The following is a 61,800-nucleotide window of genomic DNA, read 5'->3' as shown; positions in this document are numbered from 1 at the left end:
TGTATGTTTTTTTATTTATTCTTTGCTCTGTTAACTGTTAACTTTTTCCTTCTTTGATTCTTTCTTTTTTCTTTCTTTCTGTTTTGTTCTTTCTTTCTTTTGTTCTTATTATCTTTATATCTGTCTTTGTTAGTTTGTTTTCCTATTTATTTCAGTTTTTTTGTTTTTCTTTGATTGTTTCTTTCTTTTTTCTTTCTCTTTGTTTCTTCCCTTTTTTTCTTTTATTGATTCTTTTTTCTTTCTCTTTGTTTCTTCCCTTTTTTTCTTTTATTGATTCTTTTTTTCTTTCTCTTTGTTTCTTTCCTTTTTTCTTTTATCGATTCTTTTTTCTTTCTGTTTGTCTTACTTTCAGTTATCTTTCTTTCTTTCCTTCCTGACTCCTTACCTACCTCTGTAATTAAGATAAGATTAGATCTGTATTAATCCTAAAGGACATCGCAGATCTGCAGCAGCAGTAACAGACATTAGACAGTAAACAGTACTAAAGCTAAAACAGACATAAGTACTTTAAAACAAAAGTGCAAAGGAAGACAAGAAATTAACCAGATATATGGAAAAACTATAGTATATGTTTACTATACACATGTAAGAAAATGAACCATTGTGTAAGGAGGTAGTGTATCTTGAGAAGCGTGAAAAGGTGGACAATACTTTATTAAAGAAGTATAAACGTCTTCCATAACTCTCCTTAGAGGAATAAAGCTGTCTCAGTCTATTACTGACTGTATGTTATTACCATCCAACCTCACTTACATCTGTTCTTCCTCACCTACGTCCTCCCTATGTCCTCCACCTGCCTACCTATTTACTAAATTTGTTAATTTATTTGATAATCAGACTTTTAGGTATTTTTGAATTTCTTGTAATTAGACATCTCTGGAAATAAGTATTCAGACATATTTTTGGTGTTATTTGTTATATAAGTAGAGCCTTTTTAGATTTGCAGACATGGTGATGTTTAAGATCGTACAGAAGAGGATTAGGGCCACCATAAAAAATTTAGACTTTTTTCCTGAGAATTATGACTTTAATCTCAGTTTAGTTTAAGCTTTCTGCAGCATTGTAGTTCAGCCTGGCACTGTGATGTAATGGTTAGCGCTGTGGGCTCACACCTCCGAGGTTGAGGGTTCATATCTTGCCACTAGTCTGGTGGGTTTTCTCAGGGTAGATCATATTATGATATATATGTCTTTTGACTCATATATATGAGTCAAAAGACACCATAGAGAAATGCATGTGTCTGAATACAAATTTCCCCTCACTGTACTGTATATGGGAAATCTGTGCATTTATTTTTTAGGCAGTTAGTTTTACTATATTACCGTAGATCTAGATACTCATACTAGCTCCCTTTATTGCAGTCTGGTTAGCAGTCTCTCCGTTGTGCTTGTTTCATTTACTCTTACAGAAATTTTCTGGGTGTTCCCGTGCCTGTGTGTGTGTGTTTGTTTGTATTGAGGAACCTGTAGACCACACCCTGGGTATTTACCTAGATGACTTTCTATGGCAAATATAAATGTCAGAAGTAAAATATGATAATATTTTTGCATGTCACTGTCTCCACAAGTGTGTGTGTGAGAGAGAGAGAGGGTTTACAGTCTAGTTTAATGAAACACTCACCTACAGAGATGAATGTGTGATTTTTAACTTGTAACGTTATATTTTTATCCTCTAGCTAAATGAAACACAGCCTGTGTACAGCAGCGCACTGCAGATTGATTTGGATAAGAAACAAAGCGCCTGTCAGAGCGGCTTCCTCCTGTCCGGCAGGTGGCGGTAATGAGTGAGTGATGTGTGTGTGTCTGTGTGTGTTTTGGTTTAGAAGCGGTGCTTTAACACAGTCAGTAAACAGAGGCGGTGTACAGAGGGTAACCCTGTGTAACCCTGCAGCCGTACACGCACCACTATATGTTTATCTTGTTTATTATTTTTATTTATTCGAGGATATTCCGGTCCTGTCCGTGTTTACCGGGACGTTTAGTGAGTGTTAGTTTGCGGTTTCCGTGTGTCTGATGAGGAGGACGGAGGTCATGATCTGAGGATCAGAAGCGGAAAGAGAGGAGAAACACCGGGGATGCGAACATGGCATCGGTGCGCGTGGCGGTGCGCGTGCGGCCCATGAACCAACGGTGAGAGCGCGCGACACACACGCAGACCCTTTCATTTCAAATGTGTAGTGCCCCGTGTACCCCCCCGCCCCCCCCCCGTGTTATACCCGTTTTCTCTTCTGTAGCCTCGCCTGCTGTACCCGTTCTACCCCGTGGTGCCCCCTGTGCTGTACCCTTTTACCTCATGTGCCCCCTGTGCTGTACCCGTTATACTCCCTGTAGCCCCCTGTGCTGTACCCATTCTCCCCCGTGTTTCCCCCTGTGCTGTACCCATTCTCCCCCGTGTTTCCCCCTGTGCTGTACCCATTCTCCCCCGTGTTTCCCCCTGTGCTGTACCCATTCTCCCCCGTGTTGCCCCCTCTGCTGTACCCATTCTCCCCCGTGTTGCCCCCTCTGCTGTCCCCATTCTCCCCCGTGTTTCCCCCTGTGCTGTACCCATTCTCCCCCGTGTTTCCCCCTGTGCTGTACCCATTCTCCCCCGTGTTGCCCCCTCTGCTGTACCCATTCTCCCCCGTGTTGCCCCCTCTGCTGTACCCATTCTACCCCGTGTTTCCCCCTGTGCTGTACCCATTCTCCCCCGTGTTGCCCCCTCTGCTGTACCCATTCTCCCCCGTGTTGCCCCCTCTGCTGTACCCATTCTCCCCCTTCTGCTGTACCCATTCTCCCCCGCGTTGCCCCCTGTGCTGTACCCATTCTCCCCCGTGTAGCCGCGTGTGCTGTACCCGTTTTACCTCCTGTAGCTCCCTGTGCTGTACTCGTATTGCCTTGTATAGTCCTCTGTGCCCCACATACCCCCCTGTGCTGTACTCGTAGTGTCCTGCATAGTGCCCTGTCCCCCACGTACGCCCCTGTACTGTACCCTCAGTGCCCTGTGTACCCCCCAGTGCTGTACCCATAGACCCCTGTTCTATACATTTGGATAAATTGATTTCTTTAAAACTATGAGCCAGAGATTTTGCTCAGACACACCGGTTCCTGTAAAGTGCTGTGTTGTGTTCGTGAAGCCGCAGCAGTGAGAAACGCGGTTGTGTGATGAGCTCCTTATGACTCATCTGATCGAAATCTCCTGTTTGTTCTCCTCCACAGGGAGAAGGAGCTCTCTGCTCAGTCCATCATCCAGATGGAAGGAAACAAGACGACCATCACCAACTTAAAAGTAAGAAGGACAGACACGAAGACAAAGATTAAATGATAAAAGAGATAAAATAGAACATCGCCAGCACCTTCATCATGTTCATGAGTCATTGTTGCAATAAACAAAGCACGACGTTGTCCTAAAAGTTGTCTTTGTCATGCACTTTAGATCCCTGATGGCGTGACGGGCGATTCTGTGAGAGAGAGAACGAAAACGTTTACTTATGACTTCTCTTACGACTCGGGCGACCGCATGAGCACCAGATTCGTCTCACAAGAGAAGGTGATTTTGAAGTATAATCATATTTATAAACTGTTGTGTTTTTAAAGTGAGACACTGATTCTTACTTGTGTTAAATATCATGGTGTTGTGACATTGTCCCATGATTTTTTTTTTTTGGGGGGGGTTAAAAATTGGACATTGGACAAGTCAATGGACTTGAACTTGTGCTGTCCTAGTCATCATGAGGTGTCCCGCGATAGCGTGAGGTTTCATGGTGTGTCCAGAGATAGCATGAGGTGTCCTGGGGTGTCCCGAGATAGCGTGAGGTGTCCTGGGGTGTCCCGAGATAGCGTGAGGTGTCCTGGGGTGTCCCGAGATAGCGTGAGGTGTCCTGGGGTGTCCCGAGATAGCGTGAGGTGTCCTGGGGTGTCCCGAGATAGCGTGAGGTGTCCTGGGGTGTCCCGAGATAGCGTGAGGTGTCCTGGGGTGTCCCGAGATAGCGTGAGGTGTCCTGGGGTGTCCCGAGATAGCGTGAGGTGTCCTGGGGTGTCCCGAGATAGCCTGACGGAGTACTGGGGTGTCCTGAGACAGCGTGAGGGAGTCCTGGGGTGTCCCGAGATAGTGTGAGATAAAGAGAGGCACAGAGATAGCGTAAGATAAAATGAGAGCTCCAAAAACAGCATGAGTATGCATGGGATGACCCAAAATAGCATGAGATAACCCAAGATAGTATGGGGGATATCATTAAGTGTCCTAAGAGGTGTTATGAGCTAACCTGATTACTAGTGATATTTTAAGAGATATTATGAGATACTTTGAGCTATTCTATGATACAATCCCAAGATATCTTGAATATCCTGTGGTATCTCATGTTATCCTGAGTTCTGTCATGAGAGAATTTGGCAGGTAATGATTTTGCGCTTTATAAATGAGAAAGATTAAAATCCTGGCCGTTTTATATTCATGATTGTGTTGTGACCTGTTTAATAAACTGGACATTCCGGTTTTGCAAAGTAACGTGATCTGCAGAGTTATACAGCATAATAAACTCTTGTGATTTTGTGTAGCTCAGCCCACAAGAACTGCTGAGAAGGTTTCAAATGGAACAAGTATCAGTGGTGTGACCGCGGCAAATTCCACACCATCAGAACTATATAAACATAATATTTAAAAAAAGATGAAACCTTTAAAGCTTAAGACTTTAAACCGTAAGCTGAAACTGAGATCAGAGATGGCGTATTTGCTATGGTTTTACAAGATTTATTAGGTCTGTTCTGGGAATGTTCATTCTTAGACTCCTAAATCGGCTTATCGTTTGGTCTCGTAGATTTGGATCGTAACTACGTGCCATTTCAGTACAAATGTAGGTCAGTTGTGGTATCTCCTGTGGGGTTACCAAAATGTGTGTTTTAGGGTTTTCCTGCTTGAACGCGAAGCATAAGCGGTTTATATAGACAAGAATTTGGTGTCTGGGAACTGGGGAAAACCTTGAAGTATGGAAAAACGGTGTACGATCTTAATTCTGTCCCTAATCTTCTACGTGGTCTGGTTAATTCAGGTCTTCAGAAACATAAGAACATGGTATGTGTTAGATTGCTAACCTTTGATAGACTTTATAGACTTTACCTTCAGTCCTACATTCCTGCTAATCACAGAACCTAGCCCTCCTTCCTCTTGACTGAATTTGTGCATGTTTGGATTAACATCTCCCTCCATGTTGGCAGTGTTATTTTCAGATATAGTGAACAAGCAGGCATAGCAGGAGAAACGAAGAGATATGAGGAGTATAAATGTCATGTAACAAATTACATAAAAATAGACATGGCATGAGAAACAGAATCAAAGATGGGTTTATCTCATATTTCTTGAAAAGATCTTTTTTGTCTTGTCGTCGTCGTCTTTTTCTTCCTTCGCCTATTCCCTTTCAGGGGTCGCCTGAGCGAATAATCTGCCTCCATCTAACTCTATCCTCTGCATCATTTTCTCTCAACCCAACTAGCTTCTTTCTCACCGCATCCATAAATCTGCTCTTTGGTCTTCCTTTAGACCTCTTGCCTGACAGTTCCAACCTTAGCAAATTTCTACCAATATGCTCAGAATATCTCTTCCTTTTTTTCCCATAGTAAGTGCCTGTAATCATCTCCTATACTCCAATTTCATCACTTTCTATTTTATTTATAGTCTCCTTCTGTATGTAGATGGTGGTGAGATCTTGAAGTGAACAGATCTTTCTTTGCTAAGTAGGGGTTTGATATTAAGGAAAAAACTATAGTGAGCCATAAACTGAACCTTGCAGAACACCATAATGTGTTTTTGTTTTAAAGTTAAAATTAAATTTTTATTTTTTTAAATTATTTTTATTTAATGTTTAGGTGTTTAAGGACCTGGGTTCAGATGTGCTCAAGGCAGCATTCGAGGGCTATAACGCCTGCATCTTTGCTTATGGACAGACGGGCTCAGGAAAATCCTACACCATGATGGGCAATCAGGTAAGAGAAGTGACCGGTTCCTCTTTTCACAAACTATCATACAGACAATAGCTGTATACATGTCTTGTTTTTGTTTTTACTTCTGTAAAAGTGGCTTACATAGAGAAAAATACAGCAATAGTGGCTTGTCTTTAGTTTTCATTTGCTCAATAAAAGCAATTAGTAGTCAATAGGGTTGGAAATGATCAGGGCCTAAGCGATACGATATTATCATGAAACCTAGGTGTCGATTTGATTTGTATTGCAATTCTGAATTCACGATTTTATAAATATTTTATAAACTAAAGAAATAATTTGCTATCACCACAAAGGATACTGTGCTGCCTCCTGATGTATGAATAGCTTAGAGTGCGCCACCTGTAGGATTACAGAGGAACGGTACGATTTCACCGTCTTAAACGCAAATGTTTATAGAGTAAAAAAAAAAAATATATATATATAAAATTTTGGTGTGGCGATGCATGATTTGCCACACAAAAGAATCACGATATGTAACTAAGTTAAAGTGTTTGGCGTTGATCTTTGTGATTTTCAAGCAGATATCTTTGAGGCGAAGCTGTTCTTTGTTTTTTATTTTTTTGTGGCCAAAAAATTTCCCTAAACATCCGGTCCGTTTTGATTGCGCTGCAGGGAGATGTGGGGCTGATCCCGAGGATCTGCGAGGGCCTGTTCACCCGGATAACTGGCATGACCCGACGCGATGAAGCCTCCTTCCGTACAGAAGTCAGGTGGGTGACGTGATGGTCTGAGGTCAGCGTTAAAAATAAGAAGTCATCCATAGAAGAAAGACGTTTTACATAATGGATGGATTTAGACTTGTATGTTCTCCCCATGCTTGGTGGAATTCCTTAGGTGCTGCGCTCTAATTCTACATCCCAAAGACATGCAGATTAGGTTAATTGGTTCCAAACTGCCTGTCTTGTGTGGATTAGTGTGTATATGCGTATATGCGATTCAGGCTCCAGGTCTCCCACAACCCTATACAAGATAATCTGTATAGTGAATGAGTGAAAATAATCTTAAATAATTCTTAAATTAAAATTTCTTTTTGGTATTATTTAAGCTATCTATCTATCTATCTATCTATCTATCTATCTATATGTTAAGGGAAACTTTTCCTTGGCAGTGGTCCTAACATACACCTTTGTGGAAGCCAAAAATACATTAGTCTGTGTTTTTCCTCTTCCACAAGGGTGTATTTTGGGGCCAATGCCTTTTTTTCCTGATTGCCTTATGTACATCCACTATGCCGATAAGGCTCACGTGAAATCTTGTGATTTTTTGTGTGTTTTTGTGTTAACTAGTTATTTGGAGATCTATAACGAGCGTGTGCGAGACCTGCTAAGGAGAAAGCTGGCTAAGACGTATAACCTGCGAGTAAGAGAGCACCCCAAAGACGGCCCTTATGTTGAAGGTTAGACTGGTTTGCACCCCTTATACCTTAAAAAAAAAATTGCAATTATTGCTATGCTAGGTGGTGTAGAGTAAATGTGGAAGGTTGGATCACTGCTCCGTTGTGTCTCAGATCTGTCGAAGCACCTGGTTCAGAACTACAGCGACGTGGAGGAGCTGATGGAGGCTGGAAACATCAACCGCACGACTGCTAGCACCGGCATGAACGACGCCAGCAGCCGCTCGCATGCCATCTTCACTATCAACTTCACGCAGGTATCCAGTGCGCACCAGACGTTTGAGTCTGTTAGCTAAATGTAAATTGCCATCTAGCTTTTTATAATTACTCAAAAGGTTATGTACAAGCAAACTTACTTACCTTATTATAATTCTTTCCTTAAACTACAGTCAATCTGAAAACTAGTATTTGGAGTTCTAAGCTACATTAGCTTGCTTTATATAACTTATTTAGCGCTAGGATCAGCGTTTGTCTTCAGTGTTTAAGCTAAATATAAATACATGGGTAACAATCCCTAAAAATAAGGCGTTAAAAATGATCATCTGTCTGTCCATAAGACAGGAGCAGCGAGATGACAAAATGTTATATCTGTTATAGGAATACATGTAATCCATTTCAAGCCAAGAAAACTTGTTTATAAGCCACACAAGCTATTGCTAAAGCTAAGGATTGTGAGAGAGAGAGAGTACTGTAGTTAAATATGATTACATATCTGGCTGAAAGCCTCATTATAGAAAGTGTTAACAGGGCTAGCTGAGCGAGGTTGGAGATAAAATAACTAAATGTTACTGCTACTGGCGAGTTTTCTAGGAAGCTACCATCATGCTATGGGAGTGAATAATTTTAATTAGCTTATTTGTAACAGTTGTTAGCTGTAGGAAGTGAATAGCTAACAGTCAGTTATATAAGAAAGATATGGCTTTTGTCAGGTCAGGAAATCTAAAGACAAGGAGTGAAAGTGTTGGACAAAGTCCTATAAACAATATAATAATAAAGCAATAAAAAACATCAAAAGACAAAAAAAATACTCTTCTGTCTGCCTCTCACTTTCCCACTCTCACTCTGACTTTACTCCTTTACTCCGTCTCTTTTTCCCCCTCACTCTCTCCCTCTGTCTGTCCATCTGTATGTCTCCCTGTCTCTTTCTCTGTACCCCTTTTTGTTCCTGTTGTTCTGTCTTTCTGTCTGTCTGTCTTGTTTTCTTTTTGTGTCTCTCCGACTGTCTCTCTGTCTTTGTCTGTCTGTCTCTCTGTCTCTTTGTCTGTCTGTCTATCTCTCTCTCTGTTTCTATTTCTGTCTCTCATTCACTCTCTATCTGTTTTTCTGTCTGTTTTTTTTTGCTCTTTGTGTTTCTTTCGATCTGTCTTTTCTCATTGTCTGTCTCTGGTTCTCTCTCTCTCTCTCTCTCTCTCTCTCTCTCTCTAGGCAAAGTTTGATGCGGAGATGCCGTGTGAAACGGTGAGTAAGATTCACTTGGTGGATCTGGCAGGCAGTGAGAGAGCCGATGCAACAGGAGCCACCGGTGTTCGCCTGAAAGAAGGAGGCAACATCAACAAGAGCCTGGTTACCCTCGGCAACGTCATATCAGCCCTGGGTAAGGGCAGAATTTAAAACGTCACATTTGAGACACTCTTCAGAGTCATCATATGTTATATAAATCTGCAAATGCGACGTTTCATTGTTCACTGTCACTCACTAGCTCGCTGTTGTACAGTGTATTCTCATGTAGCAGCTGTTTATCAACTAACACACGGATTAGCTGTCTCACTCTCTCTCTGTCTCACTGTTTCTTCTGTCTCTGTAGCTGATATGTCTCAGGACGGCGGGAGCGGCCATCTGAAGAAAAAGCAGGTGTTTGTCCCGTACAGAGACTCGGTCCTCACGTGGCTTCTCAAAGACAGTCTGGGAGGAAACTCTAAAACCATCATGATTGCAAGTCAGTAGCTAAAGACACGAGCAGACACGACTCGCGCTCGTACAGTGGAGATATCTGAATATACAGTACACACCATGTTTGTTTAAAATATATTTAAATAATCTTCGTGCTAGCCTTTTAGCAGATGTCTCACGTATAGGTGTCTGGATTCTCTAAATTATACTGTGGCATTATTGTTTTTTATATTTGCTATATGCTAAAAAATTAACATCTTTTTTTATTACGAGTAGTTCGATTCTAGAGATCTTGGGGAAACTATATAAACTATATAAAAAAATTTGCTTCTATGTCTTAACTCTAGAAAATAACTTTTGCCTGTACACAACAGCATTTAATTTTTGAAAAGTTTTATTTTGTTAAATATATATTAATATACTCTAAAAACTCTCTTCTTATGTCCTTCATAGTATGAAGGCAAACATTTTACATTTCTACTGTAGATTTGAACTCTAGAAAAATAACATCCTTGCCTGTATATAGCAGCTAGGTTTAAAACAAAAATACTTTTGCCCCTACACCAGATCTCTAAAATCTAGAAAGGAATTTGGCCTGTACACCCCAGCAAGTAATGGATTTCAACTTTTAAAAAGTTGTATTTTATTGAATATTAAATTAATATATTTTATTTCCTTTATATTCTAAGGGAAAAAACATTTCTCAAACATTCCATTATTTGTAGGTTTGAACTCTAGAAAATAAATTTAGCCTGTACAACCATCTCTAAACTCTAAAATCTAGCAAATAACTTTTGTATGTCACAACTCTAATATCTCAAATCTAGAAAGTGTTGGCATGAAGCAGCTCTAAAATCTAGAAAAATTTTGTACATAACTTTATATTTTAGAGAGAAAATTAGCCTGTCCTTTGTATGCCTAAATTCTAGAAATTAACTTTTGCCTGTATGTCACAGCTCTGTACTTTTAGCAAAGATTTCTTAATTTGATTAATAATAATAATACTAATAATAATAATAAAAATAATAATAATAAAACACTTTATACCTACCCCTTTTAATAAGAGAATCAATTTAGAGTGTAATACAGTGTAGTATAAATGCCTTTCCCCTGCTTTTCCTCTCAGCCATCTCCCCTGCGGACGTGAACTACGGCGAGACCCTGAGCACGCTGCGCTACGCTAATCGCGCCAAAAACATCATCAACAAACCCACCATCAACGAGGACGCCAACGTGCGGCTGATCCGCGAGCTGAGAGCCGAGATCGCTCGCCTCAAAGCCCTGCTCGCACAGGGGAACCAGGTCAGGGATTAGTGCATGAAAAACAACATGAGTTTCATAATAACACACCGTGAGAGCACGAGTGAGGTTATGAGAGTTCACCGTTCAACTCATTAATTTTTTTCCCCCTTTGTTTTTCAGATTGCGCTCCTGGATTCTCCCACAGCTCTGAGTATGGAGCAGAAACTCCACCAGAATGAGGCTCGGGTAGATAACGCCTTTAAACACACACGTACTGTAGAGACACACACGCGCACACACACATGCACACTTCTGTACTATTTCTGTCTTAAGTCAAGTTTTCACTTATGATTTATTTTGTTGCTTATTTTCTGAAAATTTTCTTTTTATTTTTTGCTTTACTTTGCGTTTTCTTCTTTTATATGAATCTATAAATTCTTTTCCCCATGTATTCTTTTTCTTGTTTCCCTTTTCTTCGTCCTGTTTTATTTTCCTCTTCTTGTTCTCCTTTCTTTCTTTTCTCACTTACTTTCCTATTGTTTCTTTTCATAATTGGTTTTGCATTGTCTTTATTCTCTTTAATTTTCCTTGTTTTCTGGCTTTCCTCTTTCTTCCTTTCTCAATTTTTTTCTTTCTTTGTCTTTTTTTCTAATTTTTTATTATTTTTTCTTTTATTCTTTCCTTTCCTCATTCCTTTTTCTTTATTTTTTTCTTCGATTCTTTCTTTCATTCATTCATTAATTAATTATTTGTACCTAGGTCCTGGAGCTGACGAAGGAGTGGGCAAACAAATGGAATGAAACACAGAACATTCTTAAGGTACTTGAACAGGTGATGTTTGTACCCTCATCGTGTTGTGTGATCAGTGTCATGATGAGTAATCGCTGTGTGTGTGTGTGTGTGTGTGTGTGTGTGTGTGTGTGTGTGTGTGTGTGTGTGTGTGTGGTAGGAGGAGACTCTAGCCCTGAGAAAGGAAGGGATCGGTGTGATCCTGGACTCAGAACTTCCTCATCTCATTGGCATTGACGACGACCTGCTCAGCACCGGGATCATCCTCTACCACCTGAAGGTGTGATTTCCACAAGACAAACTACACTGTGAAGTCATTAGCAGCGCATCACAACACATCCCTGACGTCTCATGTTTATGGTCATTGATGCATGTGTCGAGTTCTGAACAATTTAGGATGTGACATTTGTTCAGAAATCCATCCTGATCCCATTTAATCGGCTGATCTGGGAGTTTTGTTTACAGATTGAAGCTGAATATTTCGTTGTTTTAATTTGGGTTTTGGTGTGTTGTCGCAGGAGGGGAGGACATGTGTAGGCCGGGAAGACGCCGCCATCGAACAGGACATCAGTAAGCTTGTCTAGCTTGTCTAAACCCATTTTTATTATATCATAAAATAGAATAAAAATCTTTGTTGGTTGTTGTTTTGCTATAGGATGTTTTTTTGTTTGTATGTTGCATATTTAGCCTCTTTAACCAATCCATCTACTGTATACAAGACCAGACTGGCTGACCAAGACCAGCATAGCAGTGAACCAGTCTTTCCTTCTAAGCAACTGTTTCACTTTTTACCAAACCAACAGACTGACTGCCAAAGAACATTCAGCTATTCCACAAACAAAAAGAGCACTATTATTGTTTTTTTCCCCACCCATTCCCCTCCTCCACCCCCAAAAAAACAACAAACAACATATAAATAAAAGAAAAATCACACATTAAACAAAAGAATATTAAGAAACGTATTGGAAAAAGAAGTCTTCCTTTACAGATCCAACTTATCTGCATCTATGTTTTCAATTCCGAGAGTGGATCTCGTTATGGAATAGCAAACCTTTTCTAGATGAATAAAATTAACTTAAAAAAACCTCTTTAATCTAGTGAGCACCCGCTGGTGGCAAAGGCTCCTTCTCCTTAAACAGGATCATTATCCTAGCAAAAAGGGTGCTTAAGGCAGAAGGGAGCTAAAGGCTATATCATCTTGGCCTGGGCATCATTCAGGCGAGCACCACTTAAGTCAACAACATGAAGTGAAATGAATTGGGACGGTTCTAATAGTATTTGGCAGACATCATCCTTTTAATCAACAAGCCACGCAACCAGACCAATGAATCAATCGCCAAAGCAATTACCCACCCAATTGACACAAGTCAATACCAATCAACCAGTTGGTTATCCGGGTAACTAACCAGTTACCTGAATCAGCCAAACAACTACAAAGCCAGTGATTAAACAACATCTAAATCAACAATAAATTACAAACCAATCAACAAGTCCACACAGAGCCAAACTAACCAACCATGTATGTTTTCTTCTAAAAGCTTAATCACCCACTCAGCAATCTATCCATCTATCCTGTCAACCAATAAACCAACTAACCAGTCTTACACAAGACCAGTAACCATCTACCCAATAAAGCTGGGTAACATCTGTTTTTACCTGAGAGATCTTTTACCTGTCCATCCATGCATCCATCTATCCATCTGTCAAGTCAAACAAACCTGTCCACACATGACCAGCCTAACCAACTACCCAATTAAACATCTGTTTTTCTTCTTAACATTAAACATCCATCTATCCAGTCAATGTAAGACCAATCTGACCAACCACCCAACCTCCAATCAACCCTTTTTATTGACAGCTTAGCAAGAATTACATACATTACAATATATCACATGTAAGCACACACAGCTTTCCATGATGCACATGTCTAGAGAGTTTATTAATGAGTTTGTCAGTCTCTCACTTGCCCCCTGTGGCTTTAACCAGAGCATCCTTTTGCAGAGTGAAAAGAATGTTTGTTTTTTTTCTTCACCACATGCTTCTCAAAAAATGTCAGTCCTCTGATCTCTCCCACCATCTGACTTCTTTTAACAGTATTTCTCTGCACTATAACATGCGAGATCACAGTTTATTAAGATGTCACTATGTCCCTCTGTTCAGTTTTACACGGACTGGGACTGGAGAGCGAACACTGTCTGTTTGAGAGTCAGGATGGCACCGTGACGCTGATCCCTCTGAACGAGTCGCAGTGCTCTGTAAACGGAGTCCACATCACCGAGCCCTGCCAGCTCAACCAAGGTCAGCTCAATGAAGTCTGACTTTTTGAGAGTACAATGATGTGCTGTCATGATTGCAAGGGGCGTTAAAGTCAAAGTGGGACTTTTGATTGTGACCTCAGTGTTAAAGACTGGCTTCCTTGCCCTGACACTGTGGAAATTGGGCTGAAACCTGCCACAAACTTAGGCTGGAAATCTTGCTTGAAATCCCGGAGCATAAGCCAGACTATTCTCTGTACAAGTGACAAAAAAAGTGACATCTTAGCAAGTGGAATGTTTTTGAGTCCAGCCAATCCTTTCTATAGTTCTTAGAATAAGTTTATAAATACACCAAACTAAATATAAGATTATCAAGCTTTTTTCTAGTGAAATGTTACTTAAATTGTAAGCAAAATTGTATTGTTATGTTAGTAAATAATTTTTCTTCTTTCAAGTGATAAATTCACAAAAACTAGCAAAATCTTCCGGCAATAGAACAAGATAGTTTTCGTAACATTTAATAAAAAGCAGTTTTAACTAAATAAAATGTAGTTTTCTTTGTTTTATCGCCACATTGTATAAGGTGTGTGTATGATTTGGAGCATTTAAACAAAACCGTTGTTCTTTAGTAATGTATGGAAAAAAATCCTTAATTTAAATTTTAAAAGATTTTTTAAAAATGATTACTGTTTGAAGCGAGACAGTATAACGCTGAGAGATGGCAACTTTTGGAGCCACATATAAATGTATCTCAGAACTAGCTTAATTGGCACACAAGTTTTTTGTATTTTATATTAAAAAAATTCTGTATAATATAAAAAAAAATATATATATATAAATATATATATATATAATATATATATATCAGAACCAATACCGTGTTTTGGCTGTAAGCTTATTTCGAGTGAAATTTTACTAAAATCTTCTGTTCTATTGGTGGAGAATTTTTGCAATGTTTTAAAAATGTATTTCTTGATAACAACAAAATGATCTTCCCGTAAGAATAAGAACATTTAATTTGCAGTTTTTTGTACCATTTGACTGAAAATAAGCTTTATAATATATTTTATTTGTTGCAATCATTTGCAGAATATTATTGCAAAATGAAAAAAAAATTATAAATAGGTTTGGCTAGGCTTTTTTTTTTTTTTTTTTTTTTTTTACAGTTTTACAAAGTTTGATTCAGGTCTTTCTCATTTCTTTTATGCCTCTATCTGTTCAGTCAGTAGTTGTTCTGCCCTTGTGCTGCTGTTGGTGTGTGTTTGTGTTTATGTGGACTTTGACCATCTCTGTTGTAAGGTGCTGTAATCCTGCTTGGTAGAACCAACATGTTCAGATTTAACCACCCTAAAGAGGCAGCCAAACTACGTGAGAAGAGGAAGGTCAGCCTCTCTCTCTCTCTGTCTCTCTCTCTCTTTCCAATCCTACATTGAGATTTACTTTGTTCTCTTCTTGCTTTAATTGATTTAATTGTTTTTCAGAGCGGTCTGCTCAGCACACTGAGTCTTTCTATGACTGATCTCTCCAAGTCCTGTGAAAACCTCTCCACAGTCATGCTCTACAACCCTGGGTGAGCAGCTCTCTTTGTGTGTGTGCGCGAGAATCTTCACTCTCCTCCTTTTCTTCCTGGTCTGCTTTCCTCCCCCCTCCCCCCTCCCCCCTCCATGCTTCTCTCCCTCCATGCATTCTGATGCTATCCCTTAAAGATGTACTTCACCCAGAGACGCTAATCTGGCAAACAAAGAGAGAAACTAAATCAGAAGGGAGTCACTTATGTCTTACTGTTCTGCAAATGATCTAACATTTATAGCGTTAGCGTTTTGGGTGACGTACTTGATTACCTTTGGGATGCCAGCCTTTGGTCATGGACTTCTGTTTGCCTGAAATTGTGCAGCAGATCTTTCCCTCCAAGGCCATCATGTGTTTAAAACAGATTTATTTTTAAAATTTTAATAAATCTGAAAAGGCTGATTTGTCATTATTCTGTGAGTGTAAGTCTTCAGCCGCAGTGTTTAATGCTGTGTCTCTGAACTTCCCCGATCACAGTCTCTACACAGAGAAGGGACCGGTCTTTCTCAGGTAGACCAACCTGCAAGGAAACAAGCATCTTCTAACATCAGCTGTCTTTTAGTTTCAGTGTCAGGTGTCAGTTGTTTTGGTCTTTAATGCAACCCATTGTCTCCTAACATCCTCATAACTTTATTCACTATTTAAGTTTTTACTGGTTTATACTGTAATCCAGATGTATCTTTTTTCTTCTTCTTCTTCTTCTTCTTCTTTTTTTTCCCATTGACTACAAATTTTACTTAAGGACATTTTAGTTTCTGTCAAAAAATTCCCAACGATTCCCGTTCATTTCAACAAAACAGGCATTAATGTTTGAGAAAACATGAGCGGGCTTTAAACTCAACCTTGTGGAACACCATAGTGTGATTTTGTTTTAAAGTTCTGTTTTTAACTTTTCTGGATGCTCCATTACAGAGAATGTAAGAAAAATCTGGGGAAGAGATCTTTATACAAATATACAAGGTGTATTCTAGTTAAACTGGGACTTTTGATTGCAGAATACTGATTTATATCTCCCTTTATTTTTCTATATAATCCCCTGCTACATGCACTTATGCACTTATATAGCATTTCACTAATGCTTGGACACCATCAAGGTAGAAAGTTTTCTCATTACGCCGGAGCCATGATAGGACTGCCTGTCTGATTAATTTCTGAAATGCTGACGTCCAAAGAACTCTTTTAATGGACCAAACATGTGGAAATGCCTTGGAGCGAGGTCAGACCTGTACAGGGATGTGGTAATAACTCCCAGGATCGAACAAGAAGTGCATAAGTGGCCTATTTACTGTAAATGGCAATGTGGTAAATGTATACGTACAGAAGGTAATAAAAATAGGTTATATATGGTAATAAACAGTATAACTGTGCAAACATGGTGGAGTGGAGAAGTACGAGTATGAAACGAGTTGAGGGCGATGGTGGCAAGAAAAAACTCCCTGAGATGGCAATAGGAAAAATCCTTAAGAGGAACCCATCCTCATCTGGGTGATAACAGATAGCAGGGATTGATCTGCAGTCATACTGTGTTTAGGAGGCTCAGTATAACTGTTGATGTCTTTTGACATGATGATGATGATCCGGGCCGTTATTGGAGCCCCGGATACAAAACTGTAGGAACAATTGGGTATGGTCAGAGTCACATAAGATATAAGGTGAATGTACATTTAGTGCAGAGGCCAAGCAGGGACTCCGGTTAGACTAACTATGACATAAGAACTAAAAGGGAGAGTTAGAAGTCCTGGTTTGACTTGAACACCCCTCATATATCACTGTGTAAATATTACACTCAATGTTTGCTTAATTTTTTTTTTTACATTTTATGGGTTAAACATGTGATGTAAGCATGTTTCGCTAGATTGGGAATTTTTGGACACATGATGTTTTCAACCACCACAAAAACATCTACAACCTGCGTGTTTTTGATGGAAATTAGAACGTCCTTTCGAAGTTGTCGTGTGCATGTCGTGTACAAGTGTGGTAATGCTCATTGCTTTCTAAGCCACAGCTTATTTCCTGCACTCGTGTGTGTACGTGTTTGTTAATATTGTTCAGTCCATTCTGACTGTTTTGTGTGTGTGTTTGCGCACCTGTGTATATCAGGCGACCGTAGTTTTCGATGTTGCTTAGCAGCGTGTCGTGTTTTACAGATTGGAATTTGAGAGGCAGCAGCGAGAAGAGCTGGAGAAGCTCGAACACAAAAGGTCAGTGATGGTAAATGTTAACGCAAAAGGTCTGTAATGTTTATTTTATCTAAGGTAATTATGGAGTATGTGTGTCTTTAGTAGTCCTGTCAGTCGATTAAAACAATTTAATCTAGTTAATTATAGTCAAAGTCAAATTTTGAAAGATTTATTTAGTGTTGGAATGAAAAAAGGAACAACAAACTACAGCCTTAGCCGCATGAGCCACCACTGCCACATCTTACACCTATTGTATTCTTTTAAAAATGGTTCGAGCACACAACTTTGGTTTTATTCAAACTTCCATCTAGAAGCTTCTTATAATAAACTTGCTGTTCAGCACACCTGGTGATGTTTCCTCAGTCATCTTATTATTCTTGTTAAGCCTGCCGGCGAACTGTGTTGAGATTATAGAAAGCCATTAGGGTCAAACTTGATGGTTTGATTCATTTACGTAAAAAAAAGTAACACCATAACATTAGTATTAATCACATGCGTTAACACGTTAATATTAACAGCCTTTAGTTTCTTCACTCAAACAGGCGTCTGATAAAGGAGATGGAGGAGAAGCAGAAGTGTGAGAAGGCAGAGCTGGAGCGCATGCAGCAGGAGGTGGAGTCTCAGAGGAAGGAGTCCGAGCAGGTCCAGCAGCGCATCCGCAGGCAGGAGGAGAGTCTTCACAAACGCAGCCAAGACATCGAGAGCCGTATGAGGGACCTGCTGGCCGAGAAGGAGCGCTTCCAGGTTTGTGTGCGAGTAGTAACTGCTCTTTGATTGATCACACTAACTTTATGGGTGGGACCTGTACTGTAATTGGTTATTGCGGTGTTAAAGGTGGGAAGGATTTAAAGATTTTTTTTTTTTTTTTTGAGTTGTTCACTAAAGTTAGATGTTTCTAGGAGGAGCGTCACAGGGATCAGCAGGAGCAGAAACATAGAAGAAGACAGCAGCAGCTTGAGGAGCGTCTGGAGGAGGAAGAAGAAGTGCAGGAAAAGGAGGAACAAGAGGAGGAGGAGGAAGAAGTAGAGGAGGACGGGGGGGACGAGGAGGACAATTTGCAGTCCAGGAGAGAACACACCGAGCAGACAGAGCTCTTCAGAGAACTGGAGCGTCTGAAACGCGAGCGAGAAGAACAGGCTGTTAAAATCCAGCTGGAAAGAAGGTAAAGCCAGATGATACATGAACATGTTTATAATTTCACTTTCAAAATTTCTAAAATAACTAACTTGTTCCACAGACGTCTGGAGGAGCGTGAGCGGGAGCAGCTGTCCCTCGTGGGTCGTCTGGAGGAGCAACTGCGCGAGCGGAGCGAGGAGGCGGCGGCGCTCCTGAGCCGGGATGAGGCCCGGCGTCTGGAGGAGGAGCAGCGGACCCTGGCCGAGATCCGCGAGGGGCTGCTGCTCGCAAAGGAGGCGCGCGTGGATGGCGAGGACGCCGGTGAGGAGGCGCTTAGGAGTGCCCGGGGGCGGTATGAGTGTTTCAAACTGGGGCAGGTGCAGGAGCTTGGGGTGTTGTTGGAGGGGCTGTCGCAGCAGAAGGAGCGGCTCGAGAAGGAGGTGGCCAACGATCACGCCGCCCTCGGGGTCCTGCAGCACGCCCACCGGGAGAAACAGAGACTGGTAGGAGGACACGCCGCATATTGGGGAACGTTCCGTATCACATAGAGAGCTTTATTTATCCCAGAGAAAAATCGCTTTGGTTACTGTTCGGAAAATAAAGGAAGATCAAAACAGTTACAGGTAGAGAAAAATCCTGTAAAAGTATTGTGTATAAGGGTTGAGTGCGAGAAATAATAGTAAGTAGACTGATAGTAAGTTCACAATGTTTATTCACTGAACAGCTTTCACTATTTAAGTTTTTTAGTGGTTTATACCGTGATCCAAATGTATTTTTTTTTTTTGTTCTTTTTTTTTTCCCATTGTCTATAATTTTTACTTAAGACATTTTAGTTTCTGTCAACAGTTATCCCAACGATTACCGTTAATTTCAACAAAACATCCATTAATGTTTGAGAGAACATGAATGGGCTTTAATCTCAACCTTGTGGAACACCATAGTGTGATTTTGTTCAGTGTCCCAATAGTGATAAAGCGCAGTAATTTGTATTGCACAAGAATATTGGTAATAAATAGTAAGTACTTAAATGTAAGTATTTTTCATGTAGAAGTAACATCAGCAAAAAGACGGTTTTGGACACTTTCAGTTTAAAGTTTTCCCAGAGAGGAGTTGTTTAGTTTAATGTCTGCTGGAAGAAAGGATCTCCTGTGGCTTTTTAAGGTCCCTCTTAGTCACAATCTGCAATTATGAAAACTGAGCAACTGCTAATATTTAAATGTCTATTTAAATTATTTGCGTCCTCTCAAACCCATAAGAGCCCAGACCCATTTCTCCTGTAAGGGACATTTGTGGGACGTAACACAGATAAAACAGACCACATGGAAAACATTTTGAAAGACGATTTTATAGTTAAAAGCACTGTTAGATAAATTTCACAGCGATATGTTCTTCATTTGATTTCAATTTGTTCAAGAATTGCAGTCAGAACAGGTAAATGATAAAATATGAGATGTTATTAACCCACTAGAATTGTTAAATTGGATGTAAACGAGCTAGTTGTGTCACACGTGCTACCCTAGTTGTGTCACACGTGCTACCCCGGCACATCCTAAATGCAAAAATTCATCGTCACATGACTGCACCAGGACGTTCATTAGATGTCACTCAGAGACGGCATGAGTTAAAGTCATGGCTAAAGCTGAATAAGGAACATCCAGAACATTCAAATGTTTTTTCCAGGGACGATCATTTGGTGTAGCTAACCAATCAAAAAGCTGATATTGCTCTTCACATTGATCTAGCTTTCATCAAAGCCTTGAAGTATCAACAACAGTCTATTCAAGTATTAGCAACATGAGTCAGCAAGAGTGATCGAGTGAACGAGTCATCACAGAATAAATCAAAAGCTGCCCAACAAAAAACGAAAGCAAACCTTACAAAGAAAGCTAAACTAGAGCTCGAGAGCTAAACCTGAGAGCGGACCCAGGAGCCTCACAAATACAGCGAACAAGCGCTAAATTGACTAGTGAAAGCTAACCTGGTTAGCTAAAAATCATGATACTTGTGAAATTATTTTTATTGCAAAAGGCTGCAATTTAACACAGCTCGGGAATTCATGTAGTTTGTCAATAATTTAACAATTTTTTTTGCTTTTTAAAAAATATATTTTAAGGTAAATAAATAAATACTGGTAAACATTCTTTTAACGAGATCATTTGTGTAATTATTTTTAAAATATAAGATAAAAAAAAAAATTGGAATACACAACAACACGTTTAGTAGATAAACTTTGCAGTTTAAATCGTGTTGATTTATTATTATTTTTTTGTTTTTTTTTTTACACCAGTGCAGCCTTACTAGTGAGCAAGGGCTGCCAAAACAGAACTAGTGAGCAGGGGCTTAAACAATTCTTAACAGCTCATCTAACCTTGCAAAAGAATGCAAATATATGATTAAAGTAAATATTTTCTCTCTCTGCGTTTGGCGTTGTAGGTGCGTGAGACGGTGACGTGGGGAGCGCAGGACACGGCGTCTCTCCTGCAGGAGGAGGCTCAGCTCTCTCAGGCCGAGCACAGGCTGCAGTGTAAAGAGCGCCAGCTGCTCTCCCTGCGCCAGAGCCATCTGCCCGCCGTGTCGGAGGAGCTGCACCGAGCCCAGGAGGCGCTGGAGAGAGTGCGGGGCAGAGAGACGGGGGGTAGCCCCGAGCAGGTGGAGATGGAACTGGACGAGATGCTGTTTCAGGTACCTGAGGTGCCTCTCATCTAATCAGAATGTGGAAAAGGGTTTTAGTTCTATTGTTTCTTTAGTTGTATCTTTTACTGTAACTTCTACATTATTACAGTAACAGTCTGTTTGCTTCTTTTGCTCGCTCAGAGGACGATTTAAATTGATTGAAAATCATTCAAATGCTTCACTTTAACCACGGTATTAACCATGCTTTTCTTTAGTTTCTTTCTTTAACTGCTTAGATGTATAATAAGATAAATAAGTCGCTCTGGATAAGGATGTTTGTCAAATGCCACAAATGTAAGTTTTGTAAAATTGATTAAAAAAAAAGGAAAGGTGGAATGTTTTAATCTGTATTTGACTTCTAAACATAACAGAAACTTAACTCAGTGTTTACTAAAGTTGGGGTAAAAAAAAATCAACTAGCTTACGTAAATCAGTTCTTTTCTACATGTATCGCCACAATGACTCCAAGTACGTTTAAAAAAAAATATATATATATTGTATATATATTTTGGAAACATTCATCTCACAGTACCGCTAATAAATAAATATATATATATATAATTTGGATATTTATAAAATCATGATATAGTATCGCAATACAAATTAAATCGGCACTGAAGTATCGTGATAACATCGTATCGGGACGTCCCTGGTGATTCCAGTCCACACTGTTTACTCGTATTACCATTTCACGCACCTGTTTTTCCTATAAAGGCTGAAAGTTCTGGAATATCACCTGTTTAACTCTTTATTTGTCCCTTATTGTGTCCTCATTGTCCTGTCCTCCGTCAGATAGAGAAGGAGTTGGAGGAGAAGGAGGAGCGTCTGTCTCAGCACAGCGCCAGTGCCGAACAGCTCCTCCAGCTGCAGCAGACCTACGAGTTCACGGCCAACGTGGCGCGGCAAGAGGAGAAGGTGCGGCGTAAAGAGCAGGAGATCCTGGAGACGAGGGAGAAGCAGCAGAGGGAGGCGCTGGAGCAGGCGGTGGCCCGGCTACAGAGGAGACACTCGGCCCTGCGCCGGAGCCTCAGTCTGGAGCCCGAGGCCGAGGAGGCTCGCAGGAGGAGCGTCGTGGCCTCCCTGGGGCACAACGGCACACGGAGCACTGCAGTGCCCGAGCTCGACCAGGAGAGGTGTGTGTGTGTGTGTGTGTGTGTTTGTGTGTCTGATAGGGGGGGATGGTTTGGGGGAAATTAAATGCTCTGGACTAGCCTGACCTAACATAAGACTGTTATTAGCTGTTACATACGTGCGTGTGTGTGTGTGTGTGTGTGTCAGGATGGAGAGGGAAATCGCTCAGCTAAAGCAGAGGATCAGTGAGAGCGAGGCGACTGGGCGGAGCCTGTCCGTGAGCAGTGATGACAAGAACAGTGTGGGGAACTGTCCGATGAGCCCCATCCAGAGCCTCAACACAGTGCTGCCTCTCACTGACGACCGGTATCTACTTTCACACACACACGCACACAAAAACACACATTTTTAATTACTGTCAGTAACAAGCACACCAAGCCTTTGATTACTTTCATATATCAGCTCCAGAGTGTATCATTCCTTATGTATTATACTGTGTGTGTGTGTGTAGGTTGAAAGCGTACATTGAAGAAGAGGTTCAGAAGAGACTACGGCAGATGAACCTGCTGAACACTGACAACAACAACGGTCTGTCGCTGTCCTCAGAGTCTCTGCAGGTATCTGTACATTCTCACTACATCTTAGGCACTGTTACCATAGCAACCTCACATCGCTCTTACACTCACTCTAACCCAACTGCACCATGCTTTAGTACTTTAGTATTATATACAGTATATATATGTTTATTTTTGCTATACAGTGGAACCTCGGCATACTTCAAATTATACTGAATTTGTTCTTTAGGTGAAATTAAATATTCTTTCAATTAATTAAGTAAATTTCGTATTCCGAAATGCATTTTCCCACAGGAAATGATTACATTTTCAATTCATTTTTATCTGTATAGCGCTTTTAACGATCGTCATTGTCGCAAAGCAGCTTTACACAATCAAAAGTAACAAAAGGAATCAAAAGGAACAAAAGGAATCAAAAGGAACAAAAGGAATTAAAAGGAAATTTAAATGCAGATGATTTGTTCCAGCCCCCCAAAAATGTTATCAATATTACCAATTTCCAACACTATAATCATATAAAAACAGCAATCAAAACATTTAGAAAAGACTCTTCTTCTTGGCACCGGCTGCTGTAAAAAACAAACTGAAAGCGACTCTGTTTTCTTCTTGCTAATATTCTCGGGATACATGGTGCTGTCTCTTCACTAAATCTTGCACAAAATGCAAAAAAATAAACCTTTTAAAAAAAAAAACCTAAACTCTATAAACCTATACCTGAATGTTCGGTTCAGGTCGTTCGTCTGTACAGGATGCTGAAAATGCTTCGTAAGCCAATGCAAATTTCTTGCAAAATTTCAATTCGTAAGGCGAAAATACATAAGCGAGGTCGTTCGTATGCCAAGGTTCCACTGTAAATAGTTTTGTATGTTATAATACAGTATATAACATGGGACTGGCAACCAATCAGCAATGAATATTGCATGTAGCCACGCCCCAAGTGACTTTAGTTCCTGTTAGTACAGATCATGTGATAGGATGAACCAGTAGTTTGCAGCTCCAACACACGGAATATGTAAAGCAAGAAGAAGATGATGATGATGATTATCCTGCTTGGCTGAATTGGAAATAAATTTCACAATAACACCCAGATGTAAGAGCAGCTTTGTTGTAAGTTTCTCATCAATAACATTTAACAGGCTAAATCTTCAGCATTCACTCACTTTTGGTATCAAAAACCATCCACCTGGAACCACTGGTACTAGACCAGTTCTGTTATGGCACCAGAAAACGATCCTTAATAAACCCCTAGGAGATTGTGTGTATAAATAAAGCATTGTTTCACACTGGTGTGTTCAACCCAACAGGAGGACGAGGAAGTTAGTGAGCGTAGTAGCTCGGTTAGTGTGAGTGAGCAGGTAAGCAGAGTCCTCGTCCAATCAGCACTAGCGATCTGTATGTGGGAATGATTTGCATGATCTGGGTCTATCGGGATGATCGGGGTTTGTTCTGCTTCTTCACTGACTCACCACTGACTCCCTACTCGTGCATGCTCCACACTGACAAGCTGCTGTTTACGCAACATTTCTGACTCGGTTTTATAAACGTATTGAAACGTGAGTGGGTGTGGTCTCAGTTTTAGGTGCGTGAGTTGTCAGATAACCATGACGACATCATAACGAGCGGTTAGTAGCTAGCTCATGCAAAATCCTCACACATAGAAATCGACGGGGGAAATCTATTCATTGACATATCGCGATTCTTTTGTGTTGCAATTCATGACTCCAAATAAGTTATTTAATTTGTATATGTTTCAGTCAAAAGTATATATGTATATAGTATATATGTTTTAGTCACAGTATTTTTATGTCATACATATAATACAGAAAGTGTTTGCTCCAAAGAAGCTACTTCTGAACTTTATGCAACATTGAAGTAACCAATCTCCCTTCCCTAAATAGAAATTTCAAATTGCTGACTTCGGTTGTTCTGGAGAGATGATTTTATACATGCCCCAAAAATGGCAATTTTTCAGCGCCATACTGTCTTGCTTCAAACAATAATTATTTAAAAGGCACATTCTTCATATTTATTTATAAGTATTGATACTAGAATTGGTTTAAGCTTCCAGAAGCATATGACCTGTAAAATATTGGTGTTTGGCTTAAAAGGCAAAAAATCTGTAGTGTCCGTAACTGTGTCAGAGTCACGTTGCAATATCTTAACAATTCAGCATTTTAGAATAATACACTTTTTCAGGTTTGTGTCTTATTATGTGAAATCTAAACTGGCCAAGTTTCATCTAAATGACAGTTAAGACTGTTAAAAGATTTAAATTCAAAACAGTTCCGGACACTAAAACATAAAAGGGCTTGAAGTTGTATTTAGTAAATATGTTTCTTTTTTTTTTTTTATCTAATATAAATGTGTAGAAGATTTACAAAAAACTGAAGCATGATTGAAGCATTAAGTGTTACGAAAAATGGTGTCATATAATCAGATCTGAAAATTATTTTTTTTTTCCCCAGGTAAGACACTTTTTTAGCACCGATAACATGTTTTGGTCGTTTGCATTTGCGGTAGTAAAATGGTGCAGTTCCTCTATAGTTCTATAGAATCTATTTTCAGAGTACAGAATCCCAAATGATGCTGGCGAGTCTCAGGTCTCATGTTCAAGGATTCAAGGAGCTGTATTGTCATACCAGCACACTTCCATGTTCTGGTACGAAATTAGGACCCAGGTCCCGTTTAAGCCACAGAGATAGCATAGTAATATAAATATGAGGGTGTAAATATGTATATACATGAATATAAATAAGAGCAGTCAGAGATATATTATGCAGGAAATTAGACATAAACTATACCTAGTGTATTGCACATTTTCAGAGGCTGTATTGCACACATTGTATATTCAGCTTATAGGGTTATATATATGTATTGCACCATAGAGTTATATATTACACTAAAAGTTTAATTGTGTTTAATGAGAGAGGACCTACAGAGCACGGCTAGAGTTCAGCAGTCTAATTGCTTCAGGGTAAAAGCTGTTTTTGAGCCTGGTGGTCTTGCACTGAAGGCTCCTCAGCCTTCTGCCCGAGGGAAGAGGTTGAAATAGTTAATATCTAATCAGGAGGTCGCTGCTGATTCTCATCCCTACTCACTAACATCTTCTTATGGGTTTAACAACATGCCCATCCTAACCCTGTCAGAAACAGTGATTTACTAATAACCGTGTACATACAATCACTTTAAAACTTCAGCACTGTATTCAGGTGATTGCTGATTGGACTGCATGATTGACGGCTAATACTGGCTTTGACTTGTTTTTTTTTGTTAAATCCTGCTGTTGTACATGACTTGCTATGTTGCTTTCATTTGTATACAGAATGTATTTTTTCAAAATGTAAGACACTTTTATGTATGATGACGTTTCAGTAAAGACTATTGTGCTGATAGATTAAAGCTTCAATTTATGAAATATTTAAGGAACCAAACTGTAGCAATTTCTAGCTAGACTACACTAATAAGAGGCGTGAAAGTCCTTTTTTCTGAAAGTTTTTTTTTCTTTTACATACGTTATCAAAGTGATGTATATCAATATTTGCAAAAAGAGTAAATAATAAAGAATGTGTTTTTTTTGTGTGTGTGTGTGTTTGTATTCCAGAACAACCATACGCATCCTGTGGATCCACGTAGACAGAAGTACGAGGTATGATCTATCTGATTGTGTGTAAAAAAAAAAAAAAAGATTAATTTCATGACAATTATACAAAGGGGTGTTCAAGTCAAACTGAGACTTTTGATTGTACAGAATAACAACAGTTCTGAGAGTAAAAACTCGTTTATTTCTCTATATAATCCCCTGATACACTAATCCACTTATCCCAGTGTTTCACTAGTGCCTGGACACTATCAAGATAGAAAGTTTTCTCAGCTCACTGGATTCATGATCAGACTGCCTGTCTGATTCACCCTAGCCTCCCAGGAACTCCTTTAATGCCCCAAACATGTGGAAATTGTTTGAAGTGAGGTCAGGACTGTACGGGGATGTGGCAATAACTCCTGGTTGAGTTCCCATAAGTTTACACAGTTTCTTTTTTGTTGCAAGTCGGCGAGAAGTTAACCGTCGATTTATTTATTTATTTTTATAATTTTTTTAAGGATCAGGCGTTCCTTCCACACGTCAAATGTTCATGGGAACGACTGCAGGGGACACCAAGTGCCCCCGGCCGGGATCGTCATTCACAGATGTACAGCGTTCTTTAAAACAATCAAATATTTTAAAGAGAGAGAGAAATGGGCCATCTCCAAGACAAAGACATGTCCAGATAAATGAAGAGAACCAGCTGAATAAATAAAGATATACAAAAGAGAGACAGTCTTCTATAAAAGTCTGCCTAAGGTAAAGGATGGCAGAGTCAAACTTCAGATGTTTTATCGCGGCTAAGAGTCTCATCATCGTACTGCGCTTGAAGTCACATTCACTAGAAATTTCCTCACGGTTTGACTCGAGCGCCCCGTAAAATTCACATAGCTGTGGGATACTGTGTATTCATTTACTAAAAATGTGTTCTGGACTGTCTTCTGTCCCTTTCCTCGGTTTAGCGCTTCGTGTCCGTCCCTTTAAGTCCGAGTCCGGAGAGCTTGAAGGATCCGGTGAAGATCAGCATCCCGCGTTACGTCCTCCGGGGACAGGGCAAGGACGAGCACTACGAGTTTGAAGTCAAGGTCTGTTTCAGAGAATCCTGCGTTCGGTTCAGAGACGTCCAACCTGAACGGAATTAGACATAGCATTGTGCTTCTTAAGCTTCCTCTAGTAAAACATTTGGAACTTGTTGTTTCAGTGGTGTAATGTGACTTCCTGTGTGTTATTAGATCACAGTTCTGGATGAAACGTGGACCGTGTTTCGACGCTACAGCCGCTTCAGAGAAATGCACAAATTCCTTAAAGTGAAATACCCAGAGGTAAACTCGACAAGCTCACAACCTCATACACACAGGTGACTAATGGTGTGATTAAACTTCTGCTCTTTTTTTTTTTTTTTTGTCCTTCAGCTCGCAGCACTGGAGTTCCCCCCAAAAAAAATATTTGGTAACCGAGATGAGAGAATGGTGGCGGAGAGACGCAGTCACCTGGAGGTAAGACAGGAGGATGAGGTGATGGACCTAGAAAACTGGTGTAGTGATTGTTACACCAGAAGAGTGTGTTGTAAGACAGGAGCCAACTTTTTATACGTGTACATGTGGCTTTCTTTCATACAACTGTTCAGATCCATTTCTTTATATCTGTCTGGTTCTCTTCTTCGCTCCACCTATTTCTGTCTCACCTTATATCTTAGACAGGCTTTTCCTGATGACTAACTTTTTATATCTTTCTTTCTGTTTGGTTTATCTATCTGCCTGACTGGCTCTCTACATTTATCGGGACATCTGTCTTTGTCTCGGAAGGTCTCTCTCTCTACATTTATCTACATCTATTTAGATAGAAATCTTTTTTTTTTTTTTACCTCTATCTACCTTCTATCCAGACTACAAGGAGTGTTCAAGTCAAACCCAGGACTTTTGATTGTACAGAACTAAATGTTCATGGGAACAAATGCAGTAGGCAGCGATCCATCTCAGTCGGGATCATCATTCACGGACATACAGCCTTCTTTAAAACATTTACCTTCATTCACCAGAAATTTCAACACAAGTCCCAGTTTGGTTTGAATGCCGCAATTATTTGTAATAAAATTCACATTTAAATAAATGTAAATCTACTAAAAAAAAAAAAAAAAGAATCTCGGTCATCACAAGTCCCCGTTACACTTGAACGACTCTCATAACTTCCTGGCTCACTTTTCTTAAACCAATCTGATGACCACTCTCTATCTACACTATATTGCCGAAAGTATTCGCTCGCCTGCCTTCACATGCATTTGAACTTGAACAAGGACTGTCTCACAGTCTCCGCTCAAATTCATCCCAAAGCTGTTCTATCAGGTTGAGGTCAGGACTCTAGTCAAGTTCTTCCACACCAAACTCGCTCATCCATGTCTTTTTGGGCCTTGCTTAGTGCACTGGTGCGCAGTCATGTTGGAACCGGTGGGGGATTGTTTTTCAGTCACTGGGCTCAGCTCCTTACTTCCAGCGAAAGGATCTCTTAATCGATCAGTATACCAAGACATTTTGGACTATTTCATGCTCACAACTTTGTGGGAACAGTTTGGGAACGGTCCCTTCCTGCTCCAAAATGAGTTTGGTGTGGAGGAACTTGGCTGTCCTGAAATCAACCTGATAGAACACCTTTGTGATGAATTAATCGGAGGCTGTGAGACAGAACTTTACATTCAATATCAGTGTCTGACCTCACAGATGCTCTTCTGGAAGAATGGACAAAAATTCCCATAAACACATTTGTGAAAAGCCTTCACAGGAGAGTTGAAGCCGTTATAGCTCCAAAGAGGGCGGGGCAAACATCACATTAAACCCTATGGATTAGGAATTGGATGTTACTCAAGTACTTTTGGCAGTATAGTGTATAACAGGTTGGCTCCCTTAGGGATAGAATATCGATGTTTAAATCTATGTAGTTAAGATGTACATAACTCCCTCCGTCTCTCTCTGTCTCTCAGCGCTACTTGAGAAACTTCTTCCAGATCATGTTGTCGTCCTCCTGCTCTACGTCTCCTCTGCGATCGGGCGACTCGGGCCTGCAGCTCTCCAAGCACGCCGTGTGCGATATCTCGCCCTTCTTCAAGAAAGGAGTGTTCGACTACAGCAGTCATGGAACAGGCTGACTGACTACGACCACACCCACCTCCACTCATGCTCTGTCACTTTTATACGTCCAGGCACATTTCCTGTTCCCCCTAAAAAAAAAAAAAAACCACACAAAAACAATCCTTCGCTCCGTACAGTCTCAGGATAGCACCGGGGTAGACATGCGCAGCAAGCCAAAGTTACTAGCCTCAGTGCCTGTGGTGGTGCCACAGTGAAGTCCGGATACAACATGCCATCAGTGTCTGTGCGAGATCCCTTCATCCAGACCTGTTTCTTTTTACTATAGCAACTATAATAATAATAATAACAATAATGTGTGACTGAATTATGTGCAGCTATTTGGTCTAGTTGATCCTGTTGAGGTAAAAAAAAATTTCGAGAAAAAAAACAAAAAAGATTTGGGATAAAAAACACGACTAGTGACGCACGGCCAGTAATCCATCAGACGTCTTAGCGCGGCATTGCTGTATCCGTCATAGTGAATACGTCTGCGTGTATAGCAGGACGCTAATCCCTATGCAAGTACATCGCCTGAACTTACTTAACAACCTACCACATGCTAACGCTAACGTCCATGTCATATCTCCACTGCCATTACTGTGTGTAAAGTGGTGCGCTGTTTTGGAACGAAGTAGAACATTTCATTCAGCTGACGTCTTCCGAAAAGAGCACTCCATACTCAGTTCACATCTGTTCTCACAAGCTACGCCGGAGTGACCGCCATGTATCTAAATCCGGATAAATGCGCCAGAGCACATAGCTCATAGTTTAGAATTGGTTTCTAGAGCATGCTCGTCTTTATACTAAAATTAAAACACTAACCCGTTCATGTGCTGATACTAATACAAAGGAGCGTTCAAGTCAAACCGGGACTTTTGATTGTGCACAATAACAGAACACAGTTATGAAAGTAAAAACTCGCTTTATTTCTCTATATAATCCCCTGATACACTAATGCACTTATCCCAGTGTTTTACTAGTGCTTGGACACCATCAAGGTAGAAAGTTTTCTCAGTATACCGGAGCCGTGATCAGACTAGCTGTCTGAGTCACGTCTGAAACGCTGGATCTTGACTGGCCCTGACCTACTTCTAAGCCATTTTCATATAATTGTATCAGTACAGGAGTTCCTGCGAGGCCAGTGTGAATCACAGGTAGTCCTAAAATGGCTCTGGCGTACTAAGTAAACTTTCTACCTTGAGTGTGTCCAAGCACTAGTGAAACACTGGGATAAGTGCATTAGTGTATCAGGGGATTATATAGAGAAATAAAGGAATTTTTTAATCTCATTAAGGTGTTGTTATTTTGCACAATCAAAAGTCCCGGTTTGACTTGAAAGCGCCTTTGTATTTCTTTGAAAGCCATACCTGTAGATGATGTGTAAGAATGTGTGTGTATATGTATATATAAAAGGTGCTTCTTCTCCTAATGCAATATAAAAGGGAAAGAAATTGTACAGTTTAGATATTAGAATTAATTAGTTTCTTTCATCTCTCTTGAAATGTTTCAACTTGATGATTTCCTGAAAAGCGATTCGCCGAAGCCGAGATACGATGCAGGTGAACTATATTTAACAAGACATGGAGGTTAGAAGAGAAAAAAGAAATGCACTATTTTTCCCTCATACGGAGATGATGGATTGTGGACTTAAAACACTCAGTTATTTATACATTTGTATGTATATTTGTTATAAAAAAAAAAAACATTTTATTTTAGCATCGAGGAAACTGTTCGAATTATGATCCATTCGACAATATTAAATTCAAAATGTCCTGTTTGTGTTGTCATTATTCAGTGCCATTTTTCTTTTATTACATACAGTAGTTTTTTTTAATGTCTGTTAAATTAACCAATATTGATTGGAATAAAGTCAGCTCGTCCCAGTGCCAGCTGAATTGTCAGGTCTGTTTTTGGTCTGCGTTTGGTTTATTTTTGATAAATCAGCAAAGGAGACGGTTGCCGAGCCTCTTTTCGCAGGTTTTGCCTAGAAAAAACCCCAAAATAAAATCATTAATGTTGGTGCAAAACATTACAGTACATATTTTTTTATATATAATTTAGTTCCAATTTAATTAATTCTTTTTTCTTTTTAAGTATAAAACAATTCTGGAGGGAGAAAAACATAGGATCATTAAAAACCAATGTAATATTAGCAAACCTGTGACTCATGAGGTTTCCAGCCAATCATAAACAGGATGTCAAACGTAGCTGGGACAGATCCATCGTCTTTACCGTACATCTCTAGGACGCAGAAGATTTCCTTTGGTTAAACTTTAATAAAATCTGCATCTCCAGAGGAACTGCTGTCTTAATACCAGTTCTAAATGTTCTAGTTATAGGTTAGAAAACTTTGTAAATGGGATCCTTAATTTTTTACAGTTAGTCCCCGATTTATAAACGATATATAAGCATGTTCGTAAGTCAGATTTGTTCTTAACTCTTTTAGAGTAAGTCTTATATGTGTTTAACATGAATATACAATTTAAAGCATACCACTTGACTAAATCTCTGTCCTTTCCCCAAACTGTAACCGCAAGCAAACTTTTTTTTTTAAACATGCCTAATGAGTACTGTATCAGTGTTGTCTTTTGCATCATACGAGACTGCGGCTTTAAATCGCGAGGGAGGATCTTGCTGTAAAGCAGCGGAGTCAGCTGACCTTGTTTAAATTCAACCCATGAGGGGAGGGAGGAACAATGCTACAAGGTGTTTACTGCATACTTGAACGAATGGCTTTTTGTCTCAGAGTTGTTTTCCACTGTATTGGACTGTGAACTCTGTTTTGCCGAGGAAATAAGGATTATTCACCAACAGGACAACTTTACAGGACAGACATTTTCGTGCTCCCGGACTGATTCAATGAAACCAGTAACACTGACTTATTTCTCCCCCACCCCCACACAATATTTAGACATTTTATATATTTACTTACACACTGAAAATATTGTATATAATTGGAAATATTGGTATCTGGTGTACCACAGTGTCTATTTTTCTGTACAATATACGTGAGCTACTACGCGATTAGTTCGCATCTACGAATGTTCGTAGAACCACGGTCCGTTCGTATCTGCGGAAATTCGTAACTTGGATGTTCGTAAGTCGGGGAGTAAACATTTTAAACTATTTAAACAATTTTAAAACATAATTTTTTATCTTAATAGCTCTTAAATATCCCCTGGGCTTTCGCTAACATCTTGGTCAACGTTCTCCAGGTTACCTTTATAAATGGCCGCCGCTGCTAGAATGGTGTCTCTGTGCAACAGCGCCTTCCTGTTCCACGCACAGTTACTCTCACCCATTCCTTACACACAATAGGAAGAGAGCTTTGAAGATTAAACTAGTGGTGTTTTATTTAAACGGGAAAAAAAAATCCCTAAACCCACCTTGTAAATCACAGATGACTTCAAACATGCTCGGGTAATGAACCTGAATCTCATCCACATCCTACGATTGAACAACAATAAAAATATATACATTAGATAATTTACACAGAACAAGCATGAATCGATGTGAATTGACGGCAAGTTCACTAACTGACCACAGTGAGCATGTTGAATCCAGCTTGGCCCAGCAGGTTGCCCAGGTCGGTGACAGCGGTGTAAGGGGAAATGTGGGGCGCAAACCCTCCCTCCCTCTCCAGCTCTGCCAGCTGCAGGGAACAGCGCAACTCGTACAGAGTCTCGCCTCCGACCATTGCGCCTACAAACACACCATCTGGCTTCAGCACGTGATGGATCTAAATGAGAGAAGGATCATGGTGCTTAGAATTAGCTCTGGTCTGCGAGAAGACTTACAGAAACTTCCACCTAATTATTACACGTGGCAAGTACAAATTACTTGTAATGTATTTCAGTTTATTTTTGCATACATACTTGAAGATTTCTGTATGTGATACTTTTTATTTTACTTTAGTACTTCTACTTGAGCAAAATTTTTAAAAGTGCTACTTTTACTTGTACTGGAATACACCTGTAGACCAGCACTTCTACCTTTACTTGTAGTACTAAGTTTGTGTACTCCTGCTACCTCTTGTAATGATATAAAACAATCCAGATATCGAAATAAGCCTTCTACGCAATTAACCACACTGGTGATTACAGTGTGTAATACTTACTAATTCCTTTTTTTCTTATCATATTTTTGCATATAAAATCAATTTTAAACATTTAGAAAATATATGTATATGAAGTAAAATATGGAACAGACATTAAACCTCACTTAACCTTAATTTATTATTTCTCTTGGCACCGGCTGTATAAAAAAAAAACAGCCCATGGTGCTATGTCTTTAATAAATCTTGCACAAAATGCAAAAAAAAAAAAAAAAAAAATGTACTCTTATTTCGCTTTCCTCTAATGCAAAGACATTTTTAACGGCTCCTGGACGTACACGCGACTTGTTTATATGCTGAAAACGCTTAGTATGCCTGAGGGACATTCCTTGCAAAATTTAGTTCTAAACGTAAAAATTCATAAGTTCGTATGTCGAGATACCGCCATAAAATAAAAATGGTAAGTATTGTGAGACTGTATTTTGCCATAAAAAGGCAGAGAAGTGAAATGCAGTACCTGACGCAAAGCTCCTGGAAGATCATTGATCCAGTGTAAACTGATAGAGAAAGAGAGATGTTACTAGTGAGAATGTGCTTGGCCCAGAATGAAACATGAAGAAAGAGTGATAACCCTGTCCAAGGTTACCTCAGACTGCTGGCCACCAGATCAAACGTGTTCTCCTGAAACGGCAGGAACTCCTCGTCGGCCATCACACAGTGTGTGGTCATCTCACTCGGCCTCTTCTGCCTCTACAATACACCACCCAGTTTCAACACACACCCATTTCAAACAGTTAATACACAGGGTGAATTTATTCAGAGATTATCCATCATCATAACGAATTGTATTTTGGATTATCCAGCATTATCATCTTTTAGCAGTATTCTTGACATATCTTCTCAAAATTGCTCTCCTACCATACTAATTCTAAATCATTCATCATACTGAATAAAGAAAATCAGGATTATTCAGTTAAATTATTCTAGATTATCCTGTAATTCTGACTATTTTTTTTTAAATAAATGATTTATTATGCCTGAAAAACTAAATCTAGGGTATCCAGTGTGGTGAACGCATTTATTATAGATTATCTGGGCCTTTTAACAGAATCTATACTAGAATATTCAGCATGCTCAGCAAATGTTATGTGGATTTTCCAACACGTTAGACAAATGTACAGGTAGTCCCTGACTTACAAACGAGTTACGCATTCATAAACCTGATTTGTTTTTAAGTCTGACGAAGTGAGTCTTAGGCTACGTTTTCACTCTCAGGTAAATGTGACCAAATTCCAATTTTTTGCTCATATCTGACACATATCGGATATGTTCTATGTCCGTGTAAACAGGAAAAAAACGCATGCATTCTGATATTTCGAGATCGGTTTCAGGCCTCCTTCATAAGTGGAAATAAATCAGATATAAATCAGATATGTGCTAATGTGATTGTTGTGTAAACAGACAGATCGGATTTTCTGAGTCATTGTGTTCTGTACATCATTAAAACTGCAACTTCTTCGCGGTTTATTGACGTAATGTTATTCTCCGGCGGAAGCGCGTGTGGAATTATAACATCGCAGGTGACTTGAAAAGGGAAAGGCACCCAGGACATTTTCTATCATTGTGCTCCCAGACTAATTCACTAAAACCGGTGAGGCCGACTCATTTCTTCCCACAGCACACACATGCAATATACCTGACTTTAGACATATTGTACATTCACTTACATTCACTGAAAATATTGTATGTAATTGTCAATATTGGTATCTGATGCACTGCAGTGTCTATTTTTTGTACAATATACATGAGCTACTTCTGTGATTAGTTTGAGAATGTTTGTAGAATTGCAGTCTATTTTTATCTGTGGAAATTCATCTATACGTATAAATACGATATATAGACTACCTATATTTTTAAAATAATCCTGTATAATGGAGACATGTGTTCCAGATGTAATACACTGGATGGATTTACTCTTGAATATCGAGCATCTTGGAGAAAACTACTCAGGATTTTGGAAAGATTGACTCCAGATTACCAGTGCAATAAATTAGCCAACTCTAGATCCACAATGCCTATCAAATTATATGAATACCAAATTTACTCCAGATCATTTAGAATGATTGACCAAATTACTCTAGATTATCTAGCACACTGTAAAATTACTTAGATTATTAAGCATGATGGACAAATTAGGATGAGCACAAAGAAAAGATTTTATGATTTCTATTGGTAAGCTGTGCAACAGCTTTTTTCCACAAGCAATCCGTCTCCTCAACAAAAAGAGACTGAATTGATAAACACACACACACACACACACACACATACACCAACATACACCAACATACACAAACATACACAAACATACACAAACATTATCACTCAGCTTAACTCAACTACCTCAAAACATTGAGACTGGATCAACACAAGTGCAGACATACTGACCTACACTACCAAACTATCAGACACACAAATCGGTAAAGGCTTCACTGTTTATCTCTTTTGCACAATAATCATTACTTTTTGCACTAATTCCTTAATTCTTGCTGCTGTGTTAAGAAATGTTTACTGTTTCTTAACTACCTCAACACCATGGTTTATGTTCTTTTATGTCTTGGTTGTCGCACTGTCACTTTGTTGTTGCTCGTTTGCACATTTGCACATGCACTTTATGTTGTCTGTAAAACCAGTAGATAGTCTTCCTTAGTTAGTTAGTTTTTGTTAATTTATGTTGTAATTTATGTTAGGACTATCTGTCTTGTCTCTGCTAGCCAGCTAACTAGGCCACTTAGTTAGCTAGTTTAGTTTTTCTGTTAATTTATGTTGTAAATTTATGTTGCATGTAGCACCATGGTCCTGGAGAAACGTTGTTTAGTTTCACTGTTTACTAACTGTATATGGTTGAAGTGACAATAAAGCCTACTTGAACTTGAAAACACGGGCTGACTTTAGTTCTCTACAGTACTACGTACCAATGAAGCATCCGAGATGTCTGTAAGGAAAAGGCGCTCTACAACGTCCTGTAAAGAAGAAGGAATCAAAGGTTTTTAACAAAATCTGATTTCATTGATGCTAATTGGGGGTTGATGTCTAGAGAAGAACATGTACCTTGCTGAGATGTTCGGCAATATGGCTTTTTCCACAGCCCACGTCTAATGCTAATGGAAAAGTCCTAGAGAAACAACACAAAGTCAGGAGGGTCAAATCTTACAGAATAAATTCTAAACTTTTAAATAAATTACAATCCTCTATATTATAGTATATTTTGTAAAAAACAAACATTACAGATACAAGATACAAGAAATTACCTGGCAATGTCATAAATTCTGTCTGCTACTCTGCTCCCAACCTGCAACATAAAAGTGTAAAGTTCAGTGGCACAACCTTCAAACTGAGGAACAAAACTTTAAAATCCAGGTAAACCAAGTTGTAAATGCTATAAATCAGGTAAATAACAAAGAAAGTGAGGTAAATAAAGTTCTTAATGCTGTAAAAATTAGTCCCTATGTGCATGCGCGAGCATGAGGTAAATAAACCTTTAAATGAAGTAAATAACTCTGTAAATGAGGTAAATCACACTGTAAATGAGGTAAATAACTCTGTAAATGAGGTAAATAACTCTGTAAATGAGGTAAATAAACCTTTAAATGAGGTAAATCACCCTGTAAATGAGGTAAATAAACCTTTAAATTAGGTAAATAACAGTGTAAATGAAGTAAATAACAGTGTAAATGAGGTAAATAACAGTGTAAATGAGGGAAATAACTCTGTTAATGAAGTAAATAACAGTGTAAATGAGGTAAATAACTCTGTAAATGAGGTAAATAAACCTTTAAATTAAGTAAATAACAGTGTAAATGAGGTAAATAACTCTTTAAATAAGGTAAATAACTCTGTAAATGAGGTAAATAAACCTTTAAATGAGGTAAATCACCCTGTAAATAAGGTAAATAAACCTTTAAATTAGGTAAATAACAGTGTAAATGAGGTAAATAACTCTGTAAATGAGGTAAATAACAGTGTAAATGAGGTAAATAACTCTGTAAATGAGGTAAATAACAGTGTAAATGAGGTAAATAACAGTTTAAATGGGGTAAATAACAGTTTAAATGGGGTAAATAACAGTGTAAATGAGGTAAATAACAGTTTAAATGAGGTAAATAACAGTTTAAATGGGGTAAATAACAGTTTAAATGAGGTAAATAACTGTAAATTAAGTAAATAACAGTGTAAATTAGGTAAATAACGGTGTAAATGAGGTAAATAACTCTGTAAATTAAGTAAATAACATTGTAAATGAGGTAAATAACTCTGTAAATGAGGTAAATCACACTGTAAATGAGGTAAATAACAGTGTAAATGAGGTAAACGGATCCGACCTCGTCTCTCAGGTAGTCATATTTCTCGCTGTCCTGTAAACTCGCCGCCCATTTCTTCTGCTTTCTCTTCATATTCCTGTCGAACACGTTCATGGCCCCTCCAGGTCTGCTGGAGATGTGTCTCCTGTCCCTCACGTGTCCCGCAGAATGAACTTTCTGTCCCGAGGTGAGGGGAAGGTGACTGATGTGTCTGAGAGGAATAATAAACCGAGCTGCTCCTCTCAGAAACACACCGTGACAGAGACAAAACCCGGGCATCAGATTACTCATGACTGTTCTGTACTAAACACAGAAACATATAAAACTATAGGAGAGACATTTAACAGGTAGGTTTTCTCTGACTGCACCATACAGCTTTCATTCAGAGGCGCTGCTACTGACCTTTCAGCGTGAAACTCCGGCTGCGTCCTAAATAGATACGTAGTGAACTTTCATAACTAAATCCGTACTTCACAAATCAGTAAATATGGCGTCAAAACATGATAAATGTTTCTGTGTGGAAACCGTTGTAGCTATAGTCATATAGTAGCCAAAATACCGGAGGTTTTGTCCTTTTTTTTTTAATGCGTTTGGTATTTTCGAATATATTGTAGTCTATGTAGTGCTTAGTAGTAGGGAGTGATGGGTCATTTAGGACTAAACCACGATGTGTGACGTCACGTGTAAAAACGGAACTGGAAATAGTGTAAGAGCAACATTCACGCAGCTTAGCCCTTAGAGAGGATTAAAAAATTTAGGAAATTGCAGTGGTGATGATGTTTGTTTTATGAATAACATCCTTATAAAGTACTTGGGCCTTTTTCACATTTGTGTAAAAAATATATTCAAAGCTTTGAAGAGTTGATCTCAGGAGGAACAGCGACATCTGGTGGTTAACAGAATTTAAAGCAGCCATTTACTGAAGTTACAACTCCTTATATGACTGGAATTAAATGTATAACAATCAGTACATTTGTGTTTATGTAATTGTTTTGCATGTCATTTACACTTGTGCAGAAGTTAGTGCATACATTATTGCAATTATGATTAAACATATATTAGAAATGTGTTGTTTAAATAGCACACACACATGACAAGATTGTTGTTATAATTGTGGACATGGAGTAGCACATTATAGAGATATCACACAAGCAGTGGCATTGGTAGTGATGTGCAGGGCCCAGAGGTTATACTCTTTTGGCTGAGATGAGGTCCCTGCTCATGCATGTAACTTGTCCTTATGGAGGTCCATATTAACTTTGCATCCGACGTGTGTTTACATTGACATTGTTAGTAGCCTACAAACGATTATCTTCAAAATGCATTTGTAGCAAGTGGTGCACGTTGGAGTGATGGTTGCGGGCAGAGAGCATGAAGGTGCACCAGCAGGCAATGTCTTATGATTTCATATGAAATTCAGTCTGCCTTCTTCTCAGCCTTCTACATGGAGACAGTGGAGAGCATCCTGACCAACTGTCTCGTCATTTAGTATGGTAAGTGCTCTGTCTCTGACCACAAGACTCTAGCATGCATTGTGAGAATGGTTGCAAAGGTCATTGTGGTTTCTTTACACACCATCATATCACAACTACGTACTATAGATGACCATTTCACTCATCCCATGGACTATTAACCTTCCTTTGTAAAAGTCCAAAAGTTTACAGGAAAATAAAATACAGCAGATTATTTTTACATATTTGCAATTCCAGTTCTTTGGTTAAAAATATAAGGTATATTTATATTTTAACCTTGACCAGACATACGCCTTCAGCAGACTCACACGTACTGTATGCATAGCACCGGCAATGCTGCAGTGAGCTGGTGTGTCATCCAGGTTATATTACCAATACGATTCAAACATGGTGCTGACAGATTTATTTGTAGAGCTTTTTTGACGAACTTAAATTTTTTTTTTTTACATAGATTGAATTAAGGACTATTAAGTCTGCTGTGTAAATCTACCTTTTATAAAAAGCACTGCACCTTCATTAGAATTAAGGTACAAGAAGTCAGGGGAAATCAAGAGACCAAGATAGAGGTTTTCAAAGTAATACAGGAGAAGGTTTATTGTAAACATGCACAAAGACAGCCTGCAACAGGAATACACGATCAAGCACAAGGATCTCCTGTGAGCATATGTTCGGAGAGAGTGAGAAAGAACTAGCTGTTGGAACTTTTAGAAACTACCTGGTTATGTAACTGCAATGTCATATCAAGTAACACGTTCACACAAATTATCCTCATGCGCTATTGATTAAAGCATGCTACCATTTTAGTTTATGTTGGTTAACATAGTGATGGTTAATTGCACATTAATATGCGCATTCCTTTTTTTATGTTTCTGTTTGTATTTGTTTAGCATTGCTTTTATTCAGTTGAAAAGCTTATTATTTATTTATTATGATAAAGCAGAAAAGAAGATTAAACTTTCTTCAAACAGAACTATATTCTTTGTACATTAGCGGTGTGCATTAGCACTATATAATACAATTTTTTAAAGCATTTTTAATGCATGCAAGTAGATGAATCCTGTAGGTACTCTTGTGTACTCTTATGTGTGTGTGTTTGGTGTGCAAATCTAATTCACTCAACTTTAAACCCCTTGTGCTGGGTTCTACCCACTCTTAAACATTAAGATTTTCTTTTTTCTTTTTTTTTACATTAGTTTTCAATAATTCTTTTCACAAAGTCATTGGCAAAATTCACAATAGTTGTCACAGCCATGAGAAGCAGGATATCTATCTCATTGTTGTTGGTGATTTCCTCATGGTAGTTCTTTACAGGTAAGATGTATTTTACTGGAACACCCAGTTTGATGCTACATTTCTCCATCTAGAAATACAGACACAGAGACTAACCTGCATGAATCCATGTTAAAGCATACATTTCTGAATGAGGTTCTTATACACTTACCCCTTCTTTGATTTTCTTGCTTCTGTAGATCATTTGCAGGTTCTCTTTAACTTGTGAACATGCTTCATCCACCTTGGACATGATAACAACTTCAGGAATCTCTGTCATGATGCATACAGGTCACTCAATAATTTTTTTTGGACTGATCATTCCATTACAGATATTACATACTTTTGCATTTATAATTTTTAAAGTAACACACCAGAGAGTGATATAAGAACAATTTATTTTGTATTTATGGTGAGTGGATGATGACTCACCTAATTCGCGTGCGCATTTCTGAATTTCTTTTATTTTAGCAATGATGTCATTAGGTAGTTGGGCAATCTTGCTTGCTGGGACGACAAACACCAGACAGTGAATCTTGTCATGTAGAGCTGGTGATCTATTATAGTCATTGCTGTCAGCAGTCAGCTCCTCCAAAGCATTAAACTGAAAATAAAAACATGAATTGTAATAATGTTGCATTAGAGGTGTAACAATACACAAAAGTCACGGTTCGATACATATTCAGTACAATAGCAATGTTGCCTTGCACCACCAGGGTCCAGGTTAATCCCGGGGTTTGTGTTCATGGAGTTTGTGGGCAAAAGGGTCATGTTGTCACTTCATTAAAGCTAAAAATGCGAGTTTCACTGTAGCACAGGTTCTTTTCTGGGCTTCACTGTTGCACCTTTAAAGATCCAGATGGACCCCGCCAAGCTTCAAGCAGTAGATGACTCGCCCGTTCCAACCACCCATAAGAACTTCCAGCCTTTTCTGGGTTCATCTATGACTATAGCTTGGTAGCCACGCCACACACCTCCATGATCTTAGTAAAGATCCCAAAGAGAAAATTCACCTCTGCCCCAATTGTCCTACAGCCTGACCTTTTCCCAGTTCGTTGTCAAGGTGGACGCCTCAGATTCTGGAGTATGGGCAGTACAATCGCAGAGGTCACCCAGAGACAACAAGCTTTCCATGCTATTTTCTTTCTCACCGACTCTGGCCCGCTGAAAGGAATTACAACATAGGTGATCAGGAGCTACTGTCGGTAAAGCTTGCGTTAGAAGAGTGGTGGCATTGACTAGAGGGGACTGAGATCCCGTTCCTGTTCTGGATAGACCACAGGAACCTAAAGTACCTCAGGACAGCCAAACGCCAAATGCCAATTCCCGACAAGCAAGGTGGTCTCTATTCTTTTCTCGCTTTAATTTCTCTCTGTCCAAACTGAACGCGCTCTCCCATCAGTTCTCCCCAGTCCAGGATCAATCAACTGAAGCCACCATCTTGCCCCCTCAATGCCTCATAGGGGCAGCACAACTGGATATTTACGAGTCAGGACAGAGCTTAACCAGGAGCCCGGCCCTCCAGAGACACCAACAAACAAACTCTTTGTCCCGCAGGCAGAACGACACTGTGTGTCCTTGAATGGGGGTACGTCTCGAGGCTGGCCTGCCACCCAGGGCACATTCGCCCTTGTCCAGCAACGCTTCTGGTGGCCCACCATGAGGGATGACACGCACTGTTTTGTGATGGCGATGTCAGACCCCTTCCTATCCTGCACAAATCCTGGTCCCATATAGCTCTTGATTTTATCACCAGTCTCCCAGATTCCGAGGTCACACCAGCGTCCTCATAGTAGTGGACCGCTTTTCCAAAGTGGTTCACTTTGTCCACCTGTCTAGTCTCCCCACTGTCAAGGAGACTGCATAACTACTAATCACTCCTGTTTTTTAGCTTTATGGACTCCCAACATCGGACTGCGGATACCAGTTTGCTGTGCAATTCTGGTCGGCCTACTGTAAATGAATAACAACCAAATAGAGCGGTCCAACCAGGACCTGGCAATAGCCATTAGATGTATGACCTCAAAGGAGCCCCATTCCTGGAGCTGGACGCTCCGATGGATCGAATACGCCCATGTCGGCCAGAAGCCTCTCACCTTTTCAGTGCTGTCTTGGTTACCAGCATTTCCTGGACACCTGAACGCAAGATCGAAGATCTCAGCCTTCAAATGACAAGACGACTGGTGCTGTTCCAGGGCACCACTATAGCAAGTGGGCCAGAGGGTCATGTTGTCAACTCATAATATCCCTCTCAATCTTCCGCAAACTGTCCCCCAGGTTCCTTGGCCCATTAACAGTCATCAAAGTCATCAACCCCTGCACCGTCAGACTTTTTCTTCCTTCCACTATGCGCTGGATAAACACCTTTTTTCAAGTCTCCTAGATCAAACCTCTGGTCTCTTGTTGGAATGAATGGGGGTACTGTCACGAGCCAGCCAGATTAACCCAGCACCTCCGTTTTTTCAGAGGAAGCTAAACTGTTGCATTTTGTTTATCATCCTCTGCATGCCTAGTGGATTAACAGCAATAAAGGCTAACCCAAGGGAATTCCCCCAGTGCTCAACTTCTGGGATTGTGGAGATTCCCTCCCGTTATAGCCCTGCCTTCTCTCTCTGCACCAGAGGTTCCTCCATTCACCCAGGTCATTCATTAACTCGCACACACTTCTCTCCTCTGCTCCTGCTGCGCCTGCTCAACGAGGCTCCTGTGTTTAAATAAAGCTCTGAGAACCACTGTTTGTTTACTATTGGGTTCACTCCTGTTCAGCCCACCCCATGACAAGTTCACAACACAACTCTGTTCGAGGGAACTAAAATGGTGACTCCTGGGTGGAGCTGAGCCCTGAGCTGGAGGTTTTTAATTATCATCACTTTTTGCAGTTAGGAGTAAGGGAGGGGATGTTTTTTTTATGTACACACAATATGTGAATGTCTAAAAATAGAGAACTATTGTAATAGATCCCCTTTAAATGCAACTTTTTACCTCAAATAAGGTGGAAGTAATGTCACATTTCTGTACCTAGAAAAGATTGTAAATGAGTACTAACTTACTGTGAATCCCTCTGGTATGTGCCCATGCAGAATTTTAACAATTTCATCTGTTTTTGCACCATCTGAACCTGTTTCGAGACCCATTGTGTCACCGAAAACAAACGGAAAGAAAGATCCCTCTGTGCCTTTGTTCAGTTTGTAGACGGTGTACTGTATACAAGTAGAAATAAATTGTATAAAATTAATTTAAAATAGAATTCACTGAAATTTTCTGAATTAAAGTGAGTGTGAAAATGATTTATAACACCAGTGTCCTGTAGGGCCAGGTTTGAGAACCATTCGTGTGATACAATTTGTTACCTTGTGGGTGGCGCTGGAACCACCAGTGAGTGAATGAGCGAGGTAAGTATTGCGGCCTTGAAGGACTGTATTAACTGAGGTGATGAAGGCAGACTTCCCGGAGCCTGCTGGTCCAACAACCAAAATCCTGAGATGGTTAACCCTTCGGTTTGACTGAAAGTCCCTCAGTGTCTGTAGCATTGCATCTTTGTCACTACAAGAAATTCAAAAGGAGACATTAGTTAAATAAAGTAATTTTCATCAAAAATGTATTATAGCAAAAATGATAGCTATAGCTCTTAATCCCGTTAATGTAGGGCTCCTTATTTTTTAGAGGAAAAAAAGTCTTATCTAATAATATAATAATATTGTTAATTTGTTAAAATATTAATATAATTCTCTTACAAACTAAATAAGGGTGTTATATTCCAATCAATATATGTATATAACCCATAATACACTTAATGCATGACCCTTAATAGAGCAAACTGCAAAATAAAAGAATGCAGGAAGCCTCAATTCAGAGATTCTGACCTCCAAGTCACTGGCCTCCATGGCTGTCCAGAGGCTGTATGAGAAAACAGATAGTGTAAACTGTAGAATCTAATGCATTCAGTTATATATATTGAATTTTCGTTCAAACACATGGCAATACATTGAAACATTTGAGATTACTTGGACTCTTAGAGTTAACCTGTTAAACTCACTGACCACTTTATACTTTACTTACTTGTGCACCTGTTTATTTATACAGTAACTGCATTAACCAATCTTGTTATAGTCGAGTAATCTGTTTTATTAATAAATGCTTACACATGCCAGAGCTTCAGCAAATTTTTCAGTTTAAACAATAGTGGGGAAAGGTGATCTTAGTGATTTTGATTAGGCGTAGTTTTCTGTGCCAGAGGAGTGTGTTTGAGTATTTCAGAAACTGCTGATCTACTAGCTATTAACACAGAAGGGTCTCTTGAATTTACACAGGATCAACTATTGATCATATATCTGTTTCTTGCTACTATCTGATGAGCTATTTGATTTTTTTCTGAATATGTGCTTAAGATCATATAGATTTTTTTTGCAGATGTTTGTTAAACAAGTTGGTTATTTAAAATTATGTTCGTAAATTGTTGAAAAACCTGCTTGTGCTTATTAATCATTGTAATACTATTCATGTTTTTTTTTTTTTTTACATTTTAACAAAACCTCAAAGTTTGTATTCTATATGTCTATTTCTATTCTTTTTATACATTACCTTTCACAAACTCATTGGCAAAATTCACAATAGTTGTCACAGCCATGAGAAGTAGGATATCTATCTCATTGTTGTTGGTGATTTCCTCATGGTAGTTCTTCACAGGTAAGATGTAATTCATTGGAACACCCAGTTTGATGCTACATTTCTCCATCTAGAAATACAGACACAGAGACTAACCTGCATGAATCCATGTTAAAGCTCATGTTGTAGTTCAGGGCAGTGGGTCAGTGGTCAAAGCATACATTTCTGAATGAGGTTCTTATACACTTACCTCTTCTTTGATTTTCTTGCTCCTGTAGATCATTTGCAGGTTCTCTTTTACTTGTGAACATGCTTCATCCACCTTGGACATGATGACAACTTGAGGAATCCCTGTCATGATGCATACAGGTCACAACGTTTTTTTGGACTGATCATTCCATTACAGATATTACATTCTCTTGTATTTATTATTAAGTAACACAATAGAGAGTGATATAAGAACAATTTATTTTAAATTAATGGTGAGTGGAAGATGACTCACCTAATTTGCGTGCTTTTTTCTGAATTTCTTTAATTTTAGCAATGATGTTATCTGGCAGTTGGGCAATGTTGCTTGCTGGGACGACAAACACCAGACAGTGAAACTTGTCATGTAGATCTGGTGTTCTATTATAGTCACTGCTGTCAGCAGTCAGCTCCTCCAAAGTATTAAACTAAAAGTAAAAACATGAATTGTTATTGCATTGGGGGTGTAAGTCAGGGTTCGATACATATTCAGTACAATAGCAATGTTGCCTTGCAACTCCAGGGATCAGGTTTGATTCCTGCCTCAAGGTCTGTGTGTACATGGAGTTTGCATGTTTTCCCTGGGTTTGGTAGGTTTCCTCTGGGTTCTCAGGTTTCCTCTCACAGTCCAAACACATGCAGATTAGGGTAAGGGGGTTTACCCAAATTTCCCGTAGTGTATAAATGAGTGAGTGGTTGTGTACGTATGTGCCCTGTGATAGATTGACACTCCATCCAGGGTGTACCCTGCCTTGACTTTTTGGATAGGCTCCAGGTCTCCTGCGACCCGGTTTACAGGATAATGCATTGTAAATAATGTGTGAATAAGTGAGTGGTACTGTTTCTATTTTTGCACATCGCAGTGAACCCTTGTTTTTTGATAGAGTAAATAAAGACCATGTTGTGACATAAAATACTACCATAACTGCTTAAATTTGAGTTTCCTCCCCATTTACTGACTGTTGTCAAATCAACAAGGTATAATTTTTTTTTCTGTTAAATGAATTATGCTGAACCAGTTAAAACTCTACTAGTAGTTAATGTTTGGTTTGCATAATATCGTTCTGCTGCTCATATATTCATTAACATGTACACCACCACACTTGCACTTATTGGACATTGTATTTTTAGCAGCAGAATTTTGAATGAGGATAGACAGAAGAGCATTAATTTCAACAGCCTAAGTTTTTAAACTGTTTTTTTTTTACCACCAGTTCATTAACTACTTTAAAGCCACAGGTGGTAACAGGGATGTGTAGTCATAGTGGGCCATTGAGCAGAATTAATTTGTTGGTAGTATAGTCCACCCAGTACATGATGACCTTCTTCAGCATAAGATATCCAACAGGTCATTAGTGGGTGTCAAGCTGTCAAGCTGCAGGTGGGGCCATGCTAGACAGCAGCTGCAGAAGATAAGTTGCCCACTCTTAAAGTTCAAAAAAAGCCTTGGGGTTGTCAAATGGTTCCATTGTTGCCAGTGTGACATGGGGCGAGGCTTTTCATTAAAGGGACTTCCTACAACTATATGTGAGTCTAAAACAACCTTCACAAAACTACTTTTGACACTTAGCAATCCTGTGTTTTTTTTTCAAACCCTGAGAGCAATGTACAGTATATCTGTATCACCCAGGTAAGGATGGGTTCCCTGTTGAATCTGGTTCCACTCAACTTTTCTCCCTATTGCCATCTGAGGGCGTTTTTCCTTTCCATGGTCACCCTCGGCTTGCTCATTAGGGACAATTTAAACATTTTGATTCATAAAATTTCCCTAATTTTAAAAGCGCTATACAAACAAAATTGAATTAAATCCCTTCCCCTGAGAAGGTAAAATCTCTCTCCTGTCTGATCTATTCTCTTTTACTTCCACTAAGGACAATGGTTATGCTTACATTTCTCACATTAGTCCACCTGTGATCCCTATCTTGTGTCTGCAGTATCTCAGGTAAATCTTGAGCTTTCCTATTTCAAGAACTCATCTGTTAATCATAGTCTTAATGAAACTTGGTGGTAAAAATCTCTAACTGACACTGAGTTTCAAGCCCGGAACACACCAGCAAGCATGAGTTATTACACTCTGTCTCTATATCCTTAATATGGTATGTAGTAAGTGCAAACTTTTATTAGAATTCTCAAAAGACCACCTTCTGATCTGTTGTGTCCTGCTTTTGGGTCATACCAGTCTGCCTCCTTTCTGACATGAAGGGCTGTTGGGTCTACAACATTATTTTTTCTCTACATTCTGCTTTTTTAATTGAAGAGCACCCAGTAGACTGATTAAAAAAGTAGAAAAAATATCACATTTTAGGAATAGGAACCAAATGAACCATACAGTCTTCTTGGCTAATTTTATAATGGTCACTACAAATAACTCACTATCTCAACGCACATCGTGTTAATTAGACTTTTTGTCTTAAGACATCTTGTAGTAAGCTCTGGACCAAGTCAGTCCAACATAACAAACTGCCTTTATAATGTCACCTCAATGAAAGTCCAGTTTCAGTCCAATCCCGGTACTAGAGTAGTATCAGAGGAGTGTTTTTTTTTTTTTTTGTTAAGCCACCCAGTGACCCATGAATCATTCAAGTATAAAGAACATCTAATTTATGGCATGAACCAGTGAAAAACAGGTGCAGATGATGACAGATGCTAAGTGGTTGGAACAGACGAGAGGGGAAATGAGGTTGCTGCTGAGGTTGTTACCAAAACAACCAATGTTTAAAATTGTATCTTTAGGCACTTTGCAGCCTATGAGAGAACAAAGCTGCATATTTTTATGCTTGCCTATTTCAACTCTACTCGTCTCCTTAGTTTTACATTGGGAATCTGATTTCTTTGAACTTTTCTTATTTAAAGGTCCCACACATCCCATTTTTCATTAAATGTTAATATGATCTTTAGGGTCCTAATGAAAAGTTTGTATTATACGTTAATTAAAAATTCAAAAGGATTGTGTAAAAAAAACACTACTTTTACCTGGTAAAAACTAGCTCTGTTCTCAGCAACCTGTTTCAGTGCATGTTCCTTTAAATGTTCATGACCTCTGCTTAGCCCCCCCCCCACAAAGCATTGTGTATTGCAGTAATGCAGTCCAAACTGGAAAACGCTGGATTATGGAGGCTGAGCCTGTTTTCTTCAGTCGTTTTTGGTTTGATTTAAGTACGGAACCCACGCGGAAGTTTGTAATATCGCCTGACAACGTAGAAATTAAAAGAATGGACATGCATCGACTTGATTTGTCTTTCTCATCACTGCATGGGCATGAATTAACGGGCTGTTACGCTGCCGCGAGCAACAACAACATAAAGCGGAGAAACTTACTGAGAGAGATACGGACGCGATGTGTTTACTGATGTGTTTACATGACTTCTTAATCTTCGACAGACTTCGTTATTAACCATTTAACGTAAAAAAGGTAAGCATAATATAGTTTTCCGACTACGTACACAGTTTGCAACTAGACAATTACCTCAATGCATTGTTTATTATAAACGGGCGATTAGGGATTATATAGAGACGGATGTACATAGAGAAAAAGCCATAACCATGTTCTATGAGAGTATAAGTGAACTTACACTCCGCATTTATCGTGATTATTAGAAAAGGCGATCTGCAAAGAGTCATAAAAAAAAAATTAATTACTCACTGAGCCTGGTGAAGATGAAGCAGGAACATGAAGCGTTGGTACAGATCAATTTTTAGGAGCAGCTTCCTAGTAAAACCTGCTTTATATTGACCCGCGTTTATAAAGCAGTCTGGTGAAAAATGATTATCGCAAACATGAACGCATTTAGGTAGATCGGCGGGGACGTTAGCTTTAAAAACTAAATTCAGCCACTGCGTCCTCAGTGGTTCAGATACCTAACACTAGGTAGGTACCCTAGGTCACTAACCCTAGGTAGTGAATGACGACTGCTGTGTTCGCTATTACACCGAACAACTGTACACAACACTCGCTTAGGCGCCATTTTGCTCCAGCGGCGAAAAACAATGGCCGACAGCTTCTTCTCACTCGGAGCGGGTCTTTGCTAAAACACCAGTGTCAATCAACTAGTGTCGGAGCCGCCTCTTGTGGTGTGGCGTCACAGTGACAGGCATTTGCGATTGGCCTAATTTCAGAAGGGGCATGTTATTGTAATAAATGAAAAGAAAACCACTGGGCGGCTCTTTATCATCGTTGAGTGGTTGTGTACGCACTCTCCTAACACACAGTTCAGTCCAAACAGCTTAAAAAAGTGCATGTAGGCCTGTATGACCCCTTTAAATATATAAATATATATATATATATATATATATATATATATATATATATATATATGGCGAGCATCAGAGCATCATTCCCTTAACACAAGTAAAGAGTCAAGAGTACTTCAATTCACCATGGACTGTGCAAACTGGCTTTATATTATTTATAACAATTATATATATAATCTAGAAAAAAATGCATTATACAGTATATTTACAGCCTTATGAGTGGCCTGTGGTTTATTTAAAAGCATTTTATGCATTGGTGTGATTGATTTTAGTAAGTGCGTTGCAGGGTTTCAGAGGGGACATCCAACTATCCGCCTTCCACCCAATCTCAGTGGTGGCTCAGAGGGCTAAGGCACAGAGTTACCAACCAGAAGATCGGCGGTTCAATCCCCAGCTCCATCAGGTTGCCCCAGTTACGCTGGGATATGCGAAGAAGGAATTTCACTGTGCTGTAATGTATATGTGACAAATAAAGGCTTAACTTAACTTAAAACTCATACTTCTAAGTGGAAGATCTGCCCAGGCAGTATTCCTAGCTCACTCACTAGAATCGGTCTGCCCACAAAGATTATTGACCTACACGGTGACATGATATCATTGAAGTGGTGTGCAGATAAGATGAGAGTAAACAAATTGCACAAAAGGTTCTCATGTGCCAATCCTGGCAATGATGCCCTGGACCTAAATTCATGTCAAGGAAGTCCAAAGTAAAATGTTTAACACACACAACTTTGGGGATAACTGTCAGAAAATTTTTATTGTAAATTAGCAATAACCAATGTTTCATCACTTTCTCACAGGAAGTATAAATCGAATGTGGTGTTCTTCTTTACCACAAACAAAGAACAGTTACCGTGTCTTGCTTTTGTCATTGACGTGCTGTGGCTTTCTAATACTCTAGTTCACAACACAAGTCTGTTGGAGAGAAATAAAATGTGACTCCTGGGTGGAACTGAGCCCGAGCTGAAGGTTTTTAATAAATTACCACTTTTGGCAGTAAAGAATATGGGAGAAGATGTGTTTTTTATGTACCCACAGTAAATATGTATGTGAATGTCTTAAAATTAAAGAACTATATGCAACTTCAGAGTTTAAATAAAAAAGTGGAAGTAATGACGTTTCTGTACCTAGAAAAGATTGTAAAAAAACTAATGAATATTAACTTACTGTGTGTCCATCTGGTATGTGCCCATGCAGAATTTTAACAATTTCATCTGTTTTTGCACCATCTGAACCTGTTTCGAAACCCATTGTGTCACCGAAGACAAACGGAAAGAAAGATCCCTCTGTGCCTTTGTTCAGCTTGTAGACGGTGTGCTGTATACAAGTAGAAATAAATTGTATGAAATTTATTTAAAATGGAATTTACTGAAAAATGTAACTAATCAGCTAATGAACAGCCTTTTCTAAATTGAAGTGGAAGGAGCAAAAAAAAAAAAGTTCAACACCAGGGTCCTGCAGGACCAGGGTTGAGAACCACTGGTGTGATACATATTGTTACCTTAAGGGTGGCGCTCGAACCACCAGTGAGTGAACAAGCAAGGTAAGTACTGTGGCCTTGAAAGACAGTATTAACTGAGGTGATAAAGGCAGACTTCCCGGCTCCTGCTGGTCCAACAACCAAAATCCTGAGATGGTCAACATTTTTGTTTGACTGAAAGTCCCTCAGTCTCCGTAGCATTGCATCTCTTTCACTAAAAGAAATTCAAAGGGGGAAATTAGCTAAAAAAAAAGAAATTACATCATAAAGTAATATTAAATGTGTATGTAACACAAAAATGTGTAAAGTTATGTTTAGCTTATTTTTGGAAACTTAAATATGCAAACAGAATTTTAGATGACAAATGATAGAAGAGCTGTATTTTTATTTGTCAGAGGGTCAAAGATTTTTGACCAAAAAGAAGAGCAAGTGAATAAAGAAAAAGTCTAATCTTATTGGGTCAATTTAATGGGCAGAAGAAAGTCCAATCTAGTACTATTATAAACCATAACCAGCAGCAGAAGAGTATAAAAAAAATAAAAAATGTATAAAAAACAACATATCGGTGAAAGAATCGAATACATTAAATGTATTATTGCCTCATTAAAATGCCCTAAAGAGTAACATAGTATACAGTCAATGCAGTAATTCACTGACCTTAATCTCCAATTTACTGGCCTCCATGGCTTTTCAAAAGCTGTAAGTGAAAACAGATAATTAGCCGGTGACATTACAATATGAGTTATTTTTTTGCATTAAGTATGTAATATATATAGTTCTTTAAAGACATACAAATTCATTTGTATTCTTTTTTATTTTTAAAAGCATTTTAAGCACTATATATACAGTGGGAGCCACGTCAAATAGCCGCGGCCGTATGAATAGTGTGCGGATGGCGTGCGGATGCCCTATGGACGGCGTGATCCCCCCTCCCTCTACTGCCAGAAAGGCGTGTCAGGATTTCACAGTAAACACGCCCATTCAAGTGGTAGTTAACACAAGCCAGCAACCCACCCCCACCCCCGCCGAACTGACGCTATCAAACTGCACTACAGAGATGAAGATGGCAGCATAATGGACTTTTATAAAAATTTGTTTGGGGTGGTTTACAGTTTATTTTTTTGTTTATTTTTTTTATTGGCCGTTTTTAAAAATCACTGGCAGCACCAGCAGCGGTCAGATGTGACTTTAGATAACTTAATGATATGTTTACCAAAAAATGGGAGACAACTTTGTTTTAAATGGTCAATGAGTTGGGCTAATAATAATAATAATAATTATTATTATTATTATTAATATCATGGTCATAAAAACAAATGAAAACAGTTAAACACTTAATCATATGTATCAATAACAATATTTTCTACCAGTGTATTAAACGGAAATAGATAAAATACACCATAATGTAAAATACTGTACATAGCCCGCATTTGTATTCCGTACCTACAACGATCGGTATACACTAACGTTCAAAAGTTTTAGAACACTTTCTAACTCCATGATGGTTCCTGATTTTTATTTCTTTCTACATTGTAAAGGAATGCTGAAGGCGTCCAAAAAATGCATTAATCTCCTTTGAACAGTTAATAGTGAGATGTGTCTGCTACTTCTGCTCTGTAAAGACTTCATAACGCCTCTAATCTGAGGTGCTGTTAATTGAACATTTTTCAGGCTGATAACTCCAAATGAACTTCTCGTCTGTGGCAGAGGTAGGTTTTGGTCTCGCCCTCCTGGGATGGCCTTCATGAGAGCCAGTTTCATTATGGTGCTTGACGGATTTTGCAAATGCACTTGACAATACTGTTTTTGCAAGAACTATTACAGAAAGGCTGACCTCTGTGTCTTAAAATAACAACTAACTGTTGTTGTTTTTCTTGTTGTTACGTAATTACCTAATCCCATATGTGTTATTTTATGGTTTGGAAATCTCCAGTATTGTTGTAGAATGTAGAAAATAAATCACTAAGCAAAAAAAAAAAAAAAGAAATTTGCAAGTGTTCTAAAACTTTTGAACGGTAGTGTAGATAAATTACAGATGTTACTGTGTCTTTAAGGATTATTAAGGATGTCTTGCAAAATATTGCAATAACTAGTTTTATTAATTTATTAATTAATTTATTTATTTTAAATAGCATAAGCATCATGGGTTGTGTATTGAGTGATTTAAAAAAAGCTGTTTATTATTATTATTATTTAAACACATCATCTACTTATGAAACTTTGTTGACAATACAAGAACTGCCTGTACAGTGGTGTTCAAAATAATAGCAGAGGGTTGAAAAAAGTGAATAAAGCTCCATATCCATATAATAACTTTTAATTTAAATCACATAAATGCATTAAACAACCTGCACATTCTATTCTGAATCACAACATGAAGAAAAATGGGCTAAATTTATTATTAGTTTAATGTAAGTGAAGAAAAACAAATATTAGCCTGTTCAAAATAATAGCAGTGTGGAGTTCAATTAGAGAGGTAAATTATTCTGTGAAAAACAGGTGTCAAACAAGTTCCCCTTATTTAAGGATAAATGCAGAAAAGGTTGTCCTGTGCATTTCTCTCTGAAAATCAGAGTAAAACGAGTTGTCCAGACATTGTTAAAAAAAAACAGCGTACTTTGATTCAAAAGTTGATTAGAGATGGAAAAACATACAAAGAAGTGCAGAAAATGATCGGCTGCTCTGCTAAAATGATACCAAATCATTTATAAGCTTTAAAATGGAGACCAAAACCAGAAAGACGGGGCAGAAAACAAAAAACTACCATTCGAATGGATCGAAGAATAACAAAATTGACTCAAAGAACATTTAAAGTTACCTGTTAGTACTGTAACTATTGGAAGACGGCTATGTGAAGTCGAGCTATCAGCAAGAAGCCCCCGCAAAGTCCTATTGTTAAAAAAAAGACATGTGCTGAAGAGGTTACAGTTCGCCAAAGAACACATTGACTGGCCTAAAGAGAAATGGTGCAATATTTTGTGGGCTGATTAATGCAATATTGTTCTTTTTGGGTCTAGAGGCCGCAGACAGTTTGTCAGGCCCCCAAACATTGAATTCAAGCCACAGTACACTGTGAAGACAGTGAAGCATGGAGGCACAAGCATCATGATATGGGGATGCTTCTCATACTATGGTGTTGGGCCTTTTTATCTCATTTCAGGGATCATGGATCAATTTCAGTACATCAGAATACTTTCATGTTCATGTTGCCTTATGCTGAAGAGGAAATGCCCTTTAAATGGGTGTTTCAACAGACACAGCAGTAAGACACAGCAGTAAGCGAGCAGCATCTTGGTTCCACGCCAACAAGATTGACGTTATGGAGTGGCCAGCCCAATCCCCAGACCTTATTTCAATAGAAAACTTGTGGGCTGACATTAAAAATTTTGTTTCTGAGGCAAAACCAGGAAATACAGAGAAATTGTGGCATGTAGTACAATTGTCACAGATGTGAAGCAGTTCTCAGAAAGCATGGTTATACAGTACAACTAAATATTAGTTCAGAGATGCACAAGAATTATTAAACTTTAAGCCTTTTTGTTTAAATGGTAAATTCATCACTTTGTAAAGATAAGTGATGACACTGCATTTTTTTAAACAGGCTAATATTAGTTTTTCTTCACTTACATTAAACTAATAATACATTTAGCACATTTTTCTTCATGTTGCGATTCAGCGCAGGGGAGCATTTATTGGGCGGGGCATCATTATCTGTGTCATCGCGGGGGATCACATTCCATGCACGGATCGTGCATGGACTTGTCATGGTTCTGCCATGGACCTGTCATGCTCCAGGCGGCTGTTTGAGGTGGCTCCCACTATATATATATATATATATATATATATATATATATTAGATAGGAAACTTACTTGAATTATCTCCACCCATGATGTGATTACTCTCCTGTAAGAGACACAGTTGAAACAATAATTTTAAAATATAGGCCTGTTATCTTACCTGTACTTCTAATGACTTAAGTGAATACCCACTTATTCATATCTTATCTTATACTGTATAGGTCAGTATAAGATACGATACACCTTTATTCGTCCCACAGTATAGTGACCTGTATCTACCCTAGCTAGATATTTTGACACTAGACGGTCAATACGTTGTAGCTTAATTTGCATACAACCAAAATCACATGGAAAGACAGCTTACATGACAGTTGTCCGGAAAATTATTATCGACACCCACTACAAAGACAGTACCACAAAGAAGGTGCTGTTGTATAATCGCTAAATTAATTTAAGAACTGTTTTTCATGAATGAGATAATAAAGCACCTAACATTGTGATCATTTCAGTAAACCCACTCCCAAACAACACATGGCAAGATGTATTAGCTTATTCTTTAACAAATTTAAAAATTACCTCTAGGATGATTTGCACATTCTCTTTATTATCACACCAGTCTAGTTATTGTATCTTACCTTTGATCTGCAAGGCAGGAGTATGGAGAGTGGTAGAGTGTACAGTCCCTTACAAATGTCCTTTTGTAAGGAAGCAAGAATTTTCTTTCACTTTCATTTTTTCAGGTCCTTTGTGTGTGCTGTGTTTAGGGGACAAAGAGTCCTTAACCCCTTCAGGATTGCTGCAATTTTTCCCCAAAAGTATGTACCAAAATGTAAGGGTAAAAAAATTTAGAGGTAGCAGTTGGAATTATTCATTTCTTTGTTTCAAGTCACAGACAACTTTTATAAGTTTAAATCACATGTTTTTACATTGAGTTTGGTGATTCTTTAAGTAGAAAAGAACTGCAGATTAAACTACAGAAAAAGTCTTTTCTCAGTCTTGGAAAGTTCAAACATCTTTTTTATTCTACACACCAGACTCATCCTTGTGCTCTGGACTCAGAAATCATGCCCTCATTCCACCATGGCATCATTAATAGTGATTGGATAATGGAAAGCTTACAGCCTTCGATATTTAACAATAATACTTTGTCCACTGCTTTGCCAGCTGTTGCACCTCCTCTCTGTATGATGTGTAATTATTGTTGCTGATGTGCCTCAAACTTAATATAATATACATAACATATATACATAATGTAGATGGAGATGCAGTTGTTGGTCAGCAGTGATAATAAGCAAACACCCTTGGATCACTAGTGGTAGGGTGCAATCGATCGGGACTGTATAAGGCCTCTCAGTGAGGGAATTCAGAATCCCCAAGCTTTCCAATCACCTGCTGAGGGAAGATAGTGTTAAATACTGAACTAAACTCAATGATCAGAATTCTAACTTAGGTGTCGCTTAATTAAGGTGCATCGGAAATGTCAGAACCAGGTGGGCTTTATGAAAGATCACATCTTCTGCAGAACTATTTTTGCGATGTGCAAACTGCACTGCATCCATTGTGGAAGGGGATATTGACCAATCAATCAATTCAAATGCGCTTCTAGAAAAATGGTTAAAAGTTTTCATAAAAACACTCCTAAATCTTGTGGAAAGTCTTCCCAGAAGAGTTGAAGTTGTTATAGCTGCAAAGTGGGTGGGGCCAACATCATATTAAACCCTATGGATTAAGAATTGGATGTTTCTTAAGTTCAAATGCATGTGAAGGCAGGCGAGCAAATACTTTTGGCAATAGTGCCTTTATCAAGCTCATGCAAATCCATACTAGCTTCCACTATGTTCAACACCAGGAGCTTCTCCACCTCTGCATGCAGCAATCAAAACACTTTCAGGCGTTCCTCCAAGCACAGACGAAAAACTGGTGGGTGCTTTAGAGCCTGGTTCAACAAATGGGTGCTCCAGAAGATTCTGATTTGAATCACTGTTATATTTGTGTGGACTCACTGCAATAAAAATGAGACATTTAAAGTAATTTATTTTAATTATTAATAAAGTAAACTAGGCCAAAAAACACAAGCATTGCATTTTATTCCCACTACTTACAAACTAACCCACCATAGTGTAAAAACTGTGGCTTTGACAACTCTTCTTCCTCTTTCCAAAAACGTTAATGTTCGGTTGACTAGCAACAACACATTTTCTTGTAGGTGTAAATGGGTATGTTCTTGATGCTGTGAAATAGACTTTGCTTAATAGTCTTAGTTGTAGTCGTATGCAAAATATTCAAGGGCTTTATATTAAAAGATTTCATCCAATTTCCTTAAAGGATAAGATATTTTACTTTCCCAATACCCAAACTTTTAAAAATGGAAATTTTAAGCATGAATTAAATCAACAGGGCTTTGAACACTATAACAATTATTAACATATAAAATCTACAGTTCAACAAGTACATGGCTGGGACAATTCTAGCATTTTCTGCCCCATAAAATTTGAGCTTCATTCAAACAACATTTGAGTTTGAGCTTCTACAATATTTAAAGGAAAGTTGTTTTGCATTTACAGTTATCACTATTATGTTCTTCCCGACACTGTCAAGACATATGAAACAAGATTGAACAAGCATGAAAAAAGTGTAAAAATACAATGGATTTGCTGATGACGTAAGAAAAGGAAGCAGGGTTGGAGGTGGCAGATCTGAAAATTTGCTTTGGGTGGGACAAGTATGGACAGGAATAGGAAGGAATATATTACAAGAACAGTGCAGGTAGGACAGTTTTAAGACAATGTTAGAGAATTTTAGAGATTAAGATGGTTTGGACATGTGCAGAGAGGGGATAAGGGGGATATTTGGAGGAGAATGTTAGAAATAGAGCTTCCAGGCAGAAGGAGAAGAGGAAGGCCCACGAGGAGGTTTATGTATGTGGTAAGGGAGGACATGCAGCAGATTGAAGTGACAAGGGAAAACGTGGTAGACAGTTATATGCAAACAAATGGTCTGATGTGGCGACCCCTAATAAGTGCAGCTAAAATAAAAAGAAGAATTATATACCAGTAAAATGGTAACATTGTCAACATTCACACACACACACATTCATACTCACGTCTTTGGACAGGGGGAGGAAACCCACCAAGCACGGGGAGAACATGCAAACTCCATAATAAATCAAGCAGGGGAAAAAGAGCATTTAATCATTGTTAAAGTATATTGATCCTGACCTCCAGTCCACTTCTCTCCATGGATTTTCAATTACTGTAAGAGCAAACAGACCATTAGCCATCGTCTCTTGTGGGAATGTACAGTGGGACAAAAAAGTATTTAGTCAGCCACCAATTGTGCAAGTTCTCCCACTTAAAAAGATGAGAGAGGCCTGTAATTTTCATCATATGTATACATCAACTATGAGGGACAAAATAAGAAAAGAAAATCCAGAAAATCACATTGTAAGAAAATTATGGTGTAAAATAAGTATTTGGTCGCCTACAAACAAGCAAGATTTCTGGCTCTCACAGACCTATAACTTCTTATTTAAGAGGCTCCTTTGTCCTACACTCGATACCTGTGTTGATGGCATCTGTTTGAACTTGTTATCAGTGAAAAAGACATCTGTCCACAACATTAAACAGTCACACTTCAAACTCCACTATGGCCAAGACTAAAGAGCTGTCAAAGGAGACCAGAAACAAAATTGTAGGCCTGCACCAGGCTGGGAAGACTGAATCTTCAATAAGGAGCTTGGTGTGAAGAAATCAACTGTGGGACCAATTATCACAAGAACTGTGAGCAAAAATTCCAGAACCACAAGGGGGGACCTAGTGAATGACCTGCAGAGAGCCGGGACCAAAGTTACAAAGGCTACCATCAGTAACACACTGATCCGTGTAAACGAAAGAATGAATGGGGCCATGTATCATGAGATTTTGAGTGAAAACCTACTTCCATCAGCAAGGGCATTAAAGATGAAATGCGGCTGGGTCTTTCAGCATGACAATGATGCCAAACACACCTCCCAGGCAACAAAGGAGTGGCTTTATAAGAAACATTTCAAGGTCCTGGAGTAGCCTGGTCAGTCTCCAGATCTCAACCCCATAGAAAATCTTTGGAGGAAGAAAGTCAATGTTGCCCAGCGACAGCCCCAAAACATTACAGCTCTAGAGAAGATCTGCATGGAGGAACGGGCCAAAATACCAGCGTGTGAAAACCTTGTGAAGACGTAAAGAAAATGTTTGACCTCTGTCATTGACAACAAAGTGTGTATAACAAAGTATTGAGATGAAATTTTGTTATTGACCAAATACTTGTTTTCCACCATAATGTGCAAATAAATTCTTTAAAAATCCTACAATGGGATTTTCTGGATTTTTTTTAATTATTATTTTGTCTCTCATAGTTGGGGTATATCTATGATAAAAATTACAGGCCTCTCTCATCTATTTAAGTGGGAGAACATGTACAATTGAAGGCTGACTAAATACTTTTTTGCCCCACTGTATACTGTAACGTAAGTGTTATCATTGTTCATTTAGTACATGAAATTTCCTGATGTAATTTTCATCTACAAAAAGTACATTAAAACAATGTTAGTAAAATACAGAATTAACCAAACAAAATGTATACACACTTCAGGAAAAAAAAAAAACTAGTATTAGTTTGTTTGTATTTGTATTAATATTTTAATACTTAATTCATTGCTATAAGTTATATATTGATATGACAATATTATGATAATAGTATATTCTTTTTCTTTCCTGAAGTGTCTATATATTTTTGGCTGACTCTGTATAAAACATCTGACATCCAAAGATCAATTTATAAAGATTACATGGAAAAAAAGTTAATAACACAATGATCAGTGTAGTTACAGTGCAGTGAATAACATCTCAAGATACTGTACAGGTCAAGAGCTTTAGGTATGTTCACATCTCAATATGTGATCTCAGTGACTTTAATGTGACATACTGCAGATGTTGGCATTTTGCAAGCAACAATCTCTAGAATTGTGTAAAAATAAAAACAAACAAATGTAAAATTCATGGGTAATATTTATATATTAACTGCATAAAAGCATAAAAGTGATAAAAGCAGTATTTTACCAAAAAAAAAAAACTGATCCTTATGTGAAACCTGACAAACTTGTAACACTTGTTCAAGTCTGAAAATGTGCTTAAAGTATTATTATTATTTTTTTTTACAAGCTGTAATTGAAGAGGCATTAAAAGAAAGAAACCAGCATGAAAAATGTGACAGCTTACCCGGACCTTTTGGCTGTTGTTTAGAACCAAATAAACTTTTTAAAAATAAAAGTTTTGATATATCTATACTTTTAATTGACTTATGGTGAAGACTAAAATGGTATTCAGTCATCATAAAGACGTCCATGTACAGAAGAAAATTAACAATGTTTGTAAAAAGGAAAAGGTAAACATTTTTTTTTGTATATATTGTTTTAACTTAATGCATGACTAGTAATAAATTTTTGCAGGTGGTAAAAACAAGCACAACGTCCTCATATACTTAAATTGTCTTACATGGTTGTTACCTGTTCCTGCCCTGTCATTTTTCATCTCGCATTTTGCTTACTTGTGATAAATAAGTGTGTGTGCCCTTTTACACACACACAAAAAAAAAAACCTTTTTCAATTTACTTTAACTTTTTTTTTAATATATACTTTATTTAGCGGTTTTATAATTTTTTGTACAAATAAATAAATCTATACATTAATAAATAATATAATACCAGATAAAAGTTTGGACACACCTTATAATTCAATGTTTTTAGTTTATTGATTTATTTACCACATTCTAGAACAACACTGTTTTTTGTTTTTGTTTTTTCTATGAACTATAAAATAACTGGAAAATGTTTTGTAAGAACAGTATTGTGTCAAACACATTTGTAAAACCCATTAAGCACCATGATGGAACTGTCTCTCATGAAGACCTTCCTAGGAAAGCAAGACCAAAACTTACCAGTGTAGGAAGAAATAAAAATCAGGAAAGACCATGGAGTTAAAGGGCTAATCCAAACTTTTGACTGGTAGTGCGTTTGTGTGTAAAGAAAGAAAGGTTTTTGTCTGTAAATTGATCAGAACTCTCTCTTTCAATGATATCTTTATGTTTCCTACATTGGAGAATCCAAAACCAGTCTCAGAAAAAAATTCTGTATGTCTGTTTGTGTGTCCAGCCAGTCATTAGATCTCTGCCTAAAGTTTAACCTGCACCATAAGTGCATTTAAATGTTGAGTAAAAGTGATGTTATGATCAGTTATGTGCTGGATTTAATAATCTACTTTAAAATAATCTACTAATGCGCTACTGTCTCAATTTAAACAAACACCTACACCAATAGATATTAATTAGAAAAGATAAACTGAATATTTTTACTGGGATTAGTTCATATTTTCACTTTGGCTGAAATAACAGCACCGAAGTGGTATAAGTGAATTTTAACATGCTGGAGTCATTTTAAGACAAAACATCTTTATCCTTTTATCTACTTTTTCCATTTCTCATCTGTGATTCACTCTCTGATTACCGAACAGGGAGTGTATTTGTCTGACCACCAAAGAAGGACAACTTGTACTAACACTAGTGTAATATGTTGCTCTGGTGTAAAAGTTCTCTCTGTGGCTGTAACATACTACAGCGATATTAATCTTGAAGCATTTTTCATGAAGCTGTGGTTATTTATTTGTCCTGTTGGAAGAACCCAGAACCAGGACTCACCACACAAGACTGAAATTTACTCGCTTTAATAGTTTTAATAGGATTTTTTTGTGAAATAATAAAATTTCACAAAAAAATCCAAGTGAACAAAAAAACTAATGAGGGAGGCCTCCT

The 61,800-nt window shown here is 38.6% G+C and overlaps 3 protein-coding genes across 5 annotated transcripts; 1 reads left to right on the top strand and 2 right to left on the bottom strand.

The window, feature by feature from the left end:
- The first annotated feature begins 1,808 nt into the window (after positions 1-1,808).
- kif16ba (kinesin family member 16Ba) lies at positions 1,809-30,354 on the top strand. 3 transcript variants are annotated; one of them, XM_053477159.1, is made up of 32 exons: positions 1,809-2,129; positions 3,195-3,264; positions 3,412-3,525; positions 5,838-5,954; positions 6,585-6,682; positions 7,259-7,368; positions 7,480-7,622; positions 8,791-8,959; positions 9,170-9,301; positions 10,382-10,557; positions 10,678-10,743; positions 11,257-11,316; positions 11,447-11,566; positions 11,805-11,856; positions 13,447-13,584; positions 14,841-14,923; positions 15,023-15,111; positions 15,588-15,620; positions 17,258-17,311; positions 17,833-18,034; positions 18,190-18,452; positions 18,528-18,909; positions 20,840-21,088; positions 21,872-22,212; positions 22,358-22,516; positions 22,662-22,767; positions 24,030-24,080; positions 26,327-26,371; positions 27,268-27,390; positions 27,538-27,627; positions 27,718-27,801; positions 29,280-30,354. In XM_053477159.1, exons 1-32 carry the CDS (start codon positions 2,083-2,085, stop codon positions 29,442-29,444), a joined length of 4,131 nt encoding a protein of 1,376 aa, XP_053333134.1. In that variant the 5' UTR covers positions 1,809-2,082; the 3' UTR covers positions 29,445-30,354. The 3 variants fall into 3 exon arrangements, with proteins under 3 accessions (XP_053333134.1, XP_053333135.1, XP_053333136.1); XM_053477160.1 differs by lacking the exon at positions 15,588-15,620 and having other exon boundaries at positions 1,810-2,129; XM_053477161.1 differs by lacking the exon at positions 24,030-24,080 and having other exon boundaries at positions 1,810-2,129.
- A 765-nt stretch (positions 30,355-31,119) lies between these two features.
- ndufaf5 (NADH:ubiquinone oxidoreductase complex assembly factor 5) lies at positions 31,120-38,265 on the bottom strand. The gene is made up of 11 exons (XM_053477157.1): positions 37,861-38,265; positions 36,790-36,830; positions 36,590-36,653; positions 36,454-36,501; positions 34,128-34,231; positions 33,999-34,038; positions 32,969-33,166; positions 32,814-32,874; positions 32,648-32,731; positions 31,586-31,668; positions 31,120-31,411 (listed from the first exon to the last, which is right to left on the bottom strand). The coding sequence occupies exons 1-11, from the start codon at positions 38,128-38,130 to the stop codon at positions 31,298-31,300; spliced, it is 1,107 nt and encodes a 368-aa protein (XP_053333132.1). The 5' UTR covers positions 38,131-38,265; the 3' UTR covers positions 31,120-31,297.
- A 1,620-nt stretch (positions 38,266-39,885) lies between these two features.
- Positions 39,886-55,667, bottom strand: LOC128506190 (interferon-induced protein 44-like). The gene is made up of 14 exons (XM_053476520.1): positions 55,596-55,667; positions 55,033-55,066; positions 51,820-51,859; positions 51,184-51,376; positions 50,850-50,999; positions 45,688-45,859; positions 45,436-45,536; positions 45,162-45,315; positions 44,444-44,477; positions 43,931-44,123; positions 43,631-43,780; positions 41,013-41,184; positions 40,753-40,853; positions 39,886-40,671 (listed from the first exon to the last, which is right to left on the bottom strand). Exons 2-14 carry the CDS (start codon positions 55,049-55,051, stop codon positions 40,501-40,503), a joined length of 1,650 nt encoding a protein of 549 aa, XP_053332495.1. The 5' UTR covers positions 55,052-55,066; positions 55,596-55,667; the 3' UTR covers positions 39,886-40,500.
- Between the last annotated feature and the right edge of the window lie 6,133 nt (positions 55,668-61,800).

Source organism: Clarias gariepinus, chromosome 18 (genome assembly GCF_024256425.1).
Source record: "Clarias gariepinus isolate MV-2021 ecotype Netherlands chromosome 18, CGAR_prim_01v2, whole genome shotgun sequence".
NCBI lineage: Eukaryota > Metazoa > Chordata > Actinopteri > Siluriformes > Clariidae > Clarias > Clarias gariepinus.
The sequence above is the reverse complement of the archived record's forward strand: the minus strand, read 5'-3'. Positions and strand labels throughout refer to the sequence as shown.

Excerpts from the sequence above, each read along its gene's own strand:
- kif16ba (XM_053477159.1), top strand. The coding sequence starts at position 2,083 with ATGGCATCGGTGCGCGTGGCGGTGCGCGTGCGGCCCATGAACCAACG. Across the intron at positions 18,035-18,189 it reads CCGAGAAGGAGCGCTTCCAG|GAGGAGCGTCACAGGGATCA; the intron begins GTTTGTGTGCGA and ends AGATGTTTCTAG. Across the intron at positions 24,081-26,326 it reads CGGTTAGTGTGAGTGAGCAG|AACAACCATACGCATCCTGT; the intron begins GTAAGCAGAGTC and ends TTTGTATTCCAG.
- ndufaf5 (XM_053477157.1), bottom strand. The coding sequence starts at position 38,130 with ATGAGTAATCTGATGCCCGGGTTTTGTCTCTGTCACGGTGTGTTTCTG. Across the intron at positions 33,167-33,998 it reads TTCCAGGAGCTTTGCGTCAG|ATCCATCACGTGCTGAAGCC; the intron begins GTACTGCATTTC and ends TCTCTCATTTAG. Across the intron at positions 32,875-32,968 it reads GATTCAACATGCTCACTGTG|GATGTGGATGAGATTCAGGT; the intron begins GTCAGTTAGTGA and ends GTTCAATCGTAG.
- LOC128506190 (XM_053476520.1), bottom strand. Across the intron at positions 51,000-51,183 it reads GTTCGAGCGCCACCCTTAAG|CACACCGTCTACAAGCTGAA; the intron begins GTAACAATATGT and ends ACTTGTATACAG. Across the intron at positions 44,124-44,443 it reads TGGAGGCCAGTGACTTGGAG|TGACAAAGATGCAATGCTAC; the intron begins GTCAGAATCTCT and ends AATTTCTTGTAG.